This window comes from Hyalella azteca, unplaced genomic scaffold (genome assembly GCF_000764305.2).
Source record: "Hyalella azteca isolate HAZT.00-mixed unplaced genomic scaffold, Hazt_2.0.2 contig7253, whole genome shotgun sequence".
Classification (NCBI taxonomy): Eukaryota; Metazoa; Arthropoda; class Malacostraca; order Amphipoda; family Hyalellidae; genus Hyalella; species Hyalella azteca.
In genome coordinates, this window is record NW_025937381.1 from 228,203 (window position 1) to 289,150 (window position 60,948).

The window sequence follows — 60,948 nt, forward strand, 5'->3', positions numbered from 1 at the left end:
ACAAAATGAATAATGGTAACAGATTGATATTTCATAGTTTTGGAAATTGATATCAATATTTGCTGTCCCTGTGATAAGCATGGCTTGCTAGGAAAGTGTTTCAGGAATGTTTGCAATAACCAAAGAGAACAATGGAACTACCTGAGACAGACAGTGAAGACGAACTTGGCCCTGGGTGGGAAGAACGAGTTACTAACGATGGACAAGTCTTTTATGCACAGTAAGTTTGAAGTTAACAAAATTCTCAATGGTAGTTTTTTAGTATAAATAATTTCTGTACACAAAGTTTATTTATTTCTCTTTTTTCATACATCAAATTATACCTTACGATTCCTCTAACTCATTAATGGGATAATGATTGCGCAATCATATCTGGTTCTGATTAACTCCCAGTCAACTGCATAGAGGATGTGTCTTGACAATAATTTGAATTCCTTAAAGTAAAATTCTGGCAAAATTTGAATTCTAATAGGTGTGCATTTAAAATTATGCAACCATTAAAAATAGTCTAAAGTTTTCTCAAGAGCCATATTGGTAGACTAATATTTTTACCCAAGTCTTGGTGTTGCAAAGACAGTATACTTTGGTTAAATTTTGGATTCATAGATTTGATAAGTTTGAGCAACCACTAGAAGATATTTTTATATTTTTTTAAATATCATGCTTAATAGAGAGCAGTCCATTTCTTGCTCTTTCTAGGTTTTCATTTGTACACGTTTATTAGCCTATTTTCATTTGTTTATTTATTTTCATTGGTACATGTTTATTAGCCTGATTAGCCTTGAATATTTTTCCTGGTGAAACTTGCACTTAATTTTAATCTGTGTAGGTCAAGATAAATTGTTTTAATGTGTTTACAAGATGCCTGACTAGAATATTTGGCCCACGTAATATCAAGTAAGTGTGGTAAAAATGTGCCAGTGCCAGTTTCAAGATTGTAGTCATGTACTGTATTTTGAGATTTTATTATTGAAAACTCTAACTTGGCTGCCTGCACTTGAAACCTGATGAAAGCAACCTTCTTAGACAAAATTTTGTACAGTACTACCGGTATTTACATTTTGCTAGCCCTTAATCACAATCAGTTATAAATGCAAGCACAAACTAGACTTAAACCTCTCTAAGTCTTTATTTGGTCTCTAAAATCCTAGTGCTGGAAGTATTACTTGCTGCTAGGAAGAATTAACTAAGACTGACTTGTATTCTGAAAAGCTTCTTGCAGTTCTGATTCAGAATTTCATGTAAACAGCCTATAAATCTTGGGAAAAAATTAGGAACAATAGGTACAAGATAGAAAACAACTGAATTTTTATATATCAACTCAGTCTGCAATTAAATTCAAATATGGCATTTCTCATCTCATAGTTGTCACAATGAAACATTCCTACCACAGCATTTTAGTGACTGTGAGGAGAACACCCACATCCTCACTTGAAATAGCACCCAATCTATGGCTTAATCATCAAATATCCTGCCCTAGAAATTCAAATTTGCATTAAAATAAAATCTATATATACCATTTATTTGCTATTGAAATAAAAAGTAATAGGGGATTTCCTCCTTATAGATTTGATCAAATAAACTATTTTAACAAAAATTTAAAAGCAAAGAAAATAGCCAGAAAATTCACCATTTCTTAAAAAGGAAAAAGTTTCGGAGACCAGCTCCATCATCAGTTCAAAACCTAAAACACAGGTACAAACAATTAGCAATAAATTCACATTGATGCATAAATCCTCAAATGAGAAACAAACAAGAATGAAGCAAACACAGGCACAAATCTATCTATTTACAATTTCGAGGGGATATGAACTATTAGCGGCATTTAAAATAGGCTTTTGTTTAAAAATATAAAGGGACTCTAGAATTCGCAAGTCGGAAACACCGGTCGTGGAGGCTAAAATTCGAAAATCACTATCGGACACTGGCACGTTCCACTGCTTGGCATGGACACATACTGCTGAATGAGGGGGATGCGCAAGCAGGTTTCCTGTTCAAAAACTCCTTCCTTTATGCTCTGCCAGCCTAGTATAAAAGTTGCGAGATGTCATACCGACATACGCAGATGCGCATAGCGCACAACTATATTGATAAACTAGGGACGATCGCATAGGAAAGGGAAGTGTGTCTTTATACTTGAAAAAAGAACTGATTTTAAAATTATTCACCAGCAATACATGAAGATTTACATTTGGGACGTATTTAGAGAACAAATCTTTCAACTCTTTAGCCATAGACTCAGACGCAGGACCAAAGTAAGGAAATGAACAATAAACAGCATTAATATCACTCGTTTGCTTGAATCGCAAATTCACTAAAAACTTAATAGCAAAGAAAACACCACAAAATTTCATAGTATCTTTAAAGATTTGGCCAAAAATAGACCTGATCATTTGTAGACCTGATAAAGGCAGGGGTGTTGTATTGGTCGATCGTAGTCGGTACAACAGTAGCCTTACTGAACTTATAACCGATCCTTCTAAATTCAACCTCTCAAATGTTTGGAGGAACTCAGCCAGAGTTTGTCTACTATTTATGGAAAACTTAGGTGGGACCACCACTTCACGCCGATCAGACACTAGCTTCCACTGACGACGCGAGGGTTCTGGCATGGGAGGGTCTTCATCATCAGAATTCTCCGTTGAAAGGCTCTCATCCAAGGGTGAACTAGCTACTGATGAGGCCTCAGTAGAGGAAACTACAATTTCCTCCACTTTGACAACTTTTTTGTCTGCACACTTCATTTTTTTATGGCATTTCTTCTTTACATTGTGTGATGAAGACTTGTGAGTCTCAGCAATCAATAAACCAGAGCTCAAAGTTGGTTGGCAAATATTCTTTGATGGTGCTGCCACCACTTCAGTCAAGATGTGAGTGCAACGGCTCTCCACAGGTACTCGTGACCAGTAGCAGTCAGATGCAATAGTTTGAAGTGTGGCATACCACTCTTTGTAGCTTAAGCACTCTTCTGGATTCTCATAGTTGGTGAGCAATAAAGCATCAGACTGGGCTAGAAGTTGACTTAAATGATCAGCTGCTTGGTCACTCAATACTTGAGCAGCAGCAAATCCGCCACCCAGCCAGCGGGGAAACAAAGTCCATCGCAATTCATCCAGGACTGGGAGCAAATTAGGGTTTACATTAAAGCCAAATTTCCCATTCACCAAATCTGCTCGTACTTGAGGACTTGAGAATTGGGCGAGCAGAGATTGTATGGTAACCACTTCACTTAAGGTTGAAGTAACAGTACTATTTGCTGCATTCTGCTGAGGTTGGGCTTTTGGAACATTCTCAGCCCCAGCAGTGGGTGGGGAAACTGATGACATGGCCAGTCCAGGCTCAGAAGAACTGCCAGAATCCTGGTCACCGTCCGACTCCACTCCAGCAGCCGCACCCTGTCCATGCTCCACTAAAACTAAACTTTGAGAGGATGTGTGTTTGGTGTTTTGAGCCATTGTACTGAATTACTAGATGTCATGAAGTTAGAAAGAAAATAATGTAAGAGAAAAGATATCCCGTCGGAGATGCCAAATGTTGCCGCGTGTCTCCCGCGGGTGAGGCAAACACGTTGCCTACTTCTACTTGATAGGTTGGCAACAACCTACTTAGGGAATGGATAATGATGAGACTAAAATTTATCTTTTATTATGGACAAATAAGACAGAATTTAAATTGCCGTTCAAGTAAATGGCTCTTGGTTATGAAATGAGCACATATGGTGCATAGGTGACTGGAGAATGTCAGTATATACCTAAAGAGTTTCAGAGCATAGGACTAACAAGCATAAGAGTTAAGGAACTAAGGAGAATAGGAAACATGGAGCATAGGAGCATGGACTAACGTACATAGGAGCATGTACTAACATACATAGGAGCATGGACAAGATGCATATGTGATCTGCCATAAAAAGAAAGTAAAACTTATTAATTTTATGCCTCATAGCCCTAAGAATATAAGATAAAGAATTGGATTAAATATGAACAAGCATTAATTAACAAGCAGAAAAACAGTAATAATCAAGAACCTTAATAATGACTTCTCAGAGCAACTGTGTTGCTTATGGATGCAGAAAAAGTAATCAAGCAAACTTATATTGCAACAAACAGCTTAATGAAGAATTAATGAACATCAAAATATATAGCTTGCAGAATTAAAACACACTGAACACAATAGAAAATCAGAAAACAAAGCGAAATCACAAAAATATAAACCATTTATAATATAACATCAATTGAGCAATAAAATGAATATATGCAATAAACAATCACTCACTTCCTCTCAAGTGGTGAGTTAGCTTAACTTCCATACGGGTGCAGTTATTAGTTATTCATTTGAGATTTTGCATTAGGATTATGCTTGGCTTGGAATTTACTTTACATTAATGATTTTACTTCCTTGTCTGGACTAGAGAGAGAAAAATAAGAAAAGTACATAATAAGTTACATAATGCAAAAACACAGCACAGAATCAAATAAACGAGCATGATAGCCAAAGGGTTGGGCTAAAAAGCAATATAGCTCCCCCTGCAACATCACTTTACAACACTACACCTCACTTCAGGAGTCATGACACCACACTTCACTTCACGACACTACACAGCTACCCGTTTTCTGGGCTCTGTGTCAAGACCGGCTTTTTAGGAGAGTTACACACCACACGTCTTACTTTAACAAGTGACAAAACGAAACTCTCCCACCAATTGGTTGTCCTCATTGTTAAGAACCATCATAGGGATGGGTACTTTTCTTTCTTATTTATTCTTATAGGAGCACTGGAAACTAGTCCATAAAGCCCCTTGCCTAAACTGGGTTTAATTGGTACCTAACTGTTTAACAGCTCTGAAAGTGAAAACCTGAAACAAAAAGAGAACACACACAAAGAAAAAAGAAAAAAACAAACAATAAGAAAATAATAATAATAATATTAATAAATAACTAAATAAAATGAAATGATACAAAAATTAAACATAGACAAATAATAAGGATAAAAGCAGTGAATGAAATAAATATAGTAAATAACATAAACAAAGAAAAATAAAAAGAAAAATATGTAAATAAAAAAAATAATAATGATAAAATAAAAAATAAATTGAAATAAACTAAAATAATAAAAAGAAAAAAAAAGAAAAAAGATTAATAATAAAATAAAATAAATAAAAAGAAAAAATAAAATTTGAAATAAGAGAAAAAAATAAATAAAAATAAAACCTGCTAGAAGAAAAGAACAATACAATATAAAATGCAATAACGTAACAGCATGGACGGCAAACCCGTTGCAGTGAACAAGACATGGCGGCATGCACTGCATTCCACAGGTGCTCCACAGCTCTGCCGCAGAACACGGCCCTGCCGTGGAACATGGCAGAGCGGCAGAACACGGCCAAGCCAAGGAACACGGCAGAACCAAGGAACAAGTCAGAGCCGCAAAGCATATCTTTATGCACAGTCAGCTATATCTATGCAGCATATCATATCTCTATATATACACATGGACCTCCTCAGAGAGGGGGCCCAACAACTTTGGATGCTACCACTACGGTCAGTCATCAGGTAAGTATTCTTTTCAACAATTCAAGTTCAAATCTACTATTAGTTGTCACACCCATGCCCTAACTTGCGCCACACATGAGATAATTATGCTAACTGAAGGTCCAGCCTGGGTGGGGGCAGCCTGGAGCTTCTTTTGGCTCGACAGCAAAAGGAAGAAAGATGAACTTTGATTGCAAAACAACTAAATAAAACACAATCTCCTGTGGGCGGGGTTATGACTGAGGCTAGGGAAGGCTTGGCAAAGTGGGGTAAGAATAGCACTCCTCACAAGAGGCAGTCCCTAGTAACATAAACTAGTCATTCCTAAATCTATTAAATCTGCATAGAGTGCTCTTCTTTCCATTATCAAAACACTCAGTTGAGTGTGGGAAGGAATTTAAATTTAGATTGTTAATTCCCACAAGTGTTAGGTGAATTTATTCTATTCAGTGTTAGAATACCTAGTGACTAGGCCAGTAACAAATTTATCATCAAAGTACCTGAAGCATATTGGTAGAAGTTAAAAAGGAGGCAACTGTATCAACAATTGCATCCTGGGTGACATCAGAAAAAGGACCTCCTCCCAGCAGATTCTTTAAATTGACCAGAACATTGAGTGCAGTTAATGCATTAGTAAGATTAGTACGAGCAGAGGCATGAATTGGACAATTCAGCAGCAGGTGATGAATGGTTTCTGGAGACCCACAAGGACATAAGGGGCTGTCAATTGTCATTTTTCCTAGAAATTCTCCATCCATTTACCACCTGTGCATTCACAGTCCAAGCGAAAAGAGGCCACCACCATTTCTTTGATCTTATTCTGCACCGGTATGCCGCTACTTGTTGATCAAATAGGTCCACACCACCCATGTGCTGGTTATAAACATAGATTGAGTGTGGTAGGTCAACGTAAATATGTTTCCTGGCCACTCGATTCCACCTTTTTGCTTTCTTGGCAGGATCTGCGCGAAGTTTGTTAGAGGCAACGCTTACCACTTTGTTGTCTTCCCACTTTACAACCGAGATGCAGCCTGTGAATGCTTCATCACTAGTTCCTCTTTCTTCTTTTTCCAAAATTGTTCTCTTTTTTAGTGGGGCACCAGATAGTCGGTCTTCTCTTAGAGTGCAAGTAGCAGCGATTTTCCTCTGTGCAAGTTCCTCTAGTAATGAAACTGAACCAAAGAAATTGTCAAATACAACGTGCTGTGCGGCTTTCATATTCACTTTCTTGATCATTTCTAGCACAACGTTACCACCTAAACCAAAACCCCTATCCGAAATTCTGGAATGACTACCACAATAGGGCTCAACATGCCGCAGAATCCCATCAGACGTGCTGATTGCCCAAAGCTTGAACCCAAATCTCACTGGTTTTCCTCTAATATACTGCTTATCACCATGTCTTCCATAATATGGAACCATTATTTCATCAATGCTGTAGTATTCACAACATTTCTCATCTTTGATAGCATTGTTCAAGTGTTCAAAAAGTGGACGCACCTTGTAGAATCGATCGTCATTCATTTTTGTATTATTGTTGAAGTGCAAGCATCTCATTATTTGATCAAAGGCATCCCGTCTCATTGCATTCATAACAAATTTATTTTGAGTGTCAGGTAACTCACTCCAATACAGTCTCCTGTGAGGAACCTTATTGTACCCTGAGAGAATAAGAATGGCCAAAAATACCTTCATGTTTTCGGCATTTACATTGCTACAAGGGATTCCTTTCTGATGAGCATAGTTTCTACTTTGTTCACATAAAAATTCAATATAATGTTGTGTCCAAAATTGTTCCTCAAAAATCTCCAATGGATTTGTTTCAGCTGCGTTGACTAACTGTTCCTCAGGTGCATCGCTAAAATCCGGTACTAGATTTTCAATCTTGCTTTTATCTGTATGCCACGTGTAGATCATCCTTTTTCAACGTTTTGATCCATGGCTGGTAGATGTTGAGGTTGGATTAGATACAATTTCGAGTTGACCGTCATTTACAGATTTATTTAGAACATTAGCAAGCAAAATTCTCGGAAGGTGCTCGGGATCGCACATAACTTCATCATCTGATGCATCACTGTCATGATCTGTTGCAGCTTCAGGCGTTTCTTCTGGGGGCTCTATTGCTACTTTGACTTCAAATTGGTCATCTGCATCTTCTTGCAATGAGAACAAGTCATGAATTTCATCTAGAGACAACATGGAATAAGAGTTAAACAAATGAATACTAATTTTCCGTTGGTATCTGGAAAAAAGGGCGGTTCCCTACTTTTATATCCGAGTGGCAAGTACACTTGCCACCTATATTCACGAATAAAAAAATTGCATATATATATCATTAGGACATTCGTTTAAGAAAACTGTTCACTATAGTAGTGAGTTCTAACTTGCTGACACAAGTGACAACCTACGTTTTTTTATGACGTAGTAGCGCCATGGCTCACACAATCAAATTCCAAGGCCAACTGAGCAGGCATGAAGCGCCTAACGCCGCTGTTACTCGTTCAGAACGCGTTCAGTACTTGTCTTGTTACCGTGAGACTCCATTTCAAACCTAAACTTTCGTTGTTTTGTAGTAATTTCATTTTTCGCAAGTGGCAAGTGTACTTGCCAAGCGGCGTTAATGGGTTAAGCTAATGAAGAGGCCATTTTCTGAATTTCTAATATTGTTCAGCCAGCAACTGTTCCACTTTGACGTCATCTTTATATTCAACTGTCTTGCCAGTTCCTCCTTTGAGATGGCAGTTATTGTGTGGTACCGCAGGGAATGTGCTTCCGCTGCTGCCTGGTCTGCGCCCTTATTGCCCCCAATGCCCTTGTGCCCAGGAATGTACTGTAGAAATATTTCATGAGAGGAGAGTAGTGACATAAGTTTGGTTTGAATTTTGAAAACTAGATGCAAGTAGCTATTTGGTCTTCTATTTTTGATCAGCAAAATGGATGCTTGGGAGTCAGTAAAGATAACAAGTTTTTCAGCAGGAGACAGATTTGTTAGTGACCAGTTAAGAGCCTCATGTATTGCAAACAGCTCTGACTCTATCACTGCCACCTCAGGACGTAGCTTCCAGTCAAGTAGAATGCCTCTGGAAGGGACATGGAATGCTGCAGACGTTGAAGGGACTGGTTGAAGTGTGCGTGATCCATCTGTGAAAGCAGCTGTGTGAGAGGAATATTTGGAGTGCATCAGGTCTTGATAAATTTGTTGAGCAGCCTGCGAGGTGGTAGATGATACTGGAGAAAGGGAGAAATCTGTTAGTAGATGTTTATTGGTGTTAAACCATGGTGGCATTGGAGATATCAGAGGAGATGTGAGTAATCTTGGAATGTTGATCTGTAGGGAGGAGAAGATGGATTTGGCATTGGGTACAAAAGAAGTTAGGAGGGGTGTTCCACATTCAGCAGCCTGATGGTGGTTGTTGTGAAACAATTCCACCACTACAGGCAACATAGGCAGCTGAATAAGTCGGAGGTAGTATTTACAGACTATCTCACTCCTATGAATGGNGGTGAAATAGAATCACGGCTCGTAGAAATGGAATCACGGCTGGCAAATCCATAAAACCACGGCTCGAAAAATTCAGTCGCGGCTCGCCAAGTAGATATATTCCATACTAGCCTATTACAGATTGGCTGGGCACCAACCACACCTTGGCTAGTGTGGGGAGGCAGGTCCAGGTTACAATGAATTGCTGAGCCTGAGCTCTGAGTTAAGCCTATGGCTAAGGAAGGTGGTTGTGAAAGAGATGCCAGATGGAATTGCATTTGGATCAAAAGAGGAAAGTAACAAGTTTTCATGGCTGGAGCAAGTGTTTCCATCTGAGTCTGAATGATTAGAACTTAGAAGCTCCACTTTGCTTTCTCCGTTTGTTTTTGCCCATCGTGTCCACCACAAGGCTGACACAGGGCAACCGCCCTTCAACGGATTACGAAAAAAAAATAATAATACTAGTTTTGATAGATGATAAGTATAAATAATGCTGAGAAATAATTACAACTTTACAGAGGAGAAGAGCAAGTCAGTTGCCTTTCCTTTGTTGTAGTTCGAGCTTCGAAGCTAGCGCATACAAGCTTGTCACCAATCGCCTCCCAAGTCCTCGGCTATCCAAACCTTCAAAACACAAGTCCCTTAACGACCGTCGTCGACCGCAGCTAAAACCGGAATCCAAGGAACGCGTCGCCTTGCATATTTCCGGATGACGGTACTGACTAAAACCCGAACCCGGACCGAGTGACTAAAACCCGGACCAGGACCCATATATTCGGGTCACAGAAAAGTTCATTTTTCGATCGAACTAATCGATAGAGAATGTTCTGAGACGTCCAGAAAACATAGAACTTTTGTATCGAATTTTTGGAAATTTACTTAGAAAAATTTCACTTCAGGTCCGGGGAGCCCCGGACCAGGTAACTAAAACCCGGACCCATGTGACCAAGCGGCTAAAACTCAACCCAGACTAGTGAAGAATAGGTAACTAATCTGAAAAAGTATTTTTTCGTTTAAATCTTTCGACAAAGTCAATTAATTAAGATAAGTTCGGCTTCTTTTTACTGATTATGGGCCTAATTTTTCCTCTCATTCCTTGAATGAAAGGGGCCTTTCTCTCATTCGCGGAATGGGCCTTTATTTCATTCATTATTAATATTTCTCATGTGGGACTTTCCTCTCATTCGCGCTTTTACAAAACATGTCCAACTTTAGGTGAAATTTTGCGAATGTGTTCACTTTATGATAGAAATTGCACTACCTTAAATATTGTTAGTTAGCAATGCTCAGCTTTCAGTACATAATGCTTAGTTTTACCTAGCATTTCGTTCTCTAAAGGAAAATCAATCTTTTGATTTCTCATTAAATTTTTATTTGTCCTCTTGTAACCAACTTGCCCCTACCTCAGATCCTTCGAACAAATTAATATTGGTAATTAATATTTATTTAGCTTCATTCGTTTCAAGATAAACCGATTCCAAGGTCCATAATATTAGGGTAGCCTACTGGGTCTAGGTATAAGGAGAAAATCGTCACAATTATTTTCTGAAATAAAACTCCATTTATGCAGTGTATAAATGGAGTTTCATTCATTTAAACAATTAAATATGGGAAAATAAAACAAGAAGCGACTGTTTTAACTATATATGTATCTACAAATTCTAAAGACTTCATAAGAGATTAGGCGGAAGAATGAGAAAGTACTATAGGTTGTGAGTGTGAAATTCGGACATAAAAGCAGATAAATTGATCCGAGCGCGGGCGAGTGATAATTGAATTGAATGCCAAATTTAAAAATTCAAATTTACAAACGTCATATACCAAATGACTTCGAAATAGTTTCACATTAACTTAATCACAGTTGATTACACAACTGCTATGATCATTCTTAGAAAAGTCCATTCATGCATAGAATATAGATATCAAATATCACATAGACTCTTATTCCTATTAAACATTGGCGCTTGAACAATATGATTATAATGAACCTTGTTTCTTTAAATAATCATTGAATCTTTAGAACTTAATTTCTAACCAGTTCAATCATTTACACTGGCAGTATTATGAGCTTAAAGTAAAACATAATATTTAAAAATCAGATATAACGTGAACAAAGAAAGTTGTTCATTAGGGCACAAATAATTATTCATTGGGGCACATTTGACCTTTTCGAAATCAATTACAAAATAATTTTAACTATTCAAGGGTGCGGCCACTTACTGCGTAACAATATAGGTGAATATATACGTACGTTATTGATCAGTTTAATAATAGGTGAAGTATTATTTAATCGAACGATGGACACAAGTAAGAGATGTTTTCGTCATTTTGTCTTTTAACTCAATAGCACCAACATATCTAGCAGCAAGACGATTTTGAGCGTTTATTGAGACTTCGTAACTGTTATAACTTTGGTCGACGAAAATTCACACGAACACTGAAATTAGTCACGAGATGATAATAATTAAATCAAAACTTTGTTAAACTGCCATAATAATAATACCGAGCCTTCTTCATGCTAATTTCGGCTACGACGCAATCAAGAATATAATCAGTTGCCATTTGCCATCAGTTCATTAATTCGCTCAATACTCGAACACAAAAGTAAGCTTCATATATCATGACTGAAGACATTTCATTAAAACTCAGGCCAATTTGCATTAAGTACATTGAAAAATGTTGCGATCCTTGCCTCACTCCGACATACTGCAACAAAATAATATTTGCAGTACAATTGAATTTATTGAAATAAAGTTTCGTTAATGGTGGTTCAGCAAGTTGCACTCAAAGTGTTTAGAATAGAAGTGTCAGCGTTGAAGAAATAGGCCCATGGCCTGTTGCCGATTCTTGAACTTTTCGTGACTTGATTCACAAGGGATCCGGCCTTTGGAACCCGATCTTTCCATAGCTGACGATTGCCCCCAGGAAGCTAAAATTGCTATTATAGAGAGGTTGTTTTGGCGACCACACGAAGAAGCACACGCCAGTTTGTCGCTCTCAAGCTTGTGTCATAAATCAATCTTGTGATCGAGTGCAGGGAACACAGTAAGCATGAGGTGGTAACATTCCTGAGAATATTTAATAATAGTGAGAATACGTTCAATATCAATAGAACGTTTTAAGTTGCTAATCATTTATCGTTCATATATGCCATGACAACAGTAAACAAGACGAAGACAATTGAGAAATTTTAAATATAAATAAATATAAGACATATTGAAATCTTTTGTAGAGTTATGTATATCGACATGGAAGTATCATATTATAATGCATTTTCTGACCGGCATTTCATTATTCTGACCGTCATTATATCCATTTTCTGACCGGCAACGTTTGCTGCTGCCATCAGTCTTGTTCGAGTCAAGACAGCAATTTCCGACATCGACATGTTCGTTCGTACAAAGCTAATACTGTGAGATCAGTGGCATTGAAAAGAATGGAATTCGTTTTGAAGTTGATGCATTAAAAGCTGAGTATTGTTTGCGAATAATATCTGAGTTCAGGCAATTTCTACCCTACAGCATAAGCGTTTGCAAACGTTTACCTAGAATTCGACATGTTTGCTGAGAGCTTATTACTTAAAACGTATTCAGATTACAAAGAATCATTTATTCTGCAATTGATTTTTAGCGACACCTATTTAACGATAAGTGAAGCGATCCCTATTTTTCACTAGTCAGGGTCTAGTTTTAATCACTTTGTATGGAGTTCCCGAGATCTTGAAACAAGAACCAACACCAGGGGCCACGGCTATAAACTAAAAAAACAGCGTTGGAACACATCCATGCGACAACATTTCTTCTCGCTTCGAGCCACCGACATGTGGAACAGCCTCCCTGATAGCATCGTTGACGCTCCGAGTTTGAACATCTTCAAAAACAGACTAGACGAAGAACTTCTATTCTATTCTATTCTATTCTATTCTATTCTATTCTATTCTATTCTATTCTATTCTATTCTATTCTATTCTATTCTATTCTATCAGATATGAAATTTCATTAAGTAAAAGGACGCAAAATTTGCTACAAATGTTTTATGTTCCCTGGACGTTTCATAACATTCTCTATTGAATTTTTCTATTATTAAAATGTTGATAAAAATTAGTATTAAACTACTATTAAAACCCATAATTACAGTATTATAAAAATTATTATTGGAAATATTGAACTTATGAATATAATTTTTAATATAATTATAATTGTAATATAATCATTGAATTTTTATTATACATATTATCATTACATTTATTATTTAAAATATTATTGAAATTCTTAACAACATTATTATTAACAATATTATTAATATTATTGAAATAATTTCAATAATAATTTTAACATTAATTACGATGATAATTTTATTAATCATTTCAATAAAAAGTTCACTAATAATTTTAATGCTATATACAATAATAATTTTAACATGTATTAAAATATTAATTTTAATAATAAATTCAATAAGAACTTTAATAAGAATTTCAATTACATATTTCGTAGCATATGTAGCGACCATGTATATATATTTCCTACAGTTACCCCCGTAACTCATTTTCGAGGAACGTTGCTAGCCTAGTGAATTTTAGCTGAGTTACCCATCAACTCTGACTCAACATTATTATCCATGTTATTGCCTTAAGCATCATTATCAATTAGCAACTGCAATTGATTTTCTGTTAGATATTATTTGGCTACATAATAATATTATTAGCACCGATCTAGGATATTACAACGTCAAGTAACTCTAGTTGTCATAATCATTTGCATATCTGTAATACTGTTCGTAATCTGGCCTTCGGACCTTGGTTCAGTATATTAGAAAAACTCCTACTGTGTTTGATTCCCTAATACGAAAGAAAATTGTAAGACGCTAGCGCAGTCTGGTCTCTTACTTACAAGCCTTAGCCAAACCACAGGGCGTTTAGTACAAACAAACGTTTGGCACGAGTCACAGACCTTAAGAGGCCCGTTCACGGACGCTCCAACTCTAAACTCGGCACACTGGGCGAAAGCAGTGTAAATTTCAGCGGCAGCGTCTGGCAGCGTAGTGACGTGGTCTAAGGTGTGCGAGAATAGTGAAGTATGAGCTGCACATTAATTGTGCGTGGATTTTTTAAGTTACGTCGAGGGTTACATTTTCATTATTAAGTATAAGTATTTAAATTCTCTCTACTTCCCGAGTTAGCGCAAAATTTCTCAACTTCACTGCAGACAGCGGCTTATATTTCACTAATAGATAAACCGATCGCTGCCGACAGGAGAAATTCAGTGCACTGCGAACAGTGTCCACCGGTCTGTTCTGATCATTCAGACAGTTCATGATTATTTGCAACTACGATCATTTAGTTTCTTACTCATATATTGGCTGGCTCAAAAATACGCTCGCACATTGAAGAAAGCCATAAAACTATAGGGTAAGTCGATAAAATTATAGAATTACATTCCTGACATCGATCTGTTCACTTATCGAATGATTTCCAAAAAAAATAATCACATGGTTACTTTGGGATGCAGCTGAGAGCTTTCTCTCCTCTTAGCTAAGCCCAACTGGCCATGCTCATTTCCCAAACAGAGGGGGAGGAAGAAACGGATAAATAAACCGAGAGTTGAGGAATTCGCCTGCTGCGCTGAGGCTCAACCCAATTCCCTCCCTACCTCCCAATTGTTCTGGCATATCCTCCCCTACCTCAATCGTCTTCTGTGTTATTATCTCAGCCGGTTATCGTTGCCTCAACAACGCTGCCGAGGGATGTGGTACGGTATCGCCGTAGCAAATTGTCACGGCATATACTGTGCGCTGTAAAAATACCGTCAAAAGTTTAGCAATAAAGACATACAAAAAATTCTATCTACAAATTATATTTTACAGTCGCATTCACGGACTTTCGAAGTCCGCGCTACACTACCAAAGCAGAACTGCGTGTATAAACTCGAGACAACAGCAGTATTGTGTAACTGAGGACAACGGTGTAACGGATGAGTGGGGTAGGTGAGGGTTGAGGAGTGATTTACTGGTGTAGGCTGATGGCAGTGTCTGAGTGTGGTGTGTCACTTCGTCCCCTCACCTACCTACTATAACTATTCATAACTGTATAGTTATTAGCTGCAATGTATAGTTATTGGATGCACTGTATACTTACACTCTCATTTGTAATCTTATATAAATTTGTTGATGGACTGACTGACAGGTATCATTCATTAATAGATATTGTAACATAGAAATGTTAACTAATTTACAATTTGTAACATTGAAATATCAACGTTATTTGAATATGTACTCATGAATTCATGAACAACACCATCGTTAATATCGCTCCCAATATTTTTACTAGTTGCAAACAGATTATTTTGTTATGATTTTATTTATTTAATTAGAAGCTCTTCCAGAAACATCAATCGCAATATTAAGTGCGAGAAATTTCAAATCATAAAATATGGTAAAATATGGAGAAATGTTCAGAAAGTTTGCTGATTTTATCCTCATCTCAGCCTCCATAGAAATTCGAAGGTAACAATGTACTGCTACTGGTTAATTCTAATTCTTATATAATTTTTACTGGGAGTAATTGGCAGTTATTACTCAAAAGATCACAGAGTAATTATTGGCGGTAAATTGATCGTTGATATGGTAACGGATCGCAAATTCTTATCTCGTTTGGTATTTCATAATATAATATTTTGTTTATTTCATGATATGAATATTCTCACCCTTGTCATTTATTATACTGATGTGCATTTTATTCATGAGTAATTCATGCAATGAACGTGCAACTGATAGAAGTGAAGCTAGTATCATATATTAACAAAGGACAATTTCTAATTTAGACTATTTACATGAGAACATTCAGTTGATGCTGATCAAAATACACAACACGTATGCCAATTCTGGAATTTTCACCTGCTATTGACGATACAAGGTAACAGGTTTTGCAAGTAAAATGATGTAAGGTGCTCTTCCATGCGTTCTTGTCAAAACTTTTTTTTCTATTTCAATATGTTCAATATGCATATCATCGGGGATCCACGTCACGAAGATGCACTTGCTTCTTCCTGTAACCCTTATTTGTCCTTGAACTTGATAGAAGTATGAATGTCGTCTGTTCACAGTAATTTATTGAGTTGGTGTTTATTTCACCCGTTTATTGAGTTGGTGAAAGAATTTATGCAGGATTAACCAAGAAGCACAGTGTACGCGGGTAATTTGTCGGCGGGATTTTCCTAACCACAGACTACACAGGAATTCGAGCGGGAAGGATGTCTCTTTCCCTCTCAAAGCTAACCCTCATCCCATTCCCTACCCACCCAAATTGTAAACAATCATCTTTTTTTTTTAAACCTAACAGCCGACAACAGTGTGAGGCTGTGAGATTTATATCACTACCACTCCGTCAAAACAACGTAAAAAATCTACAGTAATCATCAATAACAGTACGGCCACGATTATCATCAATAGCACTACGGTCACGCTCATCATCAATAGCAGTACAGTCACGGTCATAGTCAGTAGCGGTACGGTCATGGTCATAATCAGTAGCGGTACTGTTCCGGTAATCATTAGTAGCGGTACGGTCATGGTCATAGTCTGCAGGAGCGGTACGGTCATGGTCATAATCAGTAGCGGTACGGTCATGGTCATAATCAGTAGCGGTACGGTCATGGTCATCATCAGTAGCGGTGCGCTGAGTGGACTGCAAAGTGTGTGTGGGGGGAGAGGGAGGATGTTTACCGCGGGCTCACAGAAGATTTATTACCAGAGGACAGACCTGCCTTTCCTGCAAAGTAAGACAACGGAGGGGCAAATCTCGATTAAATCTACGGAAAATTCTCGGACCTGTTGTTAAAAACGAATATAACTACCACCAGAAAAATGATCCAGAAATGCTTGGTATAGCGATCAATGAAGAATAACGAGTTAAACCAACTGGTATCGCGAAAATGTTAGAAAAGTCGCTCGTTTTACGATCCTCATGGTTCAAAATTTTCGTTAGCGATAACACTGGTAATACAAAGTTTACAAAATTTATCTTAAAGTCCACAGATTGAAAATAATTAGCCAGGATAGCATTCCAAATTTCAGATTTTTATCTTATTTATGAGGGGAGTTATCTGTCGAATTCATAGTTAAGAATACCCATAGACGATTACCGCGGCTGAGCGCGTTGAACGGGCCTCTTAAGGGACTCGATACCGCGCTGCTAGCATTCCCACGTCTTACAACTGGTGACCCTGAGCTCTCAACAGAGTTCACCCACTCCGCACTAGGGCAACGATCACTACGCTGCGTGAACGGAAGCTGCCCCCACGCGGAGCCTGCCAGACGGTAGTCCTACAGTAGACCTACACTCTGCGCCTCACTGCTGCGCACAAAGAGGTTGTTTCATTCACGTGGTTCTTCTCGGCACAACTGCAGAATCTCCTACCCTGACACCGGTCGGCCAAACTGCTTCAACTGTTGTACTTCTGCAGTACAAACATCGTCCCACTCGAATCCCCAGATACAAGACTTGAAAAAGAAAGTATCTGACCTTTCGGATCAAGTCTCAAAATTGCTCGCCATAGTGCAGAAAAACGAGGACAGATCATGTTTCCCTTCAAGAGACCGCCAAAGGCACGTGCCACACTGCAGCCCCCAGCGACAAAACAATTCCACAGCTTCAGGTCAGCAGTGTTACTACCACAAGAGTTTCGGAACGGCAGCATGAAAATGCGTTTCTTCTTGCAACTATAAAGGGAAACGAGAGCCGCGAGTGATGACGACGACCACCGCTCGCAAGCGCCGAGTTTTTCGACTCTCGGATCGTCGCACTAATTTGAACTTTTTAATTGACACCGGTGCAGATGTTAGCATACTTCCAGCGTCTACGACCGACCGTCTGAAGACGCCAACGTCACATCTCTACGCGGGAAGCCTGCCGAAGACCACCACTGCCCTGGATGTAATGGACTATCATGACTCCTGCCCTCCGGAACGTAGCCTTCAACACTTCTGGAAAATCATATAGGCAGCCGAAAGCCACCAGACAGAATGAATCAATTTAATTAGACCAATCAGCCCTCAGGAGAAACAGCCGGCGATCGAATGGCCTAGCGTCGTCCGCCGTACCGCGAAAAAATTGTACACCACTCGGACGTAGCGCGCCGGAGCCTTGCAGCTAATGTGATATCCGCCATCAAGCCGTCCGTATCTAGGCAGTGCGTTGAACCAGCCCTCGGTCGAACGCCCGCGGGTCGAACGCTCCAGCCGAGTGCTAACCCAACCTAACCTAACCTAACCTAACCTGACTCAGCCAGTCGCACGGCTCTTTCGACCGACGGCCAGGTGGTGCACGGCAGGTTTTATGCGAGGCCGGAGGTGGGCAAATCCAAGTGGTCGCAGGCTGTTGCGCGCAAGTTGCAATTCGAGCGGTGGCCAGGGTATGAAGTGATGCTTCGACGCAACGTTCAGTGGTGGACGGCTAGGCTATTCGACCTCGTGTCTGGGGGGTGTGGAGCTCAAAATATTCAAAGCAGAAGGATGTCAATGATCGGTTACGGATAGCAGATTCCATTCACGGCTGATTGGTGGATGTCCGGAAAGATCCAAGGCGTTCGATTCAGGGCTTATTGGTGTACAAAATTTGTGGTGCACGGCTGCGTTCCCCTCTACGCAGCGAATGGATCATCCGTACCTGTCTTTGGAGAAAAGTCGCTCACCTTGGATTTTGGCCTACGACGGACGTTTAGGTGGGTGTTTTTGATCGCAAGTGTGAAACAACCTATTCTGGGTGCTGACTTTTTGCATTATTTCAACCTCCTGGTCGACTTGAAGAAGCGTGTTTTAGTGGACGGTACAACCAATTTGAAAACAACTGGCCACCCCGTTAATAGTGTTCAATGTAGGATTTCGATTATCAACAGTGCAAATGTCAGCAAGTACTATAAGCTACTATTGAAATTCCCATCACTACTCAAGCCTTTGAACACCGATGTTCCTTTGAAACACTCAGTGTGCCACCATATTGAAACTACCGGTCCAACAGTGCATAGCAAAGCACGCCAGTTAGCACCAGATCGCTTGCGAGCAGCAAAACAAGAATTTGAGCACATGTGTGAGTTAGGCATAGCGAGACGTTCTACCAGTAGCTGGTCGTCAGCCCTCCACATGGTTACCAAGAGCAAAGGTGACTGGCGTCCATGTGGCGACTACAGAGCACTAAACTCTCGAACAGTTCCTGATCGTTACCCTCTACCATTCATACAAGCCATTGCATCATCCCTGGCGGGTAGCACGATCTTCAGCAAAATTGATCTAGTGCGCGCCTACAATCAAATTCCGATTTACGAAGCGGACATTCCGAAGACTGCAATCACAACTCCCTTCGGCCTTTTTGAATTTGTTCGCATGCCTTTCGGACTACGCAATGCCGCGCAAGCGTTTCAGCGTTTTATAGACGAAGTTTTAAAGGGCCTCCCCTTCGCTTATCCGTATCTGGACGACGTATTGATTGCCAGTCCCAACAGTGAAGCTCACTACAAGCACCTTGAAGCCGTTTTCAAGCGACTAGAGTCATTCGGCTTTTCAATAAACAGAGACAAATGTGCTTTTGGAACAGCATCCATTGATTTTCTTGGACACAATATTACTGCTTCTGGTATATCTCCTCTGAAACAAATATGCGAGCTTATCAAGCATTTCCCTCGGCCTGAAGATCAACAGTCACTTCGCCGTTACTTAGGGATGATAAACTTTTACAGGCAATTTTTCCCTAACTGTGCTGCTTTACTCGCGCCTCTCCATGCGATGTTGACACCTTCAAAGCGAGGATTGTCGACAAAACTTGCCTGGACGGATGCTCAGCAACAGGCTTTTGGAACATCCAAACAAGCCATATCTGGTGCTCTGGTGTTATCTCATCCTCGGCCTGACGCAGAATTGAATCTTGCAGTAGACGCATCTGATTTTGCAATCGGAGGAGTTCTACAACAAAAGATCGACGACTATTGGCAACCCATTTCTTTCTACTCACGAAAACTCTCGGCACCAGAGAAAAACTACAGTGCATTTGGAAGAGAATTGCTGGCAATTTTCGCAGCAATCAAACATTTTGAACACCTGCTCGAAGGTCGATCTTTCCACGTTTTAACCGGCCATAAACCATTATCGTTCATTTTTAATGCTAATAGAACTTCTCACCCACCTCGTGCGCTGCGTCAACTAGAGTTCATATCCCAATTCACTACAGACATTCGACACATCAAAGGCTGTGCCAATGTCCTCGCTGATGCACTGTCCCGCATCCAGGCAGTGTCTACTCCACAAATTCTCGAAGATATCGCAACCGCGCAGGCTAAATGCGCAGAGTTAGCTTCTGTGGAAAAGAACTTATCTCTGGTTCACCGCAAAGTCCGACTTCCAGGATTGCCAACTGAAATCTCAACATTTCTCAACTCAACATTTGATATCGCAGAGATACGTCTGGCCTTCAATTAATAAGGACGTACGATCGTGGGCACGCAACTGTTTACAATGCAAACGATCGAAAGTTCACCGACACACCCGATCTCCTCTAGGTATTTTTGCCCTTTCCTCGTGCCGTTTCGACCACGTCCACGTCGACATCGTCGGTCCACTTCCGATAAGCCAGGGATATCGATACCTATTGACATTCATAGACCGGTTCACACGATGGCCAGAAGCTATCCCCATTGTAGAGGTTTGACACGCAGGTGTTATCTAAACGAATCTGCCGCGAGGTCACGAGCGGGCTGAGCGGTTTTAGGCTGGCCATTTGGTTCGTAGGCTTCCGTGGATGAGGTGAGAAGGTGTTAGTGTCCTGGTTGTGATTGCCGGTTAGACTCGGCTTGTGTGTAGGAGTCGTACATAGACGCTGTTAATATTGCCGGTTCAGAATTTATATGAAGTTCAGTGGACTGTGAAGTGGTTTTTTTCCCCTATTTTTGCTTGGGAGATTTAATGGCATATTCTGCTTCCCATGTGGGAGGGACCTTTTCTGGTGTGGCGTCGGCTTCTAAGAACCGACCGTGTTCCTCTCAGGCGTTTGTTCAGGGGTGTACCGTGGACGTGCACCGTTGGAAGAAGCTGACTGCCTCCAGTGTTTACCTGACGTGGGAGCCGACTTGACCAGTCTGCCCCTTGGTTTCCCGTGTGCTCTGCATAGCCGAGCCGCATTGGGCGCCTGCCGTCGTACCCTATTGGAGCGCCTACTGACGAATTAACTAGAGTCTTGAAGTTCCTCGTGGAGGCGTGACCCCCCTAGGCTTGCCTGGGCCGAGCCATCGTGTTCCAGGGCCGGTATCTGTGCCGCTTGAGGTGGCACGTTAATGTATTAGGGTTTCCCCTGAAGAGATACGCGGCTCTCGGGAAGTCGGCGCGTCTCGTGTTCAGTGTTTTGTAAAGGTCAATAGGTTTTAGAATTGTCGCGGGTCGACTATTAGAATACATGTTTTTTAGTTAAGTAGCCGATGAAGTAGGTAGTCAGTATTTATATTTGTCTAAGTTTCTTGTCTAGATTGAATAAAACTTCGGGTTGAATTTTATTCTTGTGCCTTAGTAGGTCTTATTGTATGCGTCATCCCTCGTTACCAGTAGCATCTCCTGCCCGGGGACATTGAGCGTTTAGGCAGCTGTTATATTTATTAATAGTTACCCGCTCTCCCGTTACACCATCACCGACATTTCCGCCGCTACTGTAGCACAAGCTTTTCTTCACGGTTGGGTTAGTCGATTCGGCGTACCCGCCACGGTAACCACAGACCGTGGTCGCCAGTTTGAGTCGTCCCTCTGGCGTGAACTGCAGCAGTACCTTGGAGCTCATCTTATCCACACTACAGCATATCATCCGCAAGCTAACGGGTTAGTGGAACGTTTCCACAGACAATTAAAGTCATCCATAATGGCTCACGGGACATCTCCCAACTGGATGGTTTCTCTGCCACTTGTTCTGCTCGGCATAAGGTCTGTGTTTAAACCAGATTTATCTTGCACCGCCGCAGAATTGGTATACGGAACAAGTCTGAGGCTCCCTGGAGATATTTTTGTCCCTTCTTCTACACCAGTCGACCCTCAACAGTTCATTGGCCAGCTCCGCGAACGACTGACAGAACTTCGGCCAACAGCTCCACGAAACAGAACATCAATGAAACCCTTTGTATCGGATGATTTAAAAACTTGCACTCATGTCTTTCTGCGTCGCGATATGATTCGCTCACCATTGCAGCATCCTTATGATGGCCCTTATAAAGTTTTGGAGCGTTTCAATAAAACTTTTGTCATCGATTGTCAAGGAAAGCATGAAACTGTATCCATCGATCGCTTAAAACTTGTGTTTTTAGAAAATGATAACCAATCTACTGGCTCCAAGACGCGTTCAGGTCGCTTTGTCAAACCTAGTCGTAAGGTAACGATCGAACCTCTTTCGATCTAGAGGGGGGATATCTGTAGCGACCATGTATATATATTTCCTTCAGTTACCCCCGTAACTCATTTTCGAGGAACGTTGCTAGCCTAGTGAATTTTAGCTGAGTTAACCATTTACTCTGACTCAACATTATTATCCATGTTATTGCCTTAAGCATCATTATCAATTAGCAACTGCAGTTGATTTCCTGTTAGATATTATTTGGCTACATATTAATATTATTAACACCGACCTAGGATATTACAACGTCAAGTAACTCCAGTTGTCATAATCATTTGCATATCTGTAATACTGTTCGTAATCTGGCCTTCGGACCTTGATTCAGTATATTAGAAGAAATCCTACTGTGTTTCACTCCCTAATACGAAAGAAAATTGTAAGACGCTAGCGCAGTCTGGTCTCTTACTTACAAGCCTTAGCCAAACCACAGGGCGTTTGGTACAAACAAACGTTTGACACGAGTCACAGACCTTAAGGGACTCAATACCGCGCTGCTAGCATTCCCACGTCTTACACATTTTTTATACTAACCTATGATAATTTTACTATAATATTTAATTATATTTGTAATAACATTTTGAATAATAACTACAGTAATATTCTTTATAATAATATTTATTTATTCTTTTCATTAATGATATCGCCTCCTCTTTCAATGTGAACTGTAAGCTTTTTGCCGACGACGCCGTGTTCTATCGCTCGAGATTTGCAAGCTTTATCAAATGTTTTACCTTTCTCTTCGTTAAAAACGATTTTATATGCATTGTCTTATCAAAACTATCAAGCACTTTAGTAATCAGGAGTGATGTAACTTTCAATAAAAAAAAACGGGACATCACATTACTTAATAAATCGTTGCGTTCTATGCTAAGGGTTAGGTATGTTGATAATATGTCCCTTGACATGCACTAGCGAATTATATAGGCAGTCGAAAATTTAAAACTTGACGATATGTTCAGATTTCAACTTTGTAAATTCATGAATATAGCACTTTGTCATGATGAATGTATTTTTAACCCTCACTCACGCCCCTCACTCCCCTCACTCACGCCCCTCACTCACGCCCCTAACTCACGCCCCTAACTCACGCCCCTCACTTTAAATCAGCTTTCGCCCCTCTTGTTCCCCAACATTTTTACAAAACCGCGTTCGATTTAACTTGCCACCAGTTCGTTTAGTAATAGAAAGAAGCTATACCGTTTTTAATTGTGTCAAATATTTTAACAAATAACCAGATGAGTTCAAACAAGATTGCTCCAAAATGTCTTTGAAAATTAAATTTCGTCATTTAAAATTAACCAGTATTAATTAGATTTCGAATATTAGGCAAGTTTTAAGCGTTCTGGCATGATAAGCTCATGGCTTCAATTTTTGCCAAGTCATCAACTATCGCGAGCTGAACTTTTTGCCCTGGCGCACAATCTACCGTGCTTCTAGTACTAAATCTCTTCTGATAATTAAAACAGCTAATATTTTTATAGTTTATTCTACTGATAGAGATTATCTCTGCGGTCTGGAAATAGATGCACATTTTGAGGTACCGATTCATTACATTCACAGTTAATTCACAGTTAATACAGGCAGTAGGCACACATACAAGGCAGCAGGCACGCATAGGAGTACATTGTCAAAAATTCGATACAAAAGTTTCATATTTTCTGGACGTTTCAGAACATTCTCTATCGATTAGTTTGATCGAGAAGTGAACTTTTCTGTGACCCGAATATATGGGTCCGGGTCCGGGTTTTAGTCACCTTGTCCGGGGCTCCCCGGACCTGAAGTGAAATTTTTCCAAGTAAATTTTCAAAAATTCGATACAAAAGTTTTATGTTTTCTGGACGTTTCAGAACATTCTCTATCGATTAGTTTGATCGAAAAATGAACTTTTCTGTGTCCCGAATATGTTGGTGCGACGAAATTTTTTCAAGTAAATATCAAAATTTTATATGTAAAATCAAAAGTTTTCTCGACGTTTCAGATGATTTGCAGCCTTTTATTTTTTTGAACCTGGTCCGCCGGACCAGTCCGGGTCCGGGTTTTAGTCACTCGGTCCGGGTCCTGCGGACCGGTCCGGGTCCGGGTTTTAGTCAGTACCCCGGATGACCACCAATCAGCCGCGGGTTAAGCCATCCGTCGGTAACCAGCCCATGACATCAGCTTGCTTTAAATATCAGGAGCTTTACACCACCAAATTCTGAAGCAAATAGCCCAGAGAGTAATGGTTATGCACCACTGAACATTGCATCGAATCATCTTTTTTTAGTTATTCTTAAAGGAGCACTGGAAACTAGTCCATAAAGCCCCTTGCCTAAACTTAGTTTAATTGGTACCTAACAGTCTAACAGCTCTGATAGTGAAAATCTGGAACAAAGAGAGAACACAGGAAAAAAACCAGACAAATAATAAGGATAAAATTGATGAAATAAATATTAAGTTTTCATTAACACAAAACAAAGAAAATTAAAAGGAACAAATAAGTACAGTCGATTTAAAAAAGTATAAAATAAAAATGAATAAATAAATAAGAAAAAAAATACAAAAAAATAATAAACAAAATGTAAAATACAAAAAAATAAATAAAAATAACAACTTTTTGAACAAAAGAACAATAAAATATAAAATGCAATAACGTAACATAGCGTGGACGGCAAACCCTGAAGAGAACAAGACATATGGCAAAGCCGCGAAGCATATCTATATACAGCTGCATCTTTATCTATACAGCATATCATGTCTATATACACATGGGCCTCCTCAGAGAGGCGGCCCCACAACCAATTCAACTTGTGCACAAAAAAAAATAAAAAATTCAACTTGCGCACCAGACAAAAAGGAATCAATACAAAGAAATAAATTGAATAAAATAAAAATCCCAGACCAGTTAGTTGCAATATCCCATCGAATCATCAGTTCATACCCTGACTTAAGCTCGAACTGTAACTTGCGGACAACGGACTATGACCAACCAGCCCGGGAGCGCAGCCCTGCACCACCAATTTGTTCACCAATAAGCCCTGAATCGAACGCCTTGGATCTCTCCGGACATCCACCAATCAGCCGTGAATCACTCGGCTTTGTCCTCCTCCAGCCTTGCATAAAACCTGCCGTGCAACCCCAGGCCGCGGATCGAATCTGACAGCGATAACATCAGTTATGATAGAGTAAAATGTTGCACATCGATGTTCATTATACTTGCGAGAGATGCGACTTACCTAAATTTTTGAGACATGAGGAAGTAGTAATATTTATTCTCTGTTGATCGGTATTAAAGTCATATTTGAATCACCCTCTATTTTGTAGAAATTAGCTAACAAAATACTTTTTCATCACTCCTGTATCGTAGATTTCCCATTTTCTTTAGGACCTGGCTCTGAGCATGTCAAAGTGTCGTACGTTGTCGCGACACTTTCCTTAGCGGCCACAAATTAGCTCGCGTGAAGTGGCAGAGTCGATCGTCTACCCTCTTCCTAAGGGGTAGAGGGACAGCCTCCTTACCCTCCTTACCCCCTTACCCTCTTTACCCCATTACCCGCCTGGCTCGTTTAATTTAAATTACAGCCTTTCATTGTTAGTTCGTGTGCTAGAACGCTGGCGACGTGCGTTTCTCTCACAAGAAATCGAAAAAATTGTGCCTTTCATCACCACATCACAGGAGTTTTTCAAGCCATAATGAAGATTCTAAACAGAGTGAAGGACCAAGCAGACAGTCTTATTCATTACGTTAGTAACAACAGAGTAGAAAATTTCTTCAGTCAAGTTGCAAAGTTTATGGGAGGAAAAAGAATTAACTTTAGTTTATTCTTTAATAAATGCTGTTTAAATAAATATATAAATAATAAAGAATAAATGCTGTGATTGATAAAAATGCAATCAATTGAAAGTCGGTGACGATAAAATAATACTGAACAGAAGGCATTCCAACTTCTTCTAAGTTCAAGGCCAGATGAAAGTTACGGGACGAAGTAAATGTTACTTCCTGGATACCAGAAGATATACATATCATTGTCGTTGATTTTGAACCGATGTTTTGACCCCAGCGAATGGAAGTACATCTTAAAAGTTTAATTTACATAACATGTTACCTTGCACAGTCAATGATGTGTAGATGTTGAATACTCGTTATGCGAGTCATCACGAATTTTGTCATGTAGCCGAGACGATATGCGAATAGGAACCCTCATAAAATTTACATACACACCCATCCCTTCTAACAATCCCCACTGCTGTGCCACAACCTCCCTTCCTCTCTCCATCCCCCTGCTGCGGTACTCCTCCCCACCCAGACCCTCTTTGTGGGCTGGCTAACAGACTACAAACATCGAGGCACTTCATGCCAGTGTCGCTGCCGGTACGAGGAAACTATTGGTCTGAATTACAGCCTCTGTAGTTTAATATATCTTAATTACCAGTTAATGTTAGAATTTCGACGCGTTTCTGTAACCTGCTTTTTACGTGCCTATAGTATTAACGTGCCCCAACAAAATAATTAGTACCTAATCTAGCAAAAATTTGTCTTTCGTAAAAAAATTTATGTTATTTAAATTAAATATCATCGACATAATTTCGGTATTGAATATTGTGCATCTATATAATGTAGATGAGGATATAATTGTTCGAAAACAGTCTCCTTGGCCTGAAGCATCGGCTCGTATTACCAAATGGGATACCCGCACATCGGAGGGGGAGAGGGTTAGAGGGGAGGGGTGTGAGGGAACAGCTCAGCTGCCTAACACCTTTTAGGGCGTCTCTTCCCAAGTCTATGCACATACAAGTTGTATTCTATTAATATATTCACTTATTAATATGAGTAAAATTTTGGCGCGTATCTGTAACCTTATTTTTACGTGCCCATAGTATTGACATGATCACGAAAAAATAATTAATAATCTAGCGATAATTTGTCTTTCGTGTAGAAATTTATACTATTTAAATTAAATATCATAGACACTATTTCGGTATTGAATATAATGCATTTATAAACCTACTGCGGTTTCACAGCTTTCCCTTCTGTCTCCATCCCCATGAAGACGGATACTTCGCTGTTGCTGTGCAAGTGACAGCCAGTATCACTGTCATTATAAGTAAACTTTTGGTCTCTGTATAGTCTGAATTACTGTCTCTGTAGTTTGATAGATCTTGATTACCAGTAAAAATTAAAATTTGTTAAAAAACTGTTGTGAGCATGTACTGTGGTCCAGCCCGACACGGCCTGAGCTAGCACGCATTCCTATACGGCATCGCGTCGGCCAGACATAAGATAACCAGCCCTCACGCGTCTCGGCAGCAAACTCGAGCAAGCTCGCTGTGGAGTTCGGGCGGCTTTGAATACAAACCTTAAGTGCAGCGTAAGTCCGCTTAGTGCTCGTAACTCCAAATGATGGCACATTCAAAACATTTTGCGATACGTTACGTGCAATAAAATGAACGTAACTTTGCGCAGATTGAAAAGTCGTGTAAGTGGAGTTACGATCAACTTTTGAGTGAGTGAAGCGATTGGTAATCATTCAGTTTCTAGTGTATAGTCGCTAATTGTGTCTGGACAAGTGTTTCAAACGAGTGTCTAGAATGTAGTACCATTTTATGGTAAATCCTTTAATTTTTATTTAGAAAAATATCCTTATTTGGATGTTTAGGAAACTTTATTAGTCATGCATTTAATGAATTTTTTCTTATATATGTCACCAGAAAATTAATCTGGCGGGATTGAGCTAAAAAATGAATTCACAAAAATTCTATCTGGTTGTTCATTATGTTGTAAAACGTGGGAATGCTAGCAGCGCGGGATTAAGTCCCTTGAGGTCTGTGACTCGTGCCAAACGTTTGGTTGTACCATAAACGCCTTGTTGTTCGGCTAAGGCGTGTAAGTCTGACTACGCCAGTCATATAATATTTTTCGTATATAGGAATTACACAGAGAAAGAATTCACCTAATAAACTGGGTCAAGGTCCGGAGGCCAGATTAAGAACAGTATTACAGATATGCAAATGATTATGACAACTGGAGTTACTTGACGTTGTAATATCCTAGGTCGGTGCTAATAATATGAATATGTAGCTAAATCGCATTTAATGGAATATCAACTGCAGTTGCTAATTGATAATGATGCTTAAGGCAATAACATGGATAATAACGTTGAGTTAGAGTTGGTGGGTAACTCTGCTAGAATTCACAAGGCTAGCGACGTTCCTAGAAAATGGATTGCGGGGGGTAACTGGAGGAAATATATATACGATGCCATATTAATCATCAAATACTAGTTTTGCTATCCTGAATCGGCATTTTTCATTAAAAATTTAGATTAAAAGCGTCTAAAATTCTTTAAGAAGAGCCAAAATGTTTGAATAACTGAACACATAATCTGAGTCATAATCGATGTTAAATGAAGGCATTTGGAGGCTCGGGAAGACGAGAGTGTCGGTAGCGGCTCTTGTTTTATGCTGATCCGAGACCGGGTGACTCAAGTCTGTTGAGAGAACGTCATTTGACGTAAAAATAGGGCAAGAAACTGAAAACAATAATATTAATTAATGAACCGAAATTGATAGTATTAGAAATAAAGACAAAAATGCATCCAAAATTTTGGGGAGGACTGAAATTAATAGTTAAATACATATCAAATAATATCAAATGTGAGGAATAAACTTTAGTGAACTGAATTCTAAGCAAATACAATGAAAGCTTAAAAAATTCACATTCAAGAGTCAAATTCTTGAAGGACAAGCATGATGATCGAATTCTGGGTTGATGATGAGAAACACGGTATTGCTAAATGTCGGTCATTTCCTCCCGAACATTTCTCAAACTCGTAGTCTCTCAGAAATACAATACCTGGCTAATTAAAAAAAATTCAAGTCTTAAAGAACAGTTTATAATCGATCCGTCGCAAATATTACACACCCAAATATTACAATCATCAATCTTATATTATTATTATCGATCTTGAGATCATCATTGATCGACTGTTACGAAAAGTGAATTCTTTCTGAATAGAGGGAAATGTACTCCAATTGATCAGGAAATTTCTAGTAGGCAGAAGACAATGTGTCAGCATTAATGGAACCGTATCAGACTGGGTATCTGTGTGCAGTGGCGTACCGCAAGGAAGCGTTCTTGGACCTGTTTTGTTCGTCGCTTTTATAAACGATCTACCAGAAGTAGTGTCAAGTGTGTGCTCCATGTATGCCGATGACACAAAAGTTTATAGTACAGTTAAGGAAGCGTCAAATAAAATGCAACTGCAAAATGATCTTGATAGTTTAGTTGACTGGGCTGATGCGTGGCAGCTGCGGTTTAATGCTGACAAGTGTAAAGTACTTCACCTCGGCAAGAACAATGAACAGCAAGCTTGCAGCATGAGAAGACACGGTTGCAACGAGAGGGTAATGATTGAGATGTCTTGCATGGAAAAAGATCTTGGAGTTTGGGTCGACAAGAAGCTGAAATTTTCTAGGCATATTGAAACGCAAGTTAATAAATCCAATAACTGAATAACTGAACACATCATGTGACTCATAACGTAAACAAAGAATGTAAGCGAGTTTGTCATTGACTGATATTCGGGTTCGATAGTACGCTCTATCGAACGTGGTTCGATAGTACGCTCTTAACTAAGTCGGTCGTACGAAAATTTTGAAGTTGTCAAAAGTCGAGGATCGTACGCTAGACGTATCTTCTTGAGCTTAAGTTCAAGAAGTTACGTCCATTTCTAAATGCTTGGAAGTACCTGCCAATTAAGTCTTTATGTAAATGTATTCATTATAGTTTTTTTTAATTCTTTCAGCCACCGGTAAATAAGTACTAGACCCCGCAACCGTGTTTTCAATACTCTATCCCGCGAACCTCGTACCTAAGGAATAAACATAGGATTCTTTATATAAAATATAGAAAAAGTGACTAAGCATATTACCATATCTTAAACTGAACACAAGCGATATCTGCTTCTGAACGCGATCAAACGATGGGAAACTAAAATATACTATTCCTGCAAAAATATACTGATCACATTACTATAAGCATAACCTGAACATAAGGAAAATCTGCTTCCGAACACGAGCAAACGATATGAGACTTGAATATATTATACCTTAGCATATACATAAAGTTACTGAGCATATTACTCTAATCTTGAACTGAACACAAGCGATACCTGCTTGTATACACGATCAATCAATAAGAAACTTAAATATATGATACCTTAGAACATTAAAAAAATTACTGAGCATATTAACATAATCTTAAACTGGTAACCCCTGATTAAACTGATCTTTATATTATATCCTAGAATATACACAAATTTACTGAGCAGATTACTAAAGCATAAACTGAACACAAGGGATATTTCCTTCTGAACACGATTAACGATAGTAAACCTAGAAGTATTATACGTTGCAGTATCAATAAGTTTAAACTGAACACAAGCGAAATTTGCTTGTGAACACGATCAAACGATAAGAGACTTATATAAATTATACCTTAGAATGTACAAAAAGTTGCCGAGCATATTACTATAATCTTGAACTGAACACAAGCGACATCTGCTTGTGAACACGATCAAGCGATAGGAGACTTGAATAATCCATACCTTATAATATACAAAAAGATTTTAAAAGCAAAGAAAAGTCCACAAAAATTCATATCTATATAGAAAACGTTTCGGAGACCAGCTCTATCGTCAGTTCAAAGTGATTTGTGATTCTACGAACTGACGATGGAGCTGGTCTCCGAAACGTTTTCCATAAAGATATGAATTTTTGTGGACTTTTCTTTGCTTTTAAAATCTTAGTTAATTTGCGATTTAAGCAAACAAGTGATATATATTCATTAATACAAAAAGATACTGAGCACATTACTATAATCTTGATCTGAACACAAGCGATATCTGCTTTTGAACACGTCAAACCATAGTAGATTTACATATATTATACCTTATCATATACAAATATTTACAGAGCATTTTACTAAGATCTTAATCTGAACACAAGCGATATCAGTCTGTGAACACGATTGCTGTCGTGCGCCCGAATCTAGCGTTTGGAAACGTTGTGTGGTCACCGAGATTTAAAAAGGACAAAAATTTAATAGAGAATGTTCAAAAACGTGCAACAAGAATAATTACAGGCTTGAAGGGCATATGAAAACCTATGAAGAAAGATTATGAAGCTTCCAAGCCTCAGTTATCGATTTCAGCGTAGGGACCTGATTGATGTATATACGTAATTATACACACGGTTTATCCAAAGTCCGCGTAGGATGACTATAATTTGAAACAAGAACCAACACCAGGGGCCACGTCTGTAGACTGAAAAAAACTGCGCTGCAACTTATCTACGCGACAACATTTCGTCTCGCTTCGAATCACCGACATGTGCATGGGTCAACCTTATACTAGTTCAACCACGAACATTTGTATCCGCGATAGTTTCTTTCAGTATCATTTGAGATAAAAATAATGGGTAGATAGCTAGAGGTCAGCATAGCCCAAGTCCACAGTGCGATTCATATACCTTCCCGAGCGTAACGCAGCCGGGCATCTTCACGGCTTTTTACACAAAGCGCCCACCACAACAGCGCAGTTCAGTCACAGGCCGGAGCGCATACAGACCGGAGCACAACTAGCCGGAGCGCAGCAGGCCCTACCGCAACAGCTACTCCTGACCTAACCTAACCCAACCTGCGCCGCCTGTTGCGGTAGGGCCTGTTGCGCTCCGGCCAGTTGTGCTCCGGCGCTGTGGAGCAGTGGCTGTGTTGTGCAAAGCGGATTTACTGTTAGCCGGAGTTACCCACAGCTCATTGATCTGAGTCTATGTGTAGATATTGCATGCTGATGGTTGGCGTTGGGCCCAGGGCCTGTTTACGAGTCAATTTTGTTACCCACGGCTGCGCTCCCAAAATAGTGTTGTAGGCAAGTTCTCTTAGTAACATTTTCGGCATGGGTCATTCATACAGTAAACAAACCTTAAACCATATTACAGAGGGCTGTTCCCTCACTTCCATCTTAAGTACCATCACTACCATGTAAATCGGTTTATGCAACCATTCGTGGGCTCGTTCATACCCTATATCAGGAAGCGCATAATTAGTTCGGTTCAACATGGCTTCTAGCTCTGTTAGTCAAGATGACATAGAACTTGACCAAGAAATGACAACTCGTAGGTCAAGACTGCGAATGGCGAGAGCTCGCAACTTCAACCCTACAAGAACTGGTATGTGGTATGAGTATGAGCCTATGAGGTAGAGTCAGTTTAGCCACTAATGTGGTATATAATTGTCCCTATTATTATAGTATATTCTAAACCCAATATATATTTAGTTTCACTGTTTATTTTCAGAGGTTGAGGGCAGAAATGTGCCACTTTTTTGTAATGCTTACCAGAGAAATTAGTCAATGCTCAATGGCCATTGCAACTAAGCAACAGCCAAATTGACTGTCTCTTAGCAATGAGCATCATAGCAGGACCATTTTTACAACACTTCTATTTAACTTGTTGTTTGTCTGCCAGACTCAGACTGCCACAAATCTTGTAATCAAAATTTAACCTTTTACCGCCCAAATTTCTGGCCCTTGGGACAAAAATTGTAAATTCCACTTTTTTGGTTTTTAGTCTCACCTTGAGGCTGACATTCTGACCTATCCAACGGTACCAAAATCATCTCTAGGGTAAACGCGGTATATTCCGACATCGTAGGTAATTCCGTCACCTCTCCAGCTTTTCCTTTATATTAAGCTTTGTTTTAGTTCCATGCGTTCATTGATGGTTGAAATGGTGACGTCATACAATTGCGTGTTGAAATACTGCAAAAACACTAGGTCTTGGCCATCTAGTGGGAAAATATTGAGATCCAAAGAGAGACAATGCATGCCACTTGCCACGTGGTGAGATCATCGAAAAATGTGTCAAATTTGACAGTTGACATGGCTCTACCAAATAGTGAATAACTGTTTTTATAGGAATAATATTATGGTTTGAGACTTTTAAATACGTCTGTGAATAGATTAGGAATCCTTTAAGTAAACTTGTATTTGCTGATTTCAAGTCGTAAATAAATTAATAGATGATTAAGTTGAGTGATGGATTTAGACCCATCAAAACTAATTCCGACACAACTTGAATTGGACACACACAGATCGTTCCAAGCTTTGTACAAAAATGGAAATTTGCTTAATTAAAAGCCTAATAGCTGTTAATTAAAACGTAATTAAGTAGTGTTCAATATTCGTTAGTGTTCTAATTCAAAGCTGTGTTGTATCCCAATACAGCGAACGGAATTCGAACACGTGGATGTCGGCAATACGTATCAGTTAAATTTGAAGCGCTGACGCAATACGACTCACCACGTGTCAAATATTGCCACACAAAGTGACGGAATATAGGGATTTGGTAGGTTTCCATTCTAAAGGCTTTTTAATAAATATGGCAACAGTTTGTGACGTTTCATCGTTGCTGACGCGTAGTGAAGTGTTTTGAGAGTCATGTGAAGGCAACAAAACTTACGTAACGCATACGGTTTTTTTTTATAGTTTTTCATTTCTCGATGCGTCCTTAATGTGTCGGAATATACCGCGTTTACCCTACGTTGATTTATGCCTTAATGACAGTTCGTGAAAGCCAAAAGGGTTAGAGGTGGGGGAGCCGGGAGTTCTTTCACATTTAATATAGGTGAAAATTACCGGCCGGGTACATAAATAGACGACCTGAAGATGCTGATCTTTAGTTACCCGACTGCTGTCATGTGGGATGGTGTTCATGCAGTCGTTCCCATGGTCCCACCTTCATAGACTGAATTTCAGCTGCAGTAACGTATAGTCAGTAGTCTTGTAATCCAAGCCACCTTGAATGCCTATTTTGAGGCGCTCGGGACTTTGCCACGCTCTACTGAACATTCACACTTATTGTCAGTTGTCACTGGCTCACTGCAAAGCAATCTCCTAGAGTTTTTAAGCTACAGCAATGAAAAATATACAATTCAATTTGCAAATAAAAGATCTAGAGATTGGTTGTAGCTTTTTGTCAATTTTGTTATAGTTTTAAAAATATTTAAAAAAGGGGGTGGGGATTTGAAAGGGTAGGGGGGAAAAATCAAATTTTTTTCAAAAATTGCCCACCTCTTGACCTCTCCCATAAAATTTAGAATTTCGAAAAACAGCAAGGACCAATCAATAGATATGGTCCTTATGCATCGAATGATATGCGTCTCGATGTTGTAGCTTCTAGATAGAGGAGATAGATTTCTACAGTACCCTCTTTTTAGTGGTTTTCTAAAAATTTCATTTTCTTTCACTTTTTTTGAAAAATTCACATGAACAAAAAAAGTCTTAGATTTATCTTTTCATATGTGTACCAAGTTTATAAGTGATCCGTCCGTAAATAACCGAAATAAAATTTCCACAAGAAATTGGAAATTGAAATTGGAAATTGGAAATTTTATTTTGGTTATTTACAGACAGATAACTTTGAAACTTGGTACACTTATGTAAAAAATAAATCTAAGACTTTTATATTCATGTGAATTTTTCAAAAAAATGAAAGAAAACGTGAAATGATTAGAAAACCGATGGTTTTTTAAAGGCAACTAACCGCAACTTGAAAGTCCGATTTGGCGGTAAATGGTTAATACACTTCTAATTATCCTATCAATCTGAAATTTTGCACACTTGTGTAAAGTTGGAGACAATGCATGAATCAAATGTCAAAATAAATGATTTACAAATAAAAAAAAATTTCAATATTAAATAAATTTATTAAATTCAATATTATTAAAAAAAATAATTTTTTCAGCTACAAATCTTATAACAGATATTTGACACACTTCTACCTGTCTAATAGATCTGAAATTTTGCACACTTGTGTGAAGTCAGAGGCAATGCATGAATCAATTAACAGAAGAAATAATAAAAGAAAAATTTTATATATTAAAAAAAATTTTATTTTAAAAATATTGAAAAATTAATTTTTTAATATTAAAAAATTAAATGAGAAATTCATTTTACATCTGTTAGATTGGAGACACTGGATTCTTTGGAAATGTTGTCTCTAAAAAGTAATTTTTAAATGTATATTATTACTACTAGACTGACTGAGCATGAGGGCATGAGTTATAGTCTTCTAGAACTGGGAACCTACTTGCACATCAACCTCATTCTGCTTATCTGCTCTATGTTTTCATGCCAAGCAGTGCAACACCTCTGTATCACAATAACATCCACTCACCCATCCGCAGACATATGTACTCAACAAGCGCAAACATATCTCAACACTCTATCACAATGGCTCACACTGAACAGACTCAAGGTTGCTCCTAGCAAATCCACAAACACATTAATGACCAGCCACACAAAGGAGCACCAATACAGAAAGCTCCTTTCCTCTTTAAATAGTAAATAGATAGGCTGTTTACTAGCATTAATTTCATGTCTTATATATTTATTTTCTGTTTTAAAACCTAACGGTGCATTTCACTTTACTAATTGATTGTATTTTTGTTTCTAGGACTGCACTGAACTTCTTCTGAACTGAATTTTGTGTTATGAACTGATGATGGAGCTGGACTCCAAAACATTTTGTCTTATAAAGATATGGTCAATTTTTGTGGTATTATCTTTGCTTTTAAATTCCTGGTTAACTTACAATTTAAGCAAACATGTGATTTTAGTAGGACCATTTTTGTCTCATTCACAGGTTTATGCCAGATTTTTCAGTTTGATTTACCAATGCTTGAAGTGTACACAGTAGAATTACCGTATGCAGAAGCAGGAACTGGGAAGCCATTGATCAAAGAATAAGCTAAAACAACAATTCACTCACCCACATGGCATTTTTTAATAATGAAAAAGAAAAAAAAATTATATATTTTTGCCTGCCATTTTGTAAAAAAACTGAGAAATCTTGTTTTTTCTCACAATTTCTAGATGAATTTTCCTATGTACTTTGAAATCAGTTTCTAGTTTCTACAAGCCAGTTAACTTGAGTCTCATGCTTAAAATAAAGGTTCTACAGTCTATCATCCTGGAGAGATAAATGTCTTGACTTCAAAATGTTTAATTCAATATCCTGTTTAAATGTTCTTAAATTTGCTTGTCCAATTCCATTTTGATAAACTTCTGAAATTTAAAGCATTTACTCATTGACAGTTTGAGAAACATTGTACATTGCCATTGCGCATCAATGTAGCCTGAATCATTGCTAATGATTAATTATTATAAGCATGATGATGATTTAATGATAATGACTTTAGCAGGTGGTGGAGGTGATGATGGAGATGATGCTGATGCTGAGTCAGTGGTAGGAGCACCATGGGTGACAGTTGGAGCTTTGCAGTCTGGCAGCCGTTCCACAGAGCAAGACATCAGTCCCAAACCTCTGAATCGGCTCAAAGAAAAAAGGGCAAGGTAAGTAATAAAGGGTAATAAGTGATTATTTAAATTAGTAAAAATATCTAAATTATAGAGATAATGTAATGTTTTACTGTTAATAGAAGCTAAATATTTGTCAAAATTGATGCTTTGTTCAATGCCTAATTTTTAATTTGATATTTATTTACTCTAACTGCATTTGGTTTGCAGAAAAATGTCCTTCATTTCCAATAACCTCAGTAAAAAAATAATTACAAATTTCACAGCCTTGTCTGTTTAAACACTCTTCAACTGAAATCTATTCTTGATGTTGGATCAATAAAGTTTCAGCTGTTTTTATCTATAATGATAATATAGTAGCCTAGTAGGTTATTTGGCAAACAACATATAAACTTTTGGAACAAAGTGGATAGCTCCGCCACGTTTTGGCAGGGAAGTCTCCTCTTGCCTGACAAACGATAGCACTGTTCTATGAGCTAAGAGGCTGAGAGGTACTCCAGCTTTCCCCTGCACTCATGTGTCTCATTTCATGTAGTTTTTGTAATGGTAGGCAATGAACTTGCAGACAAATGAGACAATGAGTTCAAAAAATTATTGGAACAAATAAAATTCCAGAAAAATACCTGCAATGAAGTTTTATCATCAGTGTTGACAGTAAGAATCCATCAACATTTGGCAGGAGGCTTATTCTCAGGCACACACGTGCTACAGTGTACATGAATAATGTTAATCACCTGATCATTGGGTAGAATTACCTTAATGTAAAGCGGTCAGTTGTTGTATACAGAAATGGCTCAGCTTGAGTCCAAAAATTTTGTCATACCATTTGAAAAAAATTTTTAAATGGTTTTGATATCTCAATTTTGCTTTTGAAGACTGCATTTGATAGGAAACAATCCATATTAATTCCTGGTAAAACAATCACAGTGTTAGTGAGAGTGAAGGAAGCTAAAAAATAATTAGCATGATAAAGTTCAGAAATCATTCCATCGGAGGTTGTAGCGTTACTTGAAAATCTGAGGCAATTAGGGTTAATGGATTAATGTCAGGGTGTTTAAAAATTTGATTTTTAAATGTTTTTCTTTTCCCTAAATCATCAAAAGCTAACATTTTATATTCTTTTGGAGTTGTATTATATTAGTAACTGATTCAAGTGTTACTTGAATCTTGGTTTACTAGAACAGGAAAAAGAGTCTGGGACAAAACCCAGTCATTAGAATAAATTCTTAACTCGTGGAATGAACTGACTCATCACATCAATAATTTGTCTGCTTCCATTTGTCATGCACCTGAGATAAGAGTCTGATCAATAACTCTTCAGACTGAATTTAGCTCATAATTTATTGCAGACCTGGAGCGAGTGCTAAGACTAAAGCACAGCCTCGTGACCGCCGCAAGCTGCGTGAGAAGAGGCGTAGCTGTGGTGTTGTGCATGTGCCCTCAACTGAGGTGAGCTCCAGCCCCAATGCTGAGCTGATTTTATGCAAAATTACCTGAAACGAAATTAAGTGTTTTATAAATAATGTTTTATTGTAACTTTCTTCTATTATCTTTGTTGGGCCGAACTATTTATGACCTAATCAAGTTTTAGTCATGGGTAATTCAATTGATGAATTAAGTGAATAATCCTAATGATTGGAGCAACAAGATTTTTTGCATTCAGCAGCTCCAGCAGCTGACCAATTGTAGTTCTAACCACAACCTTGCGAGTAAATAGGTTAAATTACAGGAATATATTAATAGTAGTTAGAGTCAAGTTCCATAGCAGTTGTGAAGGAAATTTCTTGTAGTCAACAGGTGGCAGCTCAGGGGAGCAGGCAACTGGCGGGAGTCCATCTGTGTCGCCAGAACGGCGTCCCCCTAGTGGGGGTCAGATAACTGTGGGGTCCTCTCCCCCTCCCCAGCACCCTGCCTGGCATGGTCGAGTCAAATCCAGGAACAGAAGGTTACAAATATTTCTTAATGGCTTATTTAGTTTTTTTTGCTACTTCATTTCAGAAATCAAAGGTTTTTTCTAACTGAATGACTTGAATGTTGGACTAAATCTTTCTGAACTATAATTAGATAACGTATTATTAATTCTTTGAAGGATTTCAAATTTCATTCTTAGCATTAATACGTTTAAGTAATGTATTTGTGAAGAATTATTTTATTTTAAACAAATCATTGTATTGCTTAGCTTAACTGAGCATGTAGATGTGGTAATTAAGTTTCCCTAATTTTTAGTGCGAGTGACTTAGAGGCTGACGATGAGGACAATGAGGATTATGACAGCCTCACAATGAGTGGTATTGCGCTGCCTCAGCTCCTGCCTGCTGCTACTGCACCTCCTCCTCACCACAGGTACTGGCTGCTCCGCTAGACCGCGGTTCCCACATTATGTATTATTTGCAACCAAATTAATATTTATTACCACCAATAAAGGACTACAATGAACTAACGTTGTTGGTTCGATAATTTGTGCTATGTTCATTCCTATAAATAATTTCAGCCAAATGTGAATTGAATCTATGTATTTCTTGTATTACCTACCACATTATCTTTCAAATACCTAGAAAGATACACACATTTTAATTCACTCATCAACAGACAATTTCATTCACCACTTATCTTCTATTGTCGCATTATTTTTCATTTTGAAGAAAAGTTGATCATCTGTTTTCATTTTGAAGAAGTTTTCATAGTTGAAAACTGCATAGTTTATGATGGCATTTATTCACACTGAGACTAGCGCAGCTACCATATTTTTTCCCATTGATTTCTTGCTGTGATGACATAGGAGCGTGCAACACGCGTCCAGCAGGGGAGAGCTGCAGCGTATGCAGCGCAACTCTGCCTCTTCCCTGGACGTTGCTTCAGAGGTAACAACTTATGTGGGGCTTTTGTTGAACATTATTAAAGTTTTCTCTACTTCTAAGGTAACAACTTATGAGGGGCTTTTGTTGAACATTATTAAAGTTTTCTCTACTTCTGAGGTAACAACTTATGTGGGGCTTTTGTTGAACATTATTAAAGTTTTCTCTACTTCTAAGGTAACAACTTATGAGGGTCTTTTGTTGTTATTAAAGTTTTCTCTACTTCTAAGGTAACAACTTATGAGGGGCTTTTGTTCTTGTTAAAGTTTTCTCTACTTCTGAGGTAACTTTTGCTGGTTTTTTCTTTTTCGTTGTTTGTAATGTGCGTGTTTTTGAGCTGCATGATTTCAAGGCCCTCAAATCAAGACGTTAAGAAATTATTTTATACTATTAGAGGCTGCTTTTAGTTGGTAACAACAACGTAACTATAGCCTTTACTAATTTTGACTCATATATCCAGAATACATGTTAAACATTCAGAGTTCCCAGACTCAATTTTAATTCAAAGTTCAACTATCCCCTATCCACTGCCGAATAATATTGATAATTCTGCGGCTATTTGTGCACTTTGGTGACATGAATGATGATTGAGTTAAAAAATACTTTTGATATTGGAATTAATTTGCTCTGGGCACTTGATCATATCATCCAGTAGCGTGCATTGAATTTTCACTGCTTCTCTACGCACCTATTACCATCCATACCTTGCTAGTAAGCTAGCTTTAGTACTCTATAGAGATTCAATATTTTCTGTTGAATTAATCTTGAAAAAAATGTATGCCTCTCTTTGTTAATGTTTTTTTCAAATATTGTTTGCATTGTTATTCTATCAGTCATCAATATTGCTCTACTTTATTCATAGCTGGAGGCTACACGACAGGAGAACAAACGCCTGCTCCTTATGCTGGCAGAACGGGACCAACGAATAGCTCAACTGCAGCGGCTCGTTGCCTCTTGTTCTCCCCACACTGTCACTTGCCAACCACAGCCCACTACTTGCCCTACTCAACCCGCCACCTACCCTACTCATCCCGCCTCCTACCCTACTCATCCCGCCTCCTACCTTATCCAACCCGCCACCGGCCAACCTCACAGTTCAACCAGCTCTGACCCCGCGAGTGCACTGAATGCAGCGTTTGAGTCGCTAATGACCGAGTGAGTGACTTGACCTGACTCAAAGAACTGCTTACACTTGATGTTAATAAATAAGGCTAGACTTATTTTGTTCAGCACCGCTCCTTATTATATCAATTCAGTGCTAACAGATGTTCTAAAAATGTGTAAATTTTTTTTCTTCAGAAAAACATCTTGCTGAGACTATTGCCCTCTCAATGTTTATCTGACCAATGATGCATTACTTTATAGGACTTATTTTTCTATTCGAAGTGTAGCGGATTATGGAATGGACGATATCATGTGCAATATCTGCACTTGCTGAGACAAATGATCGCGCTTTTGCAATATGGAAGCCTTCATTTAAGCTTCAGTTCAAAGCGGGGTTGAGAACAGAGCTATGTTCTTTAAAGGAAACAGTTTTGAAAATATTTTTTAAAGAAAATGGTTTTATCTGCAGAAAATACTTTAGTTCTATAAGGTAATTTGGTATTTGTGATAAGTAATATTAACTGCAGAGAAATCCATTTTTTTCATTATAGCTATTTGCTCAATTGATTTTTGATGGACCAAAGATGACTAATGTGGTTGTTACAAATCTGGTTACTTGGATTTTATTCTAATGAAATTTTATGATATAGTTGTTAGTGGAGTTGCTATTTCCTTTTTATTAAGAATCCGTTAAGTTGTGTCTTGTAAATGGAATATTCAGAAAAAGTGGTTACTCTTTTAGCGCCTGTAATTCCGTTAGATGTTCTGTTGTTAAATTAAAGACATGGTAAAAGTGTAATTTCGTAAAATATCACAAGTCGGATCAACGTGAGTATTACGTCGTGAGCGTTAAGCTGTGATAAGATTTGAAACTTGAATCTTGTAGTACCTTAATTTTAGGAAGCCCAAATGTGTTGTCTTCTATAATTTTGCGTCTATCAAGGAAAATGGCTCCGTAAAGCTGTTTTTATTGATAAGTATTTGCTTTACAAGAATTATTTCATCTCCATATTTCTACGAATTATGTGTAAATGCACCTTCGTCATGAGAACATATCGACTAATTATTTTTGATCATTACGCTTGTTATAAAATATCGGCTCCAAAATGAGCTCGCCTTTGTCAACCAAGCTCTGGGCACGAAGCTGGTCTAGTCTTTAGGTCTGAATTTTCTTTTTGGCTGTACTTCTGTTATTTAATACCGTTCATCTGATGTTCGGTATGGTGTTAATTTAGTTCATTGTTCTTCACTAAATTTTTGGCATGCAATCTAAAAGTCCTGAACTGAGGTAGTCTTAAGTCGTGATGAATAACAAATGAAATCTATGATGTACGTGATTCACTAGGACCATAGGGCATGCAGCTTTGATTTAGTGCAAGACTGCAAGATATTCCAAATTTTATTTTCAATTATTTATAATGCGGTTTAGATTTAAGTGGATATTTAATATAGTGCCGTCTAGTCAATATATCCAGAGAATTGAATGTATTCAATGTTACTACTTAAGACACTCGGGATCAGTTGAGCCTGTGCCTGGCAGTGCCGTATTAATGCCTATAAATACATGGTAATTATAAAAGAACCGAGACTTGGACACTGCGTCTGTTCATTAACTGGACCATATTCTAAGAAATGGCGAGATGTCGACATGGTGTTAGGGATGCCGAGATTTTTTTTGCGTTTCAGTAAAACCTTTCGTACAGAATCTCTTGGTACTGAATCGTAATGATGTTCTGGTGGAACACAATTAAGCTTCTTACAACTGGATTGATACCTACAGTAAATTGGGATGACAAAATTATACTTGTATTTGTTGGTAAATATAAACAAATTACTCAGTATTGATTCACAAGATGCCCTAACTATTGCAGTATTGCCGCGCAACTGATAAAAGTCGCTCGTTATTGTCCAGTCTCTGTGACATTGCTGTGTAGAACATTTCTGCTGCACTCTAAACGTTCTTATAGTCTTCGTATTAATGTGCTGTGACCTATCAATAGTTGTTAAGAACTCGAGCATTAATCTCGAGCTTGACACTTCGTCATCGGTGTCATTTCCGGCTGTCGATGCAAATCAGCTGATCAGCGAAATACAAGTTACGAGTTAATAACATTACGAGCTGAACGTAATGTCGTGTTAGAATTATTAGAAATTCTGATAGTGCTGTGTGAAGTTCATTTTATTTTTTGTTGGCACTCATTTTTTCCAACCGGGAGAAGATAAGATTACGTATAACAAGATAACGCAATATCGGTTTATAATCCAGAAACTGTATGAAAAGTTCCGGTTTCACTAACAAATTTCATTTGCATGCATCCATGCATTGGATCTCTTGGTCGTTAAACGCCTGTTCAGGCAGGCACGGTAGTGTAATAAGCACAAATAGAACCGAGCTGTAAAGATTTCTTGAGGCGTTAATATTAATTTCATGGGCTTGATTGAGCGATGCTGGTTGGTTGCTGGACAGGTAGGTTTCATTCCACTGAGTTATATTGCCGTTCTCTCTACCTACTCGCTATGTTATAATTACAAGGCGGCTGTTATCGGCTTTACTCAAATGCTTTAATGAGTAGAAGTTTTAGTGCACAATTTGAATTTGTGTTAATTTATTCAATTATTATCATGTAGTATTGTTGTGCAGATTTTGCCATGAAGCGGCTCATTCATTTCACAGCTACCGACGAATGTTTAATAAATGTTGTTTATAACTATTTCTTATAAAAATCATCTTGGAACGGATCTCGTCTACATCAGAAATATAATTTATGAAGACTACTATTCAGCACCTCTGCTTTACAATGAGAAAGCGATAGTTATTCATAGTTACGTTTAAAGCAGTTGTCATTCATTTTTTTCAGCGACGACATGCTATTCATTTCAGAGCAGCAAGCAAATGAATGGACCCTACGTCGAGGAAAATATTACGAAAGAATCACATGCAATTAAAAGATCGAGTATCAAATAATTTTATATTTGATTTCAGAAAGACTGTTTGTGTAACGACTCAAGGAGGTAACCGCAAGAACGATATGTAGCTTTACGAACCTCAATTATTAAGCTGCAAAAAGAAACAACAGTAAAAATATGAACACAACGTAGGGAAGTGTTTACCAAAATACGATAATGCTGCCTAATGAAAGCGACTCTTAATTTGAAACGTGGCTCTTGGAATGCCCAACTCGATTATGATAAGCAAGAAGTGCAATTGAAAAATAACATGTACATTCATAAAGAAAGTTGGATTAACGTCGTCGGAGATGCCATCATAAATTAAAGATATCTCGACCGTTTTCAGCCTCTCTGAACAGTTAAAAAGTCAAACTTTAAAACTAGCCAAATAAATTATGGTCGAAGGTTTTGAGTGACTGAAAACACTCAAAGTTACTCAGATTTTCGATGATGAACGTTAGATAAAATCGATCTACAGAACAAACAAACAAACCCCCCCCCCAAAAATCGCCTTGATACACTAACCAATACCACTTTAAAAGTAATCTATACAAACTCCTAAAAAAACAAGCAGGATTGAAGCCCTAATGACTAGGATAATAATTGCACAAAAGAAGCGAGAAAAAAATGGCTTCGGTTCAAACATAAGACTTTTCGTTGAATACGAGGCTAAGTATACGCGAAAAAGTCGAGTATTTCTTCTGAATATAACTCTTCGAATTGCGAGCATTTACCATTACAAACGAAAATCTTGCACATATTCTGATTCTAGCCTACTCGCTGTAATAAAAAGATGCCCAGAAAGATATGAATTTAGACATAAGTTTCACGCATAACTAACGCGTGTTGAATCAAGTTCTTCATCCAAGTCGATTACGTTTCGACGAGTTGGGATAAAACTAAAAAATTTAGCTAAGTTCATCTCAGTATTGACTTGAGAGGAGCCTGGCATACAGCGCTAGATCAGTAATATACATTTTGAAACAAAATATCTACGAAGAACATCCCAGCTCGGGGCCAGGCATGCCCGAGTATTGTGCCCAGGTCAGAGCAGAGTACTGAGCGCAGATCAGGGCAGAGTCTCAGTGGTTCAGGGTGGCCCAGTGGTTACAGTTCAGAGTACCAAGATTGGCGCAGAGAGGCGCGGGTTCGATCCCAGCTCTGTGCGCCAGTTTCTGGTCAGAATCGGCAAGGAGGCCGGGCGGTTAAGCACAGCAGAATTGTAGCAGTGAGTTGCTAGTTCGAGACCGCAAAATGCTGTGAATGTTCTGCGATGTTAAGAATCGGCGACAGGCCTACGGCCTAATAAACGCTGAAACCGCTATTATTATTATTAAGATGTAATCTTAATGATAACAAAAACTAAAACTTTGTTCTCTATTAAAGAACAAAATTATCAGGCTCGAACATTTCAATGAATTTTGTACTCTTACTCCGTAGAAGAAATATACTAAAAATTAGACTTAACATGAAAATAATACTTATGGAAACTGTATTAATAATATATAAAACAAATTATATTTGAAAACTAAATTTCCTTAAAAAGTCTATAAATTCCTCCGATCATCTGCTGCTCCCGACATTGCATAGCCATTGCACGGAGGATGGAAACTCTTGAATACATCACAATTAATTGTCGATCCTTGTTACGCTTTAATAATGAATCTTAATAATAATATAAAATTTATTGTGAGTATTAAAGCAAGCACTCAAAACAAATCAAATAAACTTTTTGCATTCTTATAATTTTAGATATAAAGCACAATTCGATCATAGAATTCGATTAAATATTCCATATAAAAAATAATAACTATAACAAAATCAACACAATAACTACATACTCGTGAATAAAGTAAAAATATATCATGTGAATAATTTGAATCTATAATTTGAAATCTTTAAAAGAAACGCAAGGAACAAACAACACAAGAACAACTCAGGGCTAGTAATATTTATGCACTAGATCTATTATATAGACGAGCTGCATGACTGCATCGCATGCGTCCAGTCCAATACAATATGCAACAACATTATTTCGGTATTACTATATTTTCTTGAATAATCAGCTAATCACAACAGTAAGATCATCGTCCTTTTCCCTTATATGCAATAAATTTAAAAATTAATGTCGAGGCATAGTAAAATTAACAAATTACTAATCTAAAAAATATGGTTACAAATTTTGATTTACGTCATTAATTTATTACGAAAATGCCTGAAAATTTATTTAAAAAAAACTCTTAAGAATATGATGCACTGAAGTGCAGTTCAGGATGTCTGTGATCAGATCCTGCACTAATTAGAAAAGTGAACAGCAAATGACCAGGTGAAGCTGCTTGAATACTAATTTGAATCATTAATTTTCTTATCTAGCGAACTCAACTCGTGAAAATCAAAAAATTTAGAATAAGTAAAAGATAGCTGAACATTTATGAAGCGAACATGCAAGATACTTGAATGAATATAATTATTCGTCGCATCAGAAATTCAATGTGCATATATTTAATGTGTAAAGTTAACTTACACACAGTTCATATAACGCAGCACTCGTGTTAAGTTAGAAATTTTTTTGTGCTGGCGAATTGTACCATCTCTTTGCCTGGCGGAAAATTTTTCGGTCTCGCAATGAAAGCAGAGAAATGCAGCACATAGATACGATTAAATAAACTGAGTGAATTTATATATTACTGTCACTAAAATACTTCATTGCACCGCATAGACTTCAACAGAAGCCATTGTATTCACCAAAACTGCTACTTTAGCAAATCCGCGAGATTCGCGGAGCGTTTAACCAAAGCTGCTGAATTCTTCTCACTGTGATCTTGTTGAACCGTCTTAATTGAGATCTTATTAAAGAGAAAATCTGAGAGTCACAGATGATCCCGGTTTTGGATCATAAAAAATTCCAAGGGGTCACCAATTATACGATTATTATTCCACAAGGCCGAGTGTGACTGACACAATGGTCGATAAAATCAAGTTTTTCATCATTGTTCCCTCGATGAGTACCGGTATATCTTTTTCATATTTCAGCTTCGAGTTCCACGTTTTGAACGCTGTTACGGAGAACACGAGATGCCACACGTCGACACGTAGAGCAAAACGTATTTGCAGAAGTAATTTGCCATATAATTTTAACTCACTACAGAAGTCTAAATTCATCCACTGACGCGAAAAATTCTCGATGAAGCTAGCCAAGAGAAGTGGAGGCTCAGCGGCCGCGCTCCAAAGTGTACTTGGCGTAGGCTATGGCGGCGAGCTCCTTGCAGAACTCCTCCAGCACGATCACTGCTTCGAACCGCCGCATCTCGTCATCGCGGCTGCAAATATACAACTGTGAGGATATCTTACACTTGGCTGCTATCGATTACTCTAGTCTAGTGCATATAAGGGGTAGCTTAGACCCCCACAAGTCATGAGGAAAGTCATTAGAAAATGATGTCGCTACTGATGAAAGTCACACATCCTGACAAATAAAGGCGATGCAATGCATACCAAACAGCAAGGGTTGACATTTAGACGAACCTGGTTCACAAATCAAGGGGCACTGGTTCGCACATCAGACAGAACTGGTTCACATATTACACTGATTTATACAGTGCTGGACTGATTTATATATTGTAAGACGACACTGGTTAACACGTCAGTATCAGGTGTAACTCACAGCAGATGCCATGAGTCAGTGGAGCCTAGGAGCTGATGTCGCGCGACCTGCAGGTGGTGCTGACACCGCGGCGTGCGCGCGAGGCTGGAGGCCAGCGCCTGGGACACGTCGTGCAGCACGGAGTACGTCGTGCGCGCGCCCGCAGCCAAGGGAACCGTCGGGTTCAGCAGGAACTCGTGCAGCTGCGGGTGCGGCAGCTGCGCCAGGCTGGCCACCAGCGACGTTACTTGCAGGTTGACGTCGTAGTCCTGAAAGGAATTTGTCGGGAATAGAAAAAATAGCGGATATACCGAAAGCGATAGAATTATTTGGAAACGCGGACCGGAGCTAACTACTAACTGATGTATTTTATATATGTTGTTAAGGTTCGATCTAACCTTATCCTCTGAAGTCTCAAGTCTTCGGCGATTCTTTCTGGCCCGTTTATCAAGTGTATGAATACTGTTTACTTCTATAAATATTTGATATATGAGCGTGATCCAGCCTCTTGTGGATATCAGGAAGAACCTACGTGAGGAAGAACCGTACAAAAATACTACTTTTTTTCGTAAGTTGTTACTTTAGCGACTGTACAAGACAATGAATGATAGTGCGCTGCAGCTCTAAGCACTCAAGCAAGATTGAGAAGTTCGGGTACGTGTATTGAAGAGCAGAAAGGTATTACCACAGAAAGTTCTTTAATTGAGAATGATTCACTTCAATTAAAGCGATTATTCAAAGTTAAAGCTCAATATTTGAATGAAAAAATTTCATGAAACCTAACTTTTAAAAAAGGCCAAACGAATTTCTATGGAGCTTGTATATACGCGATAATTAGCAGGCTAACCCGTCTGGTAAAGCCGCGTTACAGGCGAACCTAGTGCAGCAAGTAAATCTGAATTAACATTTCTTGGGAACGACATTTTTTCACAAGCCAGTGCTTACAAAGAGTTGTAGCCTAGATATGATTGTAATAAACGAGCTATGTATACATTCCAAAAATATTTGCTCGTCGGAGGACCTGATGAAACATGACGATATACATGTTGCCAAAAAAGCTTACTGACAATCTGACACATTCCTAAAAATGCATCCAATGTTTACTGTCACCAAACTCAACCAAGTAGATTGGACAACCCCGTTAACAGTTCTAGTTCGGTTAGATCATTTGGTAGTTAATAACCAAGGGAAATGTGGGCAAGGAAGACTCACTTGCTCGGGGAGGCGCTGGAGCAGGTCAAGGAGGGTGTCCAAGAATGGCCCAGGCCCCGTGGTGGGGCTGTGAGGACCATCTACTGCTGCATCTGACCGTGCAACACGAAATTTATTAATGTCTAGTAATTCTGGTAATAATATCATTTTATCAGAAGGTAATATTGCAGTTAAAATATAGAGCAGCGATAAGGATGGTGATTAAGTACGCTTCCAAATGTAAATAAAGTTAAAATAAGGATACAGAAAACTAAAAATCGGAACCAGTTGTGCTACGGCAAGCCTCAACAAATATAATTCAGTGAAGGATTGCTGCGTATCCATGAATTATTCTAAATTTTGTTTTACTTCTAATGATGCTCACTATCAATTTGTTCTTGAGGAACCTAAGATTTACATAAAGTAACTTTGGTGGAGAAAAGTTTAAAAAAGTGACAAATGCGCACAAGCTTATCGTTAATTTCCACAATTAGGGCATCGCGTGGTCACGCTAAAATTATATGAAATTTGGTCGACTAAAATCAAGACACGGTAAACTTCATGCCACGTTTGTTATATCAAACGAGACACAGACCAGGCGTGAGCACTCCTGCCTCCCGCCCCCAGGAGTGCAGTGCCGCGGCCCTGGCACTGTCCCGGCACTGCCGCGTCGCATCCGAACAATAGCTGGCGAAGTCGTCGGCACCACCAGAGCGAAGTTCCTCAGGGACCAACGACAGGAATTGCTGAACAATCCTGGGAATAAACCAGTGAATAATGCATAATAAATTGGTTTCTACGGTGTACCGAGTATCATTGGCATTGCGTTAACACGTTGACTCCGATTGCTTCATCTTGTACTATTTTTTCTTTTTTTTGTACTGTTTTTAAACAGGGTTGCCAGACGGTCATTTTTTCCGGACAAATTCCGTAATTTAGTTTTTTCTCAATTGCGTTGGCCGGATAAACCTTACGATAGAGGTACTTCCTAATTAAATTTTGAATACTGCAAAAAAAAATTGAAATTTTTATAGGCGAACCTACAAATAAACTAGTATATATCGAGTTATCGGCCTTTTTTGTTCTCGGATTTGGCCGATTTTAGGCAACCTGAATTATACACCACTTCGTCCTGGAGAAATACATTTCGTGGTACGCATATGTACCACTTCGGAGTCAACGTGTTAAATGTGCGTGAGAGATTGCATGAGAATTTATTATTGTAGCTAAATATATCTCAACTGTGTAAAAGAGAAAGATCTATTTTCTATTATTACAAAAATAAATGTAGTATCTATCATTCACTAATTCTGGAATCTTTCCAAAGTAATCACGATTCACAGCCATAAAGCATTTTCATAACTTAAGAAATATTTCTTCCTGCGCTCGCAAGATTTATATTACACTCGATAGTGAATTAATTCAGACTACACAGGCGAGACTGAGCCACCGACTTGTTGATGTTGGACGGCGCGAAGGTGCTGCTGAGGGAGGCGCTGCTGTGGTGACGCGCGCGTTCATCCTCCTCATCACTCCAGCACTGCTGCAGCTCCTGGGCGCGGTCAGGGTCTACGTACCGGCGGCGCAGCAGCCACTCGCTCAGCAGCACTGATGCTGCGCCGCCACGACTGCGCTGTACTGCCGTCTGCAGCAGACGCAGCGTCTGCACCTGCGATGCAATGCGCGGCACGGATACTGATAATAAAAGCATGATATTATAAGCATATAAGCATGATAATATCATAAAAATATAAGCATATAAGCATAAGCCGTATGCTATGCGTTGTGCTTGCGTGGTAAAATTCACCAAAGTTGGAGCAATGAGATGCCGGTGCAAGCCTCACTAAAGCAGTAAAGATTCTTGTAAAAATAGGCAAGGGCGGAGTGGTTAAGAACCTTAAGATTGGTGCAGTGAAATGTGGGTTCGAAACACAGCTAGCTGCATGTGAAAATCATGCGATTTCTAGAAGCGTTGACAAGCCAAACATGGCCAATAAGAATTTAAGGCTTTCTATCATATTTGCGGACTTCGACACAATTCAAGCGAGTATAAACTCTTAGTGTTAAGTTTACTCATTAAACATAAACGTAAAAAATCCGCGACCACAAATAATGACTCTCATTATATAGTGACCAGCATTCCGAAGGAGCCAGGTGGGACGGAGCAGGCATATCAGCAGCATAACGAAGGGTGAAATATAGACAAGCACGTCAGTAACTGTATGAATATTATCGTCACCTGATGTGGAGGCTCGAGGCACTGCTGCAGCAGCAGGGGTAACACGGACTGTGGGTCACAGAGCCAGCATACGAGGCACATGACGAGGGCGTGCGACGACGCCGCCTGCAGCAGCCTCGTGACGAGCGCCAGGGCGGAGCGTCGCTTCTCAGGGTGCGAGCTAGACAGGCGGGGGGTGACCTCCCTTTCCAGCGCGCACTGCGTCACGCATGCGCACAGGCTGTTGCGTAGCTCGCGCTCCCCGCTCACCACGGCCTGCGCGTCCATGTGCATGGTTTATTTTAGGGAGACTAAAGTATTGAACAGAGTGAGGTGGAACAGAGAGATATAAAATGGGTCACTTATTTGCTCAAACGTGTACAGATATCGTCCATCGCTGACTACAGTATGAACGGGAGTATTATATGTTTATAAATACTGAAAATAAAACGTGAATATGCACCGAACTTTTTGTTGAAATATAAAACGTTAACTTTTTTTGTAAGAAATAATTCACATGCACTTTGTGTCGTTCATAATGAAGCAGCATAAAAACTAAGTTTATGGTGAGATAGCGAACCAATGAACATTAGTCTAGCAACGAGGAATGTCGCCTACATTCGCCACATGACTCATAATTTACTGAGCAATAAATAGTTCCTTGGAATAACTAACTTTAATCACGAATACTTATTCTAAAGCATGAGCCTCGTTCTTGTTAGTTCAATAATTTGCGAGTTCAATCATTTTGAAAAAGATTGGCGGTCTTTTTCACACATTTTCTCAGCTGTTGAAATGAATTAAGGCCAACCTGCTCAACAATTTCAGCATTGAATCTGCAGATTTGGTACTATACAAATTTATATCGTTCAGTGCAAATGTTCAAACATGAAGAATAAATGCGAAACTTTATGTGTAGATTCTCTACACCTTATTGCCTGACATAAGTATAAAATAAGTTCTGCTTTTAAGTTGGAGAATATTTGAGCTTGAAAGAGAGTTGAAAGTTGGTCGAAAATAAAGTGCATGTATTTACTGACCCACCTTGTCTAGAAAGGCTAGCCAATGAAAAACGTTGGAAAGTTCTCTCTTGCCAGGAAAGTTGTCCTCGTCAGAGTTGGCGTCTGACTCGTCGCTGTCAGGGGCAGCGATGTGTCGTTCGTGCGGCAGGCTGAAATCCTCCAGCAGTATTGGGTCCAAGTCCCGCGGCACTAGCGCGAGCGCGGCGGCAAGTCTGGAGGCTATGTAGTCTGGCAGGAGTGAATGGTGGGCAAGAATCTTACAACACGAAACTTCTCTCACACTGCACAGCTGAAGCAAACACTCGTGAGCTGCAGCACTGATGCTCGAGTTGGCCGTCGACCAGCAGAGGTTTAGTAATGCGTCTATCAACGGAAAGCTAGAGATGCGACCGGTGCTGCAGGACGTCCAGGCGCTACTGCAACCTGATACCACGGAGTACGAGGACAGAGATGATCTCCGACTGCTCACTGACTCACACTCAGCACTAACACGACTGTTCAATGACTCGTAGTCTTTTGGGAGGTTATCAGTGAGACAACTGCTGGTCGCCTCACAGTCAGAATTTACACGCAGGTTTGCTGATTCGCAGCTTTTCGTTGCGCCATCAGCAAGACAAAGCCTTTCTTCCTCGGTGACAGCCACGTTAACGGCGCCAGCTGTCTCGCAAGGGTTCGTTTCGAGTACAGTGTTACGATTAATACTTGAATTACTACCGGTTGTGAGCGTTCCCTTTCCAGGCCCACTATGATTATCAACAGGCAAAAGCTTTAGCGCGCCAGCGTTAGATAAGATTGAAGTATCAGATGTTGATGAAATTTCAGGAGTAGAAATTGGGCACGTATCAGAACTTTCTTTAGGGACAGCAGTCATATTTCTGAGAGGCAAATCTTGGTCAACGATATTTTTTTCAGACGACTGGCTGGAGGTAGCAGCTGAGGAAGATGGTGTAGACAAGTCAGCAATAGTGGAGGGGGTCCGAACAGGCGACGACCGCGAGGATGTTTGAGCGAACTCCTTCTTGGGGGGAGGAGGCTATTGAGGACAGAAACAATAAGTTATAGTTACAGCATAAGTACCTATACAAACGCTTAGCAGTTGTGAAGTTGAGTAATTAATTTTATCAAGTAAAATGGTATGTATTAAAAAGTAGTACTCACAGTCTCGATTTAATATGTATTTTTAATTACCACTACATAAAAGCAATAAAGGCCGTTGGACATATTACGCAATCATAGAAATATTCAGATGGAAAACCAACATCAATGACATGAATAAATTGAATATATTACAAAATAAATGTGATTATCTTGAGTTATGTAAATGAATTTAGTATTACAAAGTACCACCAACAAGCATGATGTATACCAGACTTAAACTAAAATATGCTTCCTAAAGTCTTAATTTTATCCTTTTAGCCATAGGAAGAACAAGCATAAGCATCAATAAAGGAAAAAAAATACTCCTTCTCATCCAGTGTAGAGTATATACCGCAAACTTAAACTTCATTCTGTTGCCCTTCTCTATAAATCATCATAAAAATTGGCATTAAAAGAAACTACTTTTTTAAAACGACCAGTACGATACAGAATAACAAGTCAAAGTATATTTCTTAAATTGTTGAGGCGATTAATTGAATCCATAGCCGTGCAAAAGATGTTTCTTTATGAACGACATTTTCATTTGTTAGTTCACTCTGGAATAGCATCAGCAAACATATACAGCTAACCTGTATGTAGAGAAGCACAAGGCTGTTGTCTTGTCTTATTTTCTCACAAAGTAGAGCCAAGAATTCCATTTCCTCAGCCTCATATGGGGACGCAGTCATGTAACAGCTTGCAAGCACCATCCTCTGTAAACATGCAAGTGAACATCACATGAAAGTCAATTAGTTTTTTTTAATGCAAGTCATCACTTGGCTATTGTCTAATGATCCTAAGGTAAAATTGTTCCACGAATAAAATGGAATTAATAAAGTTCCTTCTCTGCATTTTGTATTATTTTACTAATCATTTAATATTGCTTGTTAAAAATGGATGAAGCCGAGATCACACAAATATTTATATTTTAAAATAGTTATGCATACAATGGATAAAAAAAATTTCTTTTCAGACATAGACTTTTTAGTCTCTCTTTCAGAGACTCAGGATGTCGAAGATGCATTTAAAGGCAGATATGAAGTTAATAAACTTCTATTAATTGCTCTCGTTTCCAGGAAATTTAACTCGTTGTTTTTTATTTGATTGTGCATGTAGCTTAGAAACATTTAAATTGCAATGTCTAATTTTCTTTAACAAAACCGTTTTCTGTTAATGAATACCACATTCATATTGATGTTATTATGATATTTTCTTAACCTGAAGAGGTCTGTGTATGCAGGTATGGTGCAGTAGTGTATGATGCAGATGCTGTAATATGCCACTCATGAAGACATAGGCATGCTGCCTGATGCCCAGCGGCCGGTCAGTCCATGCAAACGCAGCCAATGATCGTAGAACTTTATTTGTTACAAGAAACTCCAGGCAAGGGCTGAGCGATCCTCCACTGTCTTGCTTCTCGTTCACCAGAATCTGCAGGAAATGTACTTGAGACAACAGGCAGAGAAGAGAAACACACGAAAAGATAAATTATTATGTAATAAATGAAACCTTTTGAGAAGGCTGGGTTCTCTCATTTAGGTTAACTAACAGCAGCATCAACTCAATAAGCAAGGTCATGCAACTATCTGGTCGAAAATTCCCTCACTGATTGCACCAACAATATTAAATAAGTAAATTTTTGAGAGCAACTCAAAATGAATATCTGCAGAATAGTAGACGTTGAGATAGTTGGCTACTGTGTCAAGTGGGCAAGACATTTCATGCATGCTGATGAATAATTTACTTTGAAGCAAAGCAGATCAATTGGACTCACTCTAAGTATGTTGGAAAGATGCTTGGGAGCATGAGTCTCCTCAACAGCAGGAACATGAGCAGCAGAGATTGGTATGTTATGTGGTTCAGATACTCCTCCATTACACACACCAGGATTACAGCCAGTCTGTTGCACAGCACTGATTGCCTCTGCAATTGAAAAGGGGAGTGGAAAGCAGCGCAATGGTGCCTATTATATGCATAACATTAGTTTATAAATTTCATATGTAAATTATATTTGTATATATACAATGCCAAATCTGACAGAAGTCAAGTGTTGGTGGTGACTTTAAAAACATAAGAACCTGTACCTAATTTAAAAATAAAAGGAAAAATAGCAAAATATGCTGCCAGAAATTTTCATGCAGCTTATTGTGGGAAGTTTTATGAACATTTGAAAGTTGTACCTTGCAGCTCATCTGCTGAATGTTCAGCAAGTGATCTACTGTTGTCTGTGTATGATAGCTCATCTAAATCAGTGAAGACATTTGGACCTTGATGTCTGCGACACGCTCCCTCAACTTGACTCCAGTGGTACCTCAAGTCTTCCACTCTTGCACATGGAGGTGCAATCTGTAAAATAAGACATGATAAACATGAATTGAATGCAGACCAATAATCCAAGAACTAGGACTTGCTAATAATATTTATTAATCTGGTGGTTAACGCCAAATTTATCAGCAAAACAGAAGCTAAAAAATTATGAACTCAGCATTTCAAGCCCATGTAAATATTTTAGCAACACAAAAAAACTCAAAATTTTCATATATACCGAAATATGAAATTATGTATTAATATGTATTTCAATACACAGAGTGAATAAAAAACATTGTCTTGCCAAATTGATACTTCTGAATCAAAAACTTACCACATCAACAGCTGCCTGCAAAGCCAATTCAAGCCTTGAAAACATCTTGTAAAGTCAGTCAGCTTCTCAGATCCCCAGTTTACAGTTACATTTATACAAGTGATGTTTAAAGGACCCTGGAAACACACTTTCATTTAATTTTACTTTTCAAAGCCAATTTTGCTAATTGAGCAGCAAATTACTACTATTGGGCTGCATAGTTAATGTCGTATAATTTATAACTGACTTTATATATACACTCTAACAGTACAGGAAAGATAAACATATATGAAACATTTTCAAACAAATTCAGTTCGTGATTACCAATCACAATAATAAAAATAGTCTGCCAATCAAAGCAATTTCCATGTGCTTCACACAGAAAGCAATGTTTGATATAAAATGAAAAAAATTTTGAAGAGGGCCACAGAGCATTAGCTGTATTGTATCATAGTGTATTGTCTTACTTCTAGGCCATGCCTCCTAATATCATCTGGTTTTCTCCCTTAGAAGGAGTGGTTTAAATTTTGTTTTGTTATCAATAATGTGTGTGTTTCTTCTGTGTTTGTTTCAGACATATATATTTGTTATTGGCTTTACCAATACATGTGTCTAATATTGCCAGTGAAAAGAGTCTACCTTTAACATGCACCAGCATGGTCATGCTTGAATTTATGCCTATCTGCACCTGATTGTCTATCAATGTCTGCATCCACTGCCTGAATTCCAATTTACCTTGAAGTGATTGTTAACCCAATCCTGCTTGCCAAACTGCCAGTACTCTGGTTCTTCCACATACTCTTGTTTGCTAAGCAACTTCAATGCTCCTTAAGGATGAGTTGCAGTGAACTGGTGATATGATGCATTAATTTCCTGTCCTACCCATTGTCATGCTTTTAACTAAACTGCACCCCATTTGGCTTATGATCTTGGTAACTCTTTGGTTGCTATTACAATTATTGAGTGTTTCTTTGCTTTTGAGTGTTTACATTGTGACATTTGCATTATATACTTTTCATTCTATGATGCCTGGTGCACAATTCTATATATGACATTCTCTGCACACTTTTGTGATGACCGATGATGCACTAATTTTTTGATAAGTGAAATTTTTTTGCTGAGTGAGGTAAATGTAATCAATATTCTTTCATTTTAATTAATTTTTTTCTCAACTGGAGCCTTTGCTAACTGAGGTTCTACTGTAAATGCGTGTTTGGGGGTGTCCCGAATAGCCCAGGGGGTTGTCCTGAATAGCCCCAGGGGGGTGTCCTGAATAGCCCCAGGGGGGTGTCCCGAATAGCCCCAGGGGGGTGTCCCGAGTAGCCCCGCCGTGCGGAAATGGCTGCCATTTTTATAACACTTCTCTTTAACTTCACTTCTTGTTTGTCTGTCTGTCTGTCTGTCTGTCTGTCTGCTACAAATCTTGTAATCAAAATTTAATACGGTACACTTCTACTCATCATATCGATCTAAAATTTTGCATGAATTTAAAGATTAATAAAGATTTAAAGTTGGAGACAATGCATGAATCAAATGTCAAAATAAATGATTTTAGAAATTAATTTTTTTTTCAATATTAAAAAAATTGAAAAAATAATTTTGTCTCCTACAAATCTTATAACTGATATTTTACACACTTTTACCTGTCTAATTGAGCTGAAATTTTGCACACTGGTGTGAAATCAGAGGCAATGCACGAATCAATTAACAGAATAAATAATTTTGAGAAAAAAATTATATATTAAAAAAATTATGTATAACGGTATTTAAAAAATTGAAAAGGTAATTTTTTTAATTTTTGAAAATTAGATGAGAAATTCATTGTACATCTGTAAGATTGAAGATACTGGAATCTTTAGAAGTGTTGTCTTTAAAAAGTAATTTTTAAACATATATTATTACAACACTTCTCTTTAACTTCACTTCTTGTTGGTCTGTCTGTCTGTCTGCTACAAATTTTGTAATCGAAATTTAATACTCTTCTACTTATCCTATCGATCTGAAATTTTGCACACTTGTGTAAAGTTGGAGACAATGCATGAGTCAAATGTCAAAATAAAAGATTTTAAAAATTAAAAAAAAAATTTTTTTAATATTAAAAAAAATTGAAAAAATAATTTTGATAGCTTCAAATCTTATAACTGATGTCTGACACACTTTTACCTGTCTGATTGATCTGAAATTTTGCACACTTGTGTGAAGTCAGAGGCAATGCATGAATCAATTAATAGAATAATTTTGAAAAAAATTATATATTAAAAAATTTATGCATTAAAAAAATTGAAAAACTAATTTTTTAATTTGAAAATTAAATGAAAAATTCATTGTAAATTTGTAAGATTGGAGACACTGGATTCTTTGGAAGTGTTGTATTTAAAAAGTAATTTTTAAACGTATATTATTATAACACTTCTCTTTAACTTCACTTCTTGTTTGTCTGTCTGTCTGTCTGCTACAAATCTTGTAATCAAAATTTAACACACTTCTACTTATCCTATCGATCTGAAATTTTGCCTACTTGTTTAAAGTTGGAGACAATGCATGAATTAGATGTCAAAATAAATGATTTTACAACACTTCTCTTTAATTTCACTTCTTGTTTGTCTGTCTGTCTGTCTGTCTGTCTGCTACAAATCTTATAATCAATATTTAACACACTTCTACCTGTCCAATCGATTTGAAATTTGGCACACTTGCGTAAAGTTGGAGACAATGCATGAATCAATTGACAGAATAAATAATTTTATAAATAAATAAAAAAAATTTCAATATTAAAAAAAAATTTAAAAAATAATTTCATCTCCTACAAATCTTATAATCCATATATGACACAATTTGACCTGTCCAATTGATCTGAAATTTTGCACAATTGCATAAAGTCAGAGACAATGCATGAATCAATTGACAGAATAAATAATTTTTAAAATTTACAAAATGTTGATATCTTATAAAAATTTGAAGAATAATTTTTTTCAGTATTTGAAAATGAAATTAGAAATTCATTGTACATGTGTAACATCCAAGATACTGGATTGTTCAGAAGTGTTGTCTTTAAAAAGCAATTTTTAAATGCATATTATTTAAGAGTAAAAAAAAAAAATTTTTCAATATTAAAAAATTGAAAAAATAATTTTGTCAGCTACAAATCTTATAGTAACTGATATTTGACACACTTTTACCGGTCTAATTGATTTGAATTTTTGCACACTTGTGTGAAGTCAGAGGCAATGCATGAATCAATTAATAAAATAAATAATTTTGAAAAAAAATTTATGTATTAAAAAAATTATACCTACATTAAAAAATTGAAAAATTAATTTTTTTAATATTTGAAAATTAAATGAGAAATTCATGGTACATCTTTAAGATTGTAAACACTGGATTCTTTGGAAGTGTTGTCTTTAAAAAGTAATTTTTAAACGTATATTATTTTTATTGAGGTACGTATGTAAATTCTGCAAATAAAGTTTTTATGCTGACACTTGTCTGCCACTTTTTTCCAAGCAAAATTTTTTAATATGGCAAATATTTTTTTTACTTCAGACCTTAGCAGAAGTAACTTTTTAAAATATCATTTTTCACCATTTTTTTCATGAATTTTTCAAAGCTAGTAAATGTAGTATTTTTGAACTTCCTTTATACTACATAGATAGAAAAAATGTTAACGTTTATGCCACTATATTTAGTTTTGCAATATTCCAATTAGTTTAGCTACTAAAACAGTTTTACGCCATGTCGGAGGACTGTCCCGAGTTACCCTGCCCGCCCCAAGTATAGCCCGGTTATTGGTATCACTTGTTCAGTTGCTGCTTAAGTGAAGACAAATGTTAGTGACTTTTTAGGATAAAATTAGAGATGTGGGGTAACACATGCATGGGACTTAGTAAATAATAAGTTTGCAGCTTATATATGGTTGCGGTCACATCAAAGCTGTTAGACTGCATTAACACATGTTCAGCTTACAGTAAAGACAAATGTTATTGTTGCCGTTCAACTATTTTAGGGTAAATTTATACTTTTACAGATTTGGGGCAACATGTGCATGGACTTGGTAAATAAATTTGAGCATCATAAATGGCCTTTCATGGCTGAGATATAGAATTCACAGCTCAAAAAAATTGGAATCCCGGCTCAAAGAAATGAAATCAAGGCTGGCTAATCCATAAAACCACGACTTGAAAAATTAAGTTACAGCTTGCCAAGTAGATATATCCCATGCCTGCACTCAACTAGTGATAAAGCAGAGGCTGTTTTATGCAATTTCTTTTTCAGTCCTATCAGAGTGATCAGACTATAAGTGTCATCTCTCTAAGAGACTAGTGCCAGAATATCAGTCTCTTTAGTCTTTCTGAATTTGAATTTAAGGTCATGAATCCTGAACACAAGAATTCAGGATTGGAATCTTCCTTCTGATGAATAAAGTCTTGCTCCTCCTGTCCTCCAAACTTTCAAAATCCAGAGTGATAAATTTTTGATACATTTAGAATTTTAGAACCTGAAATTATATATTTCAGTTTGCAATTAGGTACCTAGGATCCTAGGAGGTCATTCATCTAGTGGGAATCTCAGCTTCAAAAGCTGCAGCAAAGCAACAAAGCTCTGGTTGTGGCTTAAAGTGTAAAGAAACTAAGAAACTTAGGGTTAGGGACATAGAGGTAAACCAGAGATTTTTCAGAATCAGTTCATTTTTAATGTCCTCATTTAGTCAAGAATCAAGATTTAAACCAATATCTTATGTATGATATGCTAGTTTGGTATCCATGATACATAGTGATGATACTTTGCTCAGTTTGCTGGTCTACTCCCAGGGTGCAGAGGGTGCATGCAGCGTTACCAATATATGGGTTTTCAAGCCAAAAGCGTCGCCAACCATTTTCAAAATTGTCGCCAGGTAATTTTTAATGAAAAGCCATTTAAGCCGGGTAATGAAAAGCCATTTACAAGCCACAAACTTATTTACAAGGTCACATGCACGTATTACCCCAAATAACTAATTTTACCCTAAAAACAGTACAATTGTACAATGTACAGCAATACTAACATTTGTCTTCACTTAACTGTCATCAGAAATTCAGAACTTGTGAAAATGCAGTCTGACCACTCTGATGTGACAGCAAGTCAGCAACTACTTGTTGTTTACGTTTTGCAGTATATTTTGGTTGTAATTCATTGCAACTGATTTCTGGACAAGCTTCACTGCATCCCAATCCATCCAATGTACCTATTGGAAAACTTACTTTTTTTCTAAATAGTTGGCCAAAGACTGACAAATATCTTAAATGCAATAATTTCAATACAACTACATCAGCAAGATCTTCTGAAGGCATAAATTTAGCTGCAGAAGCATCACCAAAGATCTTGCAATATTCACCCACTCTCTGCACAGTGAGTCTACTCATGGGACTGAAAATTTAACTTGAGGAAGAGTCTAAAAAAGT

General features: G+C 38.2%; 2 protein-coding genes across 3 annotated transcripts; one reads left to right on the top strand and one right to left on the bottom strand.

Moving 5' to 3' along the window:
• Positions 1 to 32,270: 32,270 nt before the first annotated feature.
• Positions 32,271 to 42,269, top strand: LOC108664300 (PRKC apoptosis WT1 regulator protein). 2 transcript variants are annotated; one of them, XM_018150868.2, is made up of 7 exons: positions 32,271 to 32,623; positions 36,654 to 36,807; positions 38,121 to 38,220; positions 38,562 to 38,716; positions 38,998 to 39,114; positions 39,551 to 39,632; positions 40,489 to 42,269. In XM_018150868.2, the coding sequence occupies exons 1-7, from the start codon at positions 32,512 to 32,514 to the stop codon at positions 40,783 to 40,785; spliced, it is 1,017 nt and encodes a 338-aa protein (XP_018006357.1). In that variant the 5' UTR covers positions 32,271 to 32,511; the 3' UTR covers positions 40,786 to 42,269. The 2 variants fall into 2 exon arrangements, with proteins under 2 accessions (XP_018006357.1, XP_018006358.1); XM_018150869.2 differs by having other exon boundaries at positions 36,657 to 36,807.
• A 3,717-nt stretch (positions 42,270 to 45,986) lies between these two features.
• Positions 45,987 to 55,766, bottom strand: LOC108664302 (FHF complex subunit HOOK interacting protein 2A). Its single transcript, XM_018150871.2, has 12 exons — positions 55,532 to 55,766; positions 55,071 to 55,236; positions 54,665 to 54,813; positions 54,109 to 54,321; positions 53,481 to 53,603; positions 51,776 to 52,786; positions 50,753 to 51,007; positions 49,968 to 50,182; positions 49,109 to 49,269; positions 48,535 to 48,626; positions 47,344 to 47,591; positions 45,987 to 46,999 (listed from the first exon to the last, which is right to left on the bottom strand). The coding sequence occupies exons 1-12, from the start codon at positions 55,574 to 55,576 to the stop codon at positions 46,891 to 46,893; spliced, it is 2,787 nt and encodes a 928-aa protein (XP_018006360.1). The 5' UTR covers positions 55,577 to 55,766; the 3' UTR covers positions 45,987 to 46,890.
• Positions 55,767 to 60,948: the final 5,182 nt, after the last annotated feature.

Excerpts from the sequence above, each read along its gene's own strand:
- LOC108664300 (XM_018150868.2), top strand. The coding sequence starts at position 32,512 with ATGGCTTCTAGCTCTGTTAGTCAAGATGACATAGAACTTGACCAAGAA. Across the intron at positions 32,624-36,653 it reads CTTCAACCCTACAAGAACTG|CAGGTGGTGGAGGTGATGAT; the intron begins GTATGTGGTATG and ends TAATGACTTTAG. Across the intron at positions 36,808-38,120 it reads CTCAAAGAAAAAAGGGCAAG|ACCTGGAGCGAGTGCTAAGA; the intron begins GTAAGTAATAAA and ends AATTTATTGCAG.
- LOC108664302 (XM_018150871.2), bottom strand. The coding sequence starts at position 55,576 with ATGTTTTCAAGGCTTGAATTGGCTTTGCAGGCAGCTGTTGATGTG. Across the intron at positions 54,322-54,664 it reads ATCTTTCCAACATACTTAGA|ATTCTGGTGAACGAGAAGCA; the intron begins GTGAGTCCAATT and ends CATTTCCTGCAG. Across the intron at positions 47,592-48,534 it reads TCCAGCGCCTCCCCGAGCAA|GACTACGACGTCAACCTGCA; the intron begins GTGAGTCTTCCT and ends AATTCCTTTCAG.